General features: G+C 37.7%; 4 protein-coding genes across 4 annotated transcripts in view; 1 reads left to right on the plus strand and 3 right to left on the minus strand.

The window, feature by feature from the left end:
- Positions 1-2,796: 2,796 nt before the first annotated feature.
- Positions 2,797-31,974, plus strand: LOC108677615 (the record flags this gene model as incomplete). The annotated part of the gene is made up of 16 exons (XM_047881593.1): positions 2,797-3,079; positions 10,783-10,952; positions 11,808-11,975; positions 13,875-13,968; positions 14,755-14,861; positions 15,485-16,039; positions 16,457-16,926; positions 17,458-17,625; positions 18,267-18,501; positions 18,896-19,145; positions 19,413-19,548; positions 19,860-20,310; positions 20,821-20,957; positions 28,160-28,325; positions 28,694-28,800; positions 29,437-31,974. Coding segments are annotated over 15 exons (3,461 nt in total), but the record flags the coding sequence as incomplete, so codon positions are not given.
- Positions 31,975-56,163: 24,189 nt separating this feature from the next.
- On the minus strand, positions 56,164-64,991 carry LOC108677620 (putative phospholipase B-like 2). Its single transcript, XM_018165871.2, has 8 exons — positions 63,529-64,991; positions 62,409-62,522; positions 61,692-61,827; positions 61,176-61,264; positions 60,322-60,477; positions 59,883-60,114; positions 58,621-58,772; positions 56,164-58,126 (listed from the first exon to the last, which is right to left on the minus strand). The coding sequence occupies exons 1-8, from the start codon at positions 63,711-63,713 to the stop codon at positions 57,535-57,537; spliced, it is 1,656 nt and encodes a 551-aa protein (XP_018021360.1). The 5' UTR covers positions 63,714-64,991; the 3' UTR covers positions 56,164-57,534.
- Positions 64,992-65,061: 70 nt separating this feature from the next.
- LOC125178257 (regulator of microtubule dynamics protein 1-like) lies at positions 65,062-71,137 on the minus strand. Its single transcript, XM_047881592.1, has 3 exons — positions 71,060-71,137; positions 68,198-68,335; positions 65,062-66,496 (listed from the first exon to the last, which is right to left on the minus strand). Exons 1-3 carry the CDS (start codon positions 71,062-71,064, stop codon positions 66,331-66,333), a joined length of 309 nt encoding a protein of 102 aa, XP_047737548.1. The 5' UTR covers positions 71,065-71,137; the 3' UTR covers positions 65,062-66,330.
- Positions 71,138-71,558: 421 nt separating this feature from the next.
- Positions 71,559-72,089, minus strand: part of LOC108677616 — a 1,884-nt gene continuing 1,353 nt past the window's right edge. The window contains exon 3 of the mRNA XM_018165868.2: positions 71,559-71,708. Within this exon, the coding sequence (XP_018021357.2) occupies positions 71,559-71,708 (150 nt within the window). The remainder of the gene's footprint in view (positions 71,709-72,089) is intronic.

Consider the following 72,089-nt stretch of genomic DNA (forward strand, 5'->3'; position numbering starts at 1 on the left):
AAGTTATATCATACGTAGCGTCCGAGACTCAGATAAGTATTGTTATTTATATCGTCTCTCTCGCCCGATACCCTGGTAGCTTGCATTAGTTATGCTATCAATAGCGCCTGGTAACTTTAGTTTTGTTGTCACTTGCACCTTATACCTCAAGGTATTAGCCACTAGAAATACTGTCATTGTCGCTCGGCATTACCCGCAACTAGCGTTAGTTATTCTGTAACTTCAGCCCAACACTACAGTAACTAGCTTTAGTTAGGCTGTTACCAGTGTCCGACTTTCCGGTAGCTAGTGTTAGTACTTATTAATAAAACTGTAACTTACTTCCCAACTTTTTTTTCCTATTAGGATTGTGAAGATAGTCTTCTATTAATTATTTAATTATTTATTTTCATTTTAAATTTGTTTCACGTTCACCACACCATAATTCCATCATCACAAAGATCATCGAGCAAGCAGAACCATTTTCGCGTCTCTCGTTTGCAATATTTACTGCCACCTATACTACTATACTGCCACCTGCGTGCAATATGTCTGATTATCATATTACCCCCAGCTTACAATATGTCAGATTATTTTATTCGTCTGTTCAATCCATTTGTTTGTTGTAAATATTGTGTGTGTATCCTCTGAAAGAGGCTTATCCCTTGATCTCGTCCCTTTGAAAGAAACAATAAATTGGATTTAATTTTCATAGTTTGGATTTAATTTTACGTGCAGGTGAAATTTCAGTTCGCGTTCATTTATGCATACTTACATTAACTAAATCAGAAAAATTATATTGACACACATTGGCTAATTTGAAATACAGTTAAAAGTTGCTTATTGTCAGCAGAATACATATTTCATTAATTAGTTTCAACTTAAAAATAACATGCCCATCGATTTACGACGCTGACGCGGCGCTGGCACTTGTTCAAAAGTGTATACAACGGCAACCAGGTTGAGCTCAGCCGCTTTCAGAGCCTTCTATTCTACAATTAAATTTAAATATAAAGCAATTTACGAGCTTAGAAAAAGCGCATCAAGCTCAGTGGGGCAGCTTCCTCGACGCTGACAAACGTGAGGGAAGAGTGCGCTTTATTGTGCAATTCTGGGACTGCATTCACTACCTGCTAGTGCACATGTTAGTGTTGTGCTGGTGTACACGCTAGTGTTGTGCTGGTGCACACGCTAGTGTTGTGCTGGTGCACACGCTAGTGTTGTGCTGGTGCACACGCTAGTGTTGTGCTGGTGCACACGCTAGTGTTGTGCTGGTGCATATACTAGTGTTGAGCTAGTGTCCCCGTAGTACTTGTTTGCATAACATCAAGTATTTGTTTGCATAACATCAAGTATTCGTCTGCATATCATCAAATTTTTGTTCGCAAATCGGACATGTTTGCTATCAAATGGTGACTTGTATGTTTGTACATAGGACGTGTTTGTTCTAACATAGGACGTGCTTGTTCGTACATCATATGTGTTTGTTATCATATCGTGCACTATTTTCCGAAGCTCGTATAAGGTTTGTTTGCAGCTCAGGTGGAGTACGTTGGTGCCCGAGCAGTGCACGCTTGTTTATCTTGCTAGGGTTTATAAGGGCTATATTTACTAATTGCTTCGGATTAGTTTATATGTTCCTTAAGGTAATCGATATTCATGCCTTATAGTTATATAGATAACGTAAGTTTTGTGAAAATTTACTAAGGAAGCGTTTATTTATAAATACTGGTGATTTGCTTATTTATTTTAATTTGTGTTAGCTCATTTACATTGCTTGTTGTTTGTTAATTAATTTTGTTTGCGATTAATTTATTTATATTACTGATGGTTTGTTTATATTGAGAGTGACCAGCATTATATTTTCGACAAATTTTGCCTCAAATAAATTTAATTTGTCACCAGTTTGATAACACTTAATGGTGAATTAACTGAATGAAGATCAAACACAAATTTTATTTGTTCAACTTCATTCTCCTTTTGCATACTCAGGATGTTGGCACTTCATAATACTCCTAACTTTCAGCAAATTCCGTCTTTCGAGCGACGCAGTACCAAAATTGCCATCACAAAGTTCGCGGCGCATCAAATATTCCCATCGTAATATTGCTATCAAAATTTAGCTATAAAAATATTGCCATCAGCGCACTAATTCTCTGATAAGGCGACGAGAAAAACGGCTCCCAGAGGCGCCATGCGCTCACTCATCCTTCGCTTCCAGATTTTAATCTTCCTGGACGTTTATAATTCCAGATGCTGTATCTCTCGCTGTCAGATCCAATTGAAGAACTATGATATATTTCTTACAAAATTCTCTGACTTTTCATAGCGGCCTCGTAGTATTTCCTGTATATCAAAATAAATTCCACAGCAATAAATCTGTTCCGTCAAGCTTTTGATTAGAGTGAGAGAAGTGATAATAATATAACGCACAGGCAAGCAAATAAATCTTACTCGACTAAAAGGTAAACCTCAGATGAATTGGCGTGAAGCCAATTCATCATTACTGTAACGTGATTTATTTTACCATGAAGCTGGAATTGTTAATGAGCTGAGAATATTACTTACTCACTTTGTTTAATAATTTAAAATGCTGATGGAAAACAAATTAAAATGATGATGTATAGTGGGACCAAAATTCGTAATTTTCAAATGCCTCTTATATATTATATTTCTTATGTGTGTCGGCTAGAAGTGAGAGAGATCACTATGCTCTCTCTCACAGAGAAAGCATTTTACACCAAAAAATGCTTTATTTGCGAACTCCACATGTTATTTCACTTCATATTATAAATTTGTTAACTTTTTAACTCACAGAAGTCCGCATAGCAGCCTTCACTCTACCGCGCCTTGGCAGCATCATGGTCAAGGTACTTCTTAACGCCTCCGACATCCCTAGCTCTTTCTCGTCCCAACGTGAAGAATCCAAACAGAAAAATCCTGCAGAAAACATTTCGTCAATTCCTGGACTCAAGACGCGACTCTGGAGGACCGTAAATGGCTCCCAAAATTCAGACTACAATTTCTCCTTCACGCTTTACTTCAAGAGAGCGCTCAGTTCGGTCCCAACGTGCCTCAAAACCACTGCTTGCAGCCAAGGGTGAGCGATTGAAGGCATTTTATACTCTAATTAGTACGTACAGAATACCAGTGACACATCCATAAACTTATTTACTTTCATAACCTTTAATTTGCTGCATCATCTTCGGCTATTTCCATTCCGAGTAATTAACTAATAATTTGACATTTTTGTATTTTGTTCATGTGGTTAAATCTATTGTACCTAATTCTTATCATTCTTTTGAATTATTAGATGCATAAACAGAATTTTTTATTTCACATGAATGCTTTCATAGGCTGCATTTATTTTATAACCTTCATCTACTCCATTGACAGTAATTGTTTGCTTTCTGCTTTCATGTACATTTTGCAATCTCTAGAAACGTTGTTGTTCCAAAGGATTGCTTCACATCCTTTGTATTGTTTCGTTAATTAACTTCATTTGATCTCTCATGCATGCTGCTGCTATCGTTCCCTCCGCAGAATTTTTATAATTGTGGACATATTTCTCTAATCTTGATTGTAAGAGATCACAATTTAAATGTTTCCATAGCTTTCATTTTTCATCAACTGCGAAGGTGTAATTATGTCAATATCTTGCCTTAATTTAAATTATTTGCATATACATGGTTGTTTTTATAAACTTCAGTTGCTTCTTTAGACTTCATCGACACTATTTTATTTAGGCAATTAATTTTACTAACATAAACTGCAATTACCCTAGAAAATTGTTTCTTATTCACCAGCGCTATACAAGAATTTCCAGTCCTACTTTAATGATTTATTCCTCATTAAGTTTAAAAAAAATTGAACTTCCACACTCAACTTTACGAAAATCTTGACATTGCCCCGGTAAGCAGATTGCATTGATAAAACATCGCTCACTTGACACAATCGGTGGGGCATTGATCGAGAAACCTGTCCTCTGGAATTCGACAAATATTTTCTCAACTTGGTCATCGTCTTTGCTTCTTAGTGTTTACCAAAAAGTACTCAAAGTTCATGTAACCATGAACGAACTTCTCGTCCATTGATAATATAAACCGTACACATGGACTCTTACATAGCACTTTTGTCCCATAACTCCTGTAATACCGTCTGAAAAATTACTTTTCCAACAGACGCTTGATAGTTTCAGTTGTTTATACTGAGCCATGAGGAATAAGTACGATAAAGTTTAGGTTCCTGTTTCATAAAAGACAAAAGTCTCGAATGAATTTGACCTCGCTGCTTAAAAGAAACCTTCGATTTGATGGAGATGATTTAAGTAGCCCAAATCATCTAAATACCCCGGTTTTGTTTCTCTTTATGTGCTCTGCTGTGAGTGTGGCTTAAGCTTTATGAACGGTGGTTGCATTCTTCAGCGTATTCATGCAGGCCCGGATCATTCACGTCAGTCCAGCCGGTCCGTAATTCAGGTCTTAAGTTTCATGATTAAATAAGGAAAATCGTTGAGAATTAGGACACAATATTTTGCTCAAGTCAATATATATTGCCAGCAATTTCACAATATTGCCTCATCAATTTCCAAGTTAATAGGATCTTCGTCGCTGTCAAATTAAGCTGTTTGCTCTCCAAACCGTTTGTGATAATCTGGTATTTTTACTATATGGTATTCGCTTCCTGTACTTCGGTAATGATCGCGTATTGCAATTCAAATACCTTCGTATCGGAAATACAAGACTTGAATTTCAAGTTCTCATTTCGTACACGTTTCACTAGGTTGCACAGAAAAAAAAATTATTTTAAAAACGCTCGTTATTCGAGGAAAAATTCATTGAATTCAGGGAGTTTTTTGTCTTTCAAAAGCGAATGTTAGTCTTCGAAGACAAAATATGAACTTAACAAGATTGTCTTCCGAGATGTGGAATTTCATGAAAATACTCATATTCCATTGATTGTTTCATCTGTATTGCACTTCCAGTGAATAGTTGGAATATCGGACTTCTTGAACGCGTACGACAGAAGTTTTGACTGATATGAGACCATCAGTCTGTAGCACCAGCAGCTATTGTTAAGACGTTCTATATCAAATAGCTCGGCAGTTCTCGACACGCACGGCCAGCTCATGTAGTCGCCTAATTGCGTTTGACTCATGGCACCAATTACCAGGGAATCATCAAGCGCACGCACGCCAATTTAACAAGATATTAACCAGTTAAACCCCCCAAAGCGCTAAAATCCTAGAGCATACGCTTAAAATGTGTGAATATCGATCGAATATAGAAATGCTCGGAATAATTCGAGTTTTTTAATTAAAACTTTTAGAAGATATGAAATAGTTTTATAATTCTAATGTGAAAAAATATTATTATTTTCCCCCCTTGAAATGATTCTTTTAAATCCTCAATACAAAACAAACCTTCAAAAATTTTAAGCCACACAGCCGCCTCTAATAATATAAAGTTTTAAAAAATATAATATAATATAATATAATATAATATAATATAATATAATATAAAATAATATAATATAATATAAAGTTTTGAAGCAATACTTATCATTACTTCATGGTATTCATAGTGATGCTGGTAATTATAATCAGCATTTTCGAATCAGTACGTCAGAAGCGATAGCTGTGAGAAATTAAAGGGGAGCCTCATTAATTGGTAAACAATTTTCAAATTTATGGATTCAATGTTAACGACCCAGAGTATCTACCATCTGAACGTTCTATTTTATTTTAATTACAATATATCGTAATGTCCATATATGTTACATGATACAACATCATGTTGTCCCATGATGTTACAATATATCGTATCACATTATGTCTCTACATCGACGTGTACAAGAAAGTCACGTGGGACACAATGAACCTACTTCGGACCGTACAATAAAGTGCTGCACTAATCGTTTTGCTTCGCTTAATACACTATATTACAATATCCCAATGACTGCTTCCTCTCATTTAGTTCATCTAATTGATGAATGAGGCAGGAGCAAATAATTACCAGTTCGTATAGATCCATTACCATAATTGACACGAAAATACCAATCAAATCTTTTTCACAGGTTGTATTTGTAATCTGGTAATTGAATAAAAAAATTCCCAAACAATAGTCAAAATAACTGCCGACGCAATTATCATTATAAATATTATGCTACTACATCATCTGGGATCCAAATCCATGGATCCAGTGGGGCAATCTATGTAATTATTTCAAACAAAAAAAAATGCCATTCAATCAACTTATATTTTTGTAGGAACATACGTAGTCCATACCTTAAAAATTCGAATTGTTTTCTCTCAGCGCAGAAAGTTGTGATACAGTTTCTATCTCTTGCTCATTTATAGTAGCTTTAATTAGCCGCATAATGGGTAATAAGTACGCAAATGAAGACCATTGAGATGCCAACCTGGCTAGTGATGCACAAGCAGTTAAGGCTTTGCTGCAGGTCATTCTGATCGTGTAGCTTATGAAGAGGCTTGATTTAGGGACAACAGTGTTTCCATTATCACCAAAGTTTGAGCTCTTCAGTGTGGCCTCTAGGCCTTCCTTTGCAATGAACCTTGCCTTTATGAAAATCGGGTGATATAAACCATCGAATTTCATGGACTACGCACATTAGATGTGAGAGCATTGACTCATAATGAGACGATTTGGAGCATAACATAAAACCCGTCCTATTGAGCTGAGTCAGTTTACACCAGACAGTGAAACCATTAATGAGCTGGTGCAGAAATCCACTGAGCGGTAAATTTATTGGCTCGTGCTGAATTGGTCTACGCCAGGCGTTATCTGAATATGTCTACTTCAGGAGTTGAATAGAACCATTGGCTTTTGCTAAATTGGTTGATGCGCCTGTTACTGAGTCCTATATAGCTCGCTTAGAATTCATTCATAGAAAATGCTCTGAAAAAATTTATTCCTACTGAATCATAAGAATAGTCTAGATTTCCAAGTTCATTTAGAGATAATGCTTGTTCCGGTTAAGCAAGCGCAACATTTCACGCACATGATACGCTTAAAAAATATGATAGCATTTTTTCTGCAGAATTCAGCAGTAAATTTCGAGTTTTTGAGAAATTATTATTTAGCGTGTTGAGCTAACAAATAAATTCTGTTTCATTGTGTTTCGGATGCAAGCATCGATCACGCATCAACAAAGACAGGATCTATCGAATCTATCATCTATCTTCATGAATTTATTTATTTATTTTTGCTTTGGCTTTCTTCCTGTCAATTTATCCAGGTTTTAACGCGCTGCGATATATAGATGTGCATCATTATCTATATTTTCTTTACATTTTAGGCTACATAATTCAAATGCATTTTAACAACGGTTACATTGTGCGAAAAAAATTATTCACATGTATCTTCAATTTCAAAATGCATCATTAGAGATACACGTACATATATTCAGCTGTTTCAACAAGAAAATTTGACTCGTTCAATAAGTGATGTCATTGCATGTTATAGTCTACATACTTAAGCCTCGACATTTCGATGTAAGAGTTTCCTTTCTGTCAATTCGGTTTCCCTTTTCGGTTTCCCTTTTGTTAACTAAGCCCGGGAACTTGCACTGGCGTCTTCAAACCGAAGCGCGATTCTCTCGAATAAGTCTGAGCGAATACTTGAATTGCTACTACTTGCAGCGCCTACTTGCATTGCTCAATATTAGTTTGCTAGCAAATATCGTAAAGCAGTTTTAAACCAAAAAATTTGGATCAGTTGGTTCATTGGAAAGTTACTCATTTGACTTAAATTTTGCCAAGCAGAAATATAATAACACCAATGCAATTAGAATTTGTCAAAAATTCAAGCTCGATTGAAACTTATGCTGATATTCGACCATGTTGCAACTACTCATAGAGAACTACTACCTTTTTTTGTAAATGACTGAATTCTAGAGGTTGGTCTCCGCTTGCCAGCAAAACATCATGAATTTCATCAAAATCATCAAGGAATTTGTTGTTTAAAATAATTTGGCCGACTTAGAAGATTGAAAATAAACAGAAGAGACCTAAGACATTGGAAATTTTATTATATAAAAACTAACATAAAGTAACTGACAAGAGATGAGCGCTCCTCTATATGAGTGCGATACTCATTTGTTAATTTTTTTCTTTGACTTTTGATACTCACGAATTATTACTTTTTCTACAAATTCATGTTTTGATCGTTACAATGTTAATAAGTTTTGCTAGTAAATAGCCTCTATTTTTTTAAGGGATATGCTCTTAATAGCAGGTCTCTTGGAAATGCGGAAATCTGAAAGATCGATTTTTGAGTAAAACATTAGGTTCAGGTTCCCTGATTTATTCAATGGATAAGACTGGATATCCTTTAAATAAATCAGGAATTAATTCCATCCCAGCAGTTTTATATAGGTGTAAATTATTCACGTTTTCTCTGATCAATATTTATCATTTTTCCCGGAAAGATTTTGGTTTCCTCGATTCAATCTTGCCCACTACTCAGGCTGGGAGGTGTGATATATTCATACCCGAAGTCTTAAAATCAATTATAAAAAAAAAAATCTTGCCCACCTCTTGCCTCTGGCTCCCTTAAATTAAGCCTTTAATGAGCCTCTCATGGAACCGGTCAAACGTAAGTCTGCTTCAAAAATAATTGTGCCCTCGTGTTACATAGTTTTTCGTAGTAATTTAAAACATAAATTCAGTTTTTCTTCACCGCATATATAGTTCTCGCAATGTGGATGGGAAACAATTTTTAAATCTGGCCATGGTATGTTCATGATCAAGAAATAATAGGCTTCCTTTTAATTAACCAATAATTTGGCGGGAGATGATATACAACACAATGACCCCTATCTTAATATTGTAAATATTACCGGGTTTTCAGCCAAATATGAACACTACAATTTTCCCCGTATTTGGATTCCACTAGTCGCCCGCTCCCTTCCAGTAGCTCCCAACCCGTCCTAGTTCTGCCGGTTATAAATAAGTTGAGCTAGTGGATAATGCTGTTACAAGAAGGATGTTCGTAGTGATGGCTGCAAGACCAACGAAGCACTTGTTGTAGAGGTTTTGGATTAAACGTTATTTTATTGTTAAATATTAGGATTTTATTGAACAAAGGTGTTGTCAACTTAGAATTAATAGGTGTTAGAATTGTAGGAATATTTTAGAGACTATTGAAACTGTGGTCAGAGATTGCGGACAGGAAAATGTGGCAGTAGGGACATGGTCTTCAAAGCAGCATCTTGTGTTTCGTGAAGCTTACCCCTGCAGACTGAACGCTAATCACTGCTATTTTTGTTAAGTTATGGTCGTGAATAAGTGTTACAGTTCTCATGTTTGAAGAAAACACTCAATGTAATGTGATGTCTCGTACAAAAAAGTATTTTACTGTAACCGCGGCTTAATGAACATTGAACATGCCACTTTACCCGCCACACTGTAGATAAATATGAAGCTGAATTTACTTATACCTTAAATATGTGGCTGAATTTACTTATACCTTCAACTAGAAGCAGCAATAAATTTCCACGCATGTGCGAACTGCATGACCTGGTGAGAGATTCGTCTCTTACCAAGGAAAAGGCTGATCTTTTGGCTTTACAACGGAAAGAAAAACTTTCTGTCAGCAACGTCTGACAAAGTAACTATTTAAAATGAAACAACAGTCCACTGTTTATTGAAAACTATACTACTGAAATTATGTTGATGACCATTTCACAACTGACTGTCTGGGACGCATTCCTCATTCATATATGTGTTTATTAACGTCAAAAGGTGCGTTGCTGCACAACGGCAATCATAATTCCGGTATTCCGAAGTGTTCATCCCGTACACTTGAATGAAATTGTCAAGAAAGTGAGAACGCTGCTGTGTGACTATGAAATCCATCATCAGAAACACTTGCGGCGTCTAGGAAGTGCTTGGTATGCCTGAGGGTATGCTGGACTGCTTCACGAAGTTCTGACGCTGCTTAGTTCGTCAGCCAGTCGTGCGGTAAAGAAATTAACGCGAAACACGAGACACGAATAAGTACCCGGCCGCAGCTGCATTTACTGAAAGATCCTGGCGCAAAATATTCGTCGTTACTAATCATTACGTTTGATTTTAGTTGGATACCTGATTCGAAGAATTAAAAAAAATTAGAGCGGCAAAACTCGAAGAAGAATGAGCTTGACGGTATCTTTGTTCCAGAGGATGGATAGTCGTATCAATTAACGTGCATTTTCTCGACCTGATCCCAAATTTGGGATCAGCAACGCCCAGAAAGAGCGTTTTGAATGAAAGAAACACACTATCATGGATTTGAGAATGGCAGCAAAATAGCTGACTGCAGTTGGATGCTTTGCAATGAGGAACCTCAAAACGGCCACAAAATATCTCATATTGCCAATGACTCAGTTGTGTTTATGTGATCTTAAACGTCTATTTTTTCACTTAGATTAAAAAATGGTTGAACCCCTGAAGTAGTGCCAGGAATAGCAGACAAATCAAATTAAATACATGCGGAATCGTGTGAATTTCCCAAAAGGGGTCGACCTGTCTCAAATTCCGTACTTCAACAGTAAATCCTAAAAACAACAGATAAGAAGTAACAATAAGGGGTTTCGAATTTTTTTCCCTTCTGAACCTTTCGATAAGTACAATAAGCGCAAATTTTCTTTCTGAATTAGAACGGCGATTGAATTACGATTCACTCGAAAAAGTACAGCAGCTAGAACATTTTTCTTCAACTGCCTTAGAGGTATTTCTCCTGTCTGCTAAGTTCGAGATTTTTATTTACAAAACTCGTAATATTTGTGTACGTCTTTCCTCAGATGGACTTCGCGAACACTGATTCCTCAGGGCGTGGACGAGGCTGGCAATCCGCTTCTGCTGCTCGACGGATTGCAGCCGAACTCTTCCTATGCCATTGAGATGAAGATGGTGGATGAAAGCGGTCGTGGCAGACGCTCATCCGTGGCTTATGCAATCACCGCGCCTCATAGTGAGCATTTAAATGAAGAATACAAATTTATTATCAATTGTTATAAATCGATAGCGAAGTTCTTTATATTCAATGAGGCAATCTCAATTACCCATCTGTGGCTCTAGTCATCAGGGTCCGAGATGACAAATGAATATTCTGACAAATGAAATGCTGAAATTCCTCATAGCAAGTCAATAAAATTTTAAATGAGATGGAGAATAACAATATTCAAGTAAGGCTCATGCCAAAGAGGCAAGAAAACCTGAGTTATTATGAAATGATTCTTGTATAATTTTATTTACTTCCTGTGCATTTCAATAAATATTCGTTGACGAAATTTTCCATAAAGCTGGTGTTCCTGTGAATATAAAGGAACTTATTTGCCGATTTTTCCTTCCGTTTCATTTCTTACTTTGTTCGAGGATAAAATTTTGCTTCCTCTTAACAGATTTGTACGTTTCAAACAACTGATACGTATGCTTCATCCAATAGATACCTTTACATCAACTACAAATATGTATGGAGTTTATACCTTGATCGTTCACGTTGAGAAGTGCTAACTTATTATCGCTTCAAGACTAAATAAAAATCTGACTAGTGTTTTCGTGCCAACCAGAGAGTCTTTTCTGAATACCAAATCCACTGTGATTTCCGGAGAAGTGGCTCAGGCGGACATTGAACTTTTCTCAATCGCAGAACTCTCATACAGGCATTATGACATTCAGTATGTCATTCTCATTCCCAAAGCACCATCTCTCCATCAGGGTGAAGTGGTGCTTGACTCAACTGACACGGAGGAGGAATCCTTTCTTGCCTGCCTCCCACAGGAGCACTGCGCCAGCTAACACTGCACGTTATCACTTTCCTTTACAGACCCTCTTGCCCCTGGAAGAGTCCAGTGCTTGTCACCGAAAGACCGCGAAATTTCTGTCTCGTGGTCGAAACCGGGACCACATTTCGGCGCCTCCATTGGACGCTATCGCGTCCAGCTAACCGAGTTGCAGCTCAAACTGCCCGCCTCATATCCGTCTTGCCTTCAGGGTGAGAATTTGTGAAATGACTTGTAAAACTCGGTGACTTGGTTTCCATTTGGAATATATGATACTTCTTGCCTTGTATCACAGTGGTTTTAGTTCAGTCAAGGAAAATGTTATTTATATGCTTCAGTAACATATTGGCCGAACCGACTCAGAGACTTTGCTATTTAATTTTACCTTTTTTCTCGTCTAACGAATAAGAAGATAAATAAACTAACAAAAAAAATTGTATCTGGGACTTCAGTGAAACTTATTACTCAGCGTAGTAACTTATTAACGTACAAACGTAGTCCAAACATAAATACTTGCATGGCGATACAAATTAATTGTACGGCAATAATCTTGAAATAATTTTTCGTCTTGCCTAGAGGCATAGCTCTAGTGTAATGTTCTATGTAATCTAGAAGAAAATCAGTCGTTTATCTTCTTTTTAGGGATAAAGTTTGAATTTAAGTTTCAACTAAACTAACGTTATGTGAATTTTAATTCTCATTCTTAGTGGAAACAAATGACAGGATATGTGTATAGAGAGCATCGGGATGTGGAGGCTTGTTTTGAAGTATAATTTCTTCATATATACTCGTGAAATACAAATATCAGAATATATCGTGTAGAGATGGAGGTCAGCGATACATCTGTGTGACAAAGCGTTACTCACCGTTACTCACCATTCTCAGCTGAAACAATAATTTTCCAGCGCTACAGTTACCTATTTCCCGGTAAAAAGATCACTGGTGAAATTTCTAAGAAATCCTTTTCTATATAACTTCTAACGTCTATCTAACTAACAACTTTAATTCTGTTCAGTTGGCAGTATAGATTGTTCGACGTACAACCATACACTCGAAAATATGCCCAAAAAATGTGTATGAACTGTCACAGTTAACAATTCTCTGTATATTCCCTAAGTGCATGGTAAAACGAGTTAGTAATAATGTTTACAGTAAGTGTACATCGCGAAAAGTACGCTTATTGTCTATCAGTAACGATGGAAAAATCAACGACGTAAAGCAATTCCCTGAATATTTCCCCTCACTACGACACTTTGTATTTAACTGCTTAAAAATATAGATACGAAAAAATGAAGCATTCAATCCATTCCCAGAGTTGCAACAGAAGTCAGCTCATCTGTGACACATGTAAAGCATTTGCACTGAATGCTTCACCAGAGCAGTTGTCATGCGCTGACATCTAGGAAATTATGCCGCGAAGATTTAATACTAATTTTTTTTTGTCTAAATAACAGAGAGTAAAAGAAACTCGCTACTATTTTTAAGAAAAAAAATTTAGGAATTAGGCATTCCTAAAATGTTCGTGTTAGATAACATTTAACTTGTTCTCTTTGTCGCAGGAGAACAATAACAGTGAAGTGGACGTCAGAAATAACCTCAGAAGTATTTTTACTTGGAATGCTTGACCGAAATCATTAATGTTTCCATTGCCTTGTAGGCAATGTAGCAAAATTTCAGCATTATAATAATGCTATTTTTACTGTATCCATTGTCGTAAGGTTATTGAGTAGCATTTCTTCAGAGGGCACACGATTTGTGCTCATGCTATCTCTGAACTCTGAACATACAGACTCTGCCCCCAAACGAAAGCTGGTAATTTTTAGGGAACAAACGATTACGAAATATTTAATCATATTTATGAGAGATGAATTAATGAGTTACAATTCAGCTTAGAGAAAACGTAAGAATTAATTGACTAGAGTAAGCGAAATTTCAATTTATTACATATTTATTGACCATTTAACAATCATCAAGCCGTTGATCTTCCGTCAACGCTTGCCGAAAAATTTTCACATAGACATTACTTCACGCACATTGCTGATAACCAAAAGATTTCGTTCAGGTATCAATTTATTGTGATATGACTGAAAACATCTTATTTTCTTCGCCAGGAAGAGAGGAATCCGACCGCAAGAAAAATTCCCCCTGGAGTCTGAATCCATCGGTGCAGAGGGAAAATGGTGGTGGCATGATGAAAGATAGTGAGTGAGTACTAGGCCTAATGTGTAACAAAATAATATCTAGTAAAAATAATTGATGATTTGTAAAGGTATTCTGGTATTTAAACCATTTTTCAAGTCTTACTATAGTTTTTGTGAATGCTTAAATTATTTTGCTTGTTTTTTTTACAACATTTTCTAGTAACTGTTAAATTTGTTAGTTTATATAAATTTCCCCTGGTATTGATTACAAACGTTCAGTTTGAGCGGTTTAATACACTTGTATATAATTGCAAGGCTCTTCAAGCATCAATGTGAGCTGAAAGTGTTGTGTAACATGTGTTGTCGGCAGCACTGGACTCGTGTTAGTAATACACCCCACGACACGCCGACCAGTCAATGTCTTACCCTTCTGCACTCAAGGTGGCTCACATTTTTACTGGATGTATTTCAGCCTTGAAATTTATGGGAGCATAACTGTTCTCAAGTTTTTATTCAATTCCTGTAAATTTGGCAGGTCATCAACTTCTAATATTAATTAAGTATATACTCTTCCTACACATGTATTCAAACATTTTTGATATGCTACTGGTTCTATACTTTTACATATGCCTGTACTACATGCCTTGAAACAACACATACATACTGAAGGCTCACCCTTCATACTCGTAAATAAGGAGCCTTCGAACATGTAGGATAGACTGGCAACCTCTAACATGTGGTATATATGGCCAGTCTTCAATTCCGAAATGGATTCCTTATCATGAACTTCGCCGTGAGCGATATTTTAGTCCTCTTATGGCCCGTGATGGACGTGATTCTCCATTCCCAGAGATATTTTATCGAACGATGAGCTGAGAAATACTGGCGCCACTGCCCCCGTTTTCTTAAACTACGATCCAAACTGCGGAGATGGACTCGATCGTAACTCAAGCTCCCGTAAGTAAATTTCTGACTTACGATATGACAAGATTTTATTTAGAGAAGTCGGGTGACCGATCTTTTTCAAAATAAGATTTGGTAGCTTTTGTGTATCTCACTATTGGCTCCGTTTCCTTTCTTAGCGAGTCTTGCATTTTCAATGCAGTTATCAACTTATTTTTAGTTTTGGTAACCTGAATTAAAATCTGGATTTTCCTACCAATGAACAAAATACTTTTTTCCAAATTTTGCTCAAATAAAAGTAAGCAAGATTAAAATTGTAATTCCATTGAGCAGCGATCTTAATTGAAGTCACGGAAAACGATGCGAATTGAATTCATGTACGTCTATGAATTTTAGACAACTTTTCGTCCTCCCTCAGAAAAACTTTGGCATCAACTAAACTTTTTGTTTCAAACTACTAATGTCTGAGTGAATTGTTGTCACATGTTGAAATTTGATTTACTAGACTTTTTTTGAACCTGAACTGATATGCTCTGCTTTACGTTCACAAAGACTCAATGATATAATATGTCAATTTTTTCGAAATTTTGTAGTCCTGTAGTGTAATTATATCATCTGGGGTATTATTTTGCTTGATGATGCCTCTTACGTTTAAGCTAAAGATCTAATTTTTCCAGGAACGGTTTGCACTTCAAGTGAAGGCATTATGGGCCTCAAACTTCAACATTCCGGATTGTACAAAGTTTCTGTGTTCGCATGTTCCCATCCTGTACCGTGTGCGACGTATTCGCTAGTTGCTATTGATCCCTCATTTACGCCTATTGATTCAGCTGGCCTAAAATATGAAAGGAAAAAAACTGCGATGAAATATTTACCCAAAAACGATGATGCTATGGTAAATGCTAAAGAAGTCAAAGTAAATTCTACATTAATTTTACGCGATAATGCGCGTCGAAAAACACAACAAAGAGTACAGAAAACTGAAGACTTTGTTCAAAATTACAAACAGTTTCGAGAAAATGGAAATTCTGATACAGAAAATGAATTAAAAAGTGATATCAACGAAGAAAGAAAACAGGACAGAGAACAAGAAGCCTGGAGGAAGTCAACAACCAGCATGAGTAAAATTATCCACACAAGACAGACTGAGAAGATAAATAAATTGCGAAGTGGACTTTGTGAATTGTGTTCGCTCGCACCAACAGAAACTTTATGTCAGGTCAAAGGCGATGGTGAGCGAATGAAGAGCGCTAGAGACCTTGAGCCTTGTTTGCAACGAACTTATTATAATTGCAATGAGGGAGCTGCTACGTTTATTCAATATCCACTATTAATACGAAATAACACTAGATAGTAGTAAATAACGAGCATTTAATTCAGACTTTCGATTACATAAATGTTTTACTATAATAACTCTAGTTAATTGTAAGATTATCAGTATGCTATATAATGCATTATAGTGGTTTCTTTCGCACGCTATACAATCAATGTCCAGATCTTAATGTGAATTTTTCCATCACAATATTCCCTCATTTTTTTCAAGACAGGCCCTCCTCTTTCATTCTAATCGTGATAAAATATGCTAATTTGATTCGTTTAAAAATTTTTTAGGTATAATATGAATTTTCTTATAAAAATTTCTTGCCCAGATGTCGCCAACTCGGTCTCAAGCGTGTGGCTTGAGTTCGATTCAAAAGCAGTCCATCAAACTAAACAAGATTCGTCGTCTTTTGAACAACCATCATCTCATCGATCGGAATTGAGAAGTTTTGAGAATCAAAAACTCCTTTCAAACTCAGAAGATGATTCCAGAATCAACACTCTTTCAGCGAACTCCAAAATAGGTTCGAGCATCCGCGATTTTTTTTCGAATTCGAGAGATGATTCCATAAACCAAAAATTATCTACAAACTCTACGGTTAACTTCAGAAACCTTAACCTCTCAACAAATGCAGATAATACTCAAAAATCTAGAAGTAGGAAAAATGTTCCCTCCCTTCATGACAATTTAATTTTGAACGAGAGTGAGAACGCCAACCGAACATTGATGGTGAGATGGAACGCTCCTGAGACTCCGACGGCTGATGTCCTCTTCTACGAGCTGCGCTTGCGTAATGACGTGAGTTCGCCATGCACTGCGATGGAAATAATTTTTACTTGACTTCTAATGCAAGGCAAATAAAGTAGTGTAATATTAACAATTACCTAATTATATTCCCTATAAAAATATTGATTAGTTTTATAGCAATATTCCGATAATTAATGATATTGCTATTATCGAATTTTATATTACCTTAATGTACTTAAAATGGGTGACACTCGCGATAAAATATGAAGTTTTGTCAAATGCCAAAAATTGTTTGCGTGCTACTAGGAAAGTTTTAGATCATTTATCTCATTATGATATGATTCCAATCTTCCAATATTCATGGGAGTTATCAACGAAAATTTCTTAAATGTCACTTAATATGGTGCATAAAAAGCTAATGCAATTTGCCCGATTGTAAAAAAATTGCTTCTGTCCTTATAATGGAGCGATTTCTGGCAATTAAATAAAAAGTTATATCCTATGAGTGTTGCTTCAATACTTTAACAATTATTGAAGGAAAGGAAACATTGAATTTACATGATAGGTTTCGATGTCTCACAGACAAGGATGACTCCAACCCGACAGAGCGCGCTGGCCCGCGTCGCGGTCTCTCACGCAGAGACGGGCGTGATGCTGGCGTCTCTGTCTCCTGGCAAATACATCATCTCGGTCGGAGCGGTCACGGCCCTCGGGCCTAGCTTACCTAAAAATTATTCTTTCCATCTAAACGTACGTAAACATGTTCAGTTGTTTTCATTTATATTTTAATTAAGAATCATCCTTCGCTCTATTTCTAGGAGACTAATTTATACCGAGATATCTTGCGATCAGCGTAGGGTATTTTAAGAAATTTTATATCAGCTAAACAAAATCATGGGTACCAATAATGGTGACGCACTAACAAGAGGGTGAGCGTATACATCTATTGCACTGTTAAAATTAAATATTCAGTAGGTTTTTTTTATTCAAAAAATCCTTCGATTTGATTCTCATTGTGTAATTTTCATCAACAAGCGGGGTTGCGCTTGGTATTAATGTCACTACAAGTTATAGTTATTCGCTAGTTTTATATTATGATTCAGTATCAGCAAATGGTTGTCACAGAGTTTAATTCTATGGTCATGTGCACAAAAAAGTCGTGAGAATGTTGGTCTATTATGAATTTCATCATTTCATATTTCAAATATGACGTACACACTCAATCGACTGCATGCATTTAATTAATTAATTTAGCACAAACTTTCTCAATAAAAATAAAATTAGCAATAATAAATTACCAATTCATTTTTTACTGTTACTATAACTATCATCTTGAAATTCAGAAAAATTATGGTTATTTAAAACATCCGTTTATTCTACTATCATTGCAGTCAAGTCTATCATCCACAACAAGCGGCTCTGACTGCGTGTTGCACTTGAGCGCTGCGGTGCCTTCAGCAAGAGTGCCGCCCGCGACACGTCTTGGCCCTGGGGTGGCACTCGGTCTGCTCGTCTCTGCGCTCTGCTGCTGTGCACTCATTGTCACTTGGAAGAAGACTAGAGACAATGCAAACATTCGACGGAATCTTGGCTTGCGATTGTCTTTTCCTTACTCCGAAATCAAGGGTGAGAACTTCGAATATTTTGAAATAGAATATAGTTTTATACTATTAGACATGAATATTGCACCATATATAGCCTTTTATGGAGACTGGCATGCGATCACATACTACTGAGTATCTACAATTAGTATCAGCAAATTTCATCAATTTTGCCAAATTTTAGGAACCTTGCCAATTAATAAGCGAATTTTTTTACCATAGATAATAATGCTAATTTTTATGTATGCTCACGATCCGGTTACTACTTACTTGAATTCAGGATGTGGCCGTTTTGCACTTAGATTTTCTATAACCGTGGAATGCACTTGCTAAAAAAGATTGCAATTTTTTTATGATTATGATTCCATATGATATTTGTGCCCAATTATGAGCTAATGACCGTTTTTCATGTTATTTAGAAGCGCGAGCCTTAGCTCGGGAAGTAATGGGTGAGTCCTTCACATTGGACGGGTACACCCTAGAAATTGACTCTGAAAATCAGTCTCTCTCTGAGCTCGGGTCCGGCAGCAGTTGTGTGGTCGTGAAGGGAAGCTTCAGGGATACCAATAAACTCGACCTAAACATGCATCTTGGAGTCGCTCTTAAAATTCCAAGAGCAACGAATTTAACTGACGTGAAAAAACTCATTGAAGAAGCAAAAATGTTGAGGTATGAGCTCATTTGATGACTCATTTCATTCGTGATTTAAATTATCGTCTTTATTATGGATGAAATGTAAATATAATATTGGGTATTGATATCAATCGCGTATGATTTTAAAATAAACAAGTATTCACACCCTCGAATGATAAAAATAATATATATTATATGTACATATATTTTATATATAGCATAATAAACACCATCGAATATACATAAATAATATATATAAACTCATATGTTTCCCGCTTTCAAAATCATCACCTCTACTCACAGGGAAGTTGCTGGTGCACACGTAGTGCCCGTCCTAGGCTTGGTGTTGACGAGGCATCTGGTTGCTCTGGTCATGCCCACGATGAGCTCCGACCTCGAGTTCTTCCTGAGACGCATGAAGAACCCACTACCTGTTCAGGTGAGAACCTACGCATGAAGAACCCACTACCTGTTCAGGTGAGAACCTACGCATGAAGAACCCACTACCTTTTCAGGTGAGAACCTGACCGTTATCTTTGCTTAAAGATCGATTGAGGTGTGACGAGTAAAATATGCGATGAAAAGTTTACGACATCAAATTTATGCATTTTGTGTAGAAGAAGAACAAGTTGTCGTTAATTGTGTGTATACTAATGATTAACATAAAACTAAAAACTTTAATTACTGAGCTGAATTATACAAACGTTTATCTATTTCATCGCTCCTTAACACGAATGTGTTCCGCCGCAGATCATGGAAAGCTTAGCCCATCAGGCGTCCATTGGTTTGCTGAGTCTGGAACAACAAAACATCGTCCACTGTGACGTCTCCAGTCGCAATTGCCTAATAGACCTCCACCTACTAGAACAAGGCCTTATAAATCATTGTCCTCGAGACCCAGGACTTTTAGATTCAAGGATCCACAACTGCAGGTCACATGAGCAACACCTCCACGACCTCAGACTTCATGACCAATATCTCCGAAACAACAGCTTGCAAAGTTCAACTCTTCCAAATAGTAGACTCACAAACTTCAGTTTGCTGCAAAAAATGCACCACGAGAACTCATTTCGAGGCGACTCCAGACTCCAAGACTCTGTGTTACAAGACCCCAGCCTCTTCAGCCACTGTATGCCTCCGTGGCTAAAAATAGCAGACCTCGGCAGCGCTGTCAGACTCGACGGTCGTCAATCCAGAGTTGGTGAGTAATCCATGGCTTTAGGGCCTAGTAGTTGCAAGTGATCATGATTGGGAAACTATAATAACAGAAAGTTCCCCTTTGGTTGTGACGAACGAAAATCCTGCTAACATATTTTATTTGTCTGCGCACGCGGACAATGAATGGGGACACAATTTATAACACGAAACCACCTTCGCTTGAACCGTGCTTTATTTATTCTAGCTGTGAATGCAATGCACCCTTCAAATAATTATTTTGTTTTCTTCAGAGATATCACATTGCAATAAATATAAACTGATAAAGTGATTGAAGAAGTTCAACGCGCATGCGTAGGATTAAACTGTAAAACTGATACAAACTAATTTTTTTAATATGTGCATGGAATTTGACGCTGTCGTATTTCCCACATCTTGATGAAACATCAATTAAACAATAATATTATTCTTCATTTATAGCCCACATTATTTTCAGTTACATAATATTTTAATAACAAAACCCGAATTAAAAATTTAATTCCTATTCAAATGGCAGTTGTGCACAAATTGCGTCCAGTTCGCTGGCTACCTCCTGAAACATTGGCCGGGAACTTGTACAGCTCGCGCTCTGACACCTGGAGTTATGGAGTCCTGGTCTGGGAAATATGCAGTAGGGGAGCCAGACCTTATGAGGTAAGTCGCCAGTGGCCATGCTTGAAAAGTACCTTTACAGTTAATGGTCAGTATATACAGTTAAATACCTATACAGTTAACCACAGTTTATTGTCCGATAAATGTCTGCCTCATTAGCGCCTGGGAAACGCAGGACATACTACTTAGTTAAGCTCATGTTCTGTCTCTACGTAAGACGTCTCTGCAAGTCTCAAATGAGTGGATATTGAACACGAGAGACCCGATTGAGTGCAGTGGGAGCAGCTTGCAGTCAACTAGTCCCATTTTGGCTATGACATGCATGAATTAGGTCGGTATAGTTCAGTGTAGGTAAAATTATTCCCGTTCGGAGCCATGCTTGCATGACTACACACGAAAATTGGGTTTAAATATACAATTTTGCTTCAAACAAAATCACATGCATATTGATTAGTATTCCAAGATCACTTAAATGCATATATTTTTGCATCAAAGTTAAAAGTGTGTAAACATCTCACTTTCATGTAATACTAAAACTAATTAATTAATCAATTAGTTATTGGGTGCAATTGTCACTGTCGGTGCGTACGCACCACAGGCAGCATCTCTCACTCCCTACTAGAGAGATCGCAGTTGTTCACGGACGGCAAATAGTATATACATACATCCCCCGCTTCCGAATCCCATCGTTTCAATGTCACTGACATAAATTCAGATCTTAAATGAGTCTTATATGCATCCAAACATAAAATTGAAAACTGCAAATACTAAATTTTACTTCCTACCATACTTTTCTAATCATTTTTTCTAGCTTATAAAACATTATTATTGAACCGAATGCTACTCAGAACTCTTAGAAACGTGCTCAGAGTCAACACTTCGCCAGGCCACCCTGACAATACATGCGAATTACGTTATTTCCTCCCACATTCATTACCATATGAAACCATCGTCGCCACGCCACAGACTTTTTCAATATTAAATTATGACTCCAGCTGACAGTTTTCCTACTGATTTTTTTTTCAAACAGTCGGAGCCTTTAACGTCCATACAGTTTTGAGTATCGTACAAAATTTAAACCATCATCTACTTAATAACTTCTTGTTTTGTAATTGCAATCAACTGCAAGCCTTTACTCCTGCCTACAGCAGTTATAGCATGCGAAAAAATTACTTGGTATAATCTATAAATTAAATTTATTAGACATTAATTCTTCTGAATGAAATAAACATTTGCATCCATCACGATTAACTGATAATTACTTTCGAATTGTTAATGGGCTATGAATGCCCTAGCAAGGCACAGCCAGTTATGGGCCAAGTCAAAAGCACGTACAATCAAATTTGGGATGATTTTCATTATAATTAATATTCTTCGTTTTAAATGAAAGTTCATCGGAATGAAGTATAGATTGGTCATGGTTAATATATTCCCATTATTTCAGGAATATTGTCCTGCGAAGCTCGTTACTAGTTATCGTACTTTAATATTTTAAAAAATCTTTGAACAAACTTCGTTGAATTAAGAACGGCCGTACTTGATCCATTCTCCTTCATTCCGTTCAGGCGTTTCAGGCATCAGCCGAGAAGTGCGTGCCACAGACCGTGATTACGTCGTTAATCCGTATAGTTTGTTCCGATTCAAGAAGACAGCCTGCCAATTAAGACTATAAAAACTTTCAAGAAATCATGAAAATGTAAACTTTGCTGGTTGGACATTTCGTTGCAGTAAGAGTAAATATATTGATGCGTAAGACGGGGAAGAAGAAATTAAATTAGAGTGAGTAGATCGTTTCTGATCCCCAAAATCTACATTAAAAAGTAAAATTTAATTAGTCAATGATATGTCAAATAGCGACGCACCATCAACGTACAGCCTAATTACCAATAAAATGATCAGTAATCGTTCATTTATGCGATAGACGCCAGAGACGTCATCTTTAACCTGAGAAACAAATCGACCATCCACGTATATATATATATATATATATCATCCTTGTGCGGTGCGCGAGTCACTGATAAATTTTGAGAGTCATTTGATTGACGTTTCCAACCCGAATCTGTGTTACGAAGATAAAAATGGGCATTTGGATTTTGACCTGATCCGAATGGACACGTCGTAATTTTACTATGATTCACTTTCACTGGGTTCTTGCGTCCAACGCTCATTTCCCTCAAATCAAATCCTAGACTTTGATTGGGTAAATAAGAGAAATGCCCGATAAACATTGTACAAAGAATCATTACAATCAGCGATTGAGAAATGTGGAATAATGAGTGAGATATTAATGACATTTAATTTAAGTTACGTTGTTTGACATTTAATTTAAGGCAAAAAAATGAGAAAGCACTTAGCGAATTTCCCTGCAAACGTTCCTGCTTCAAACACAACGCTGAAGCTTTTTAGCGCATTTTCTCATTTATGGAAAAAATGCACTATTGTACTCGCCATGTCCGTCTGTCTGTCTGTCCGTCCGTCCGTGACCTCAAGTTATCGTCGTCGAGAAAATGCGCTCTTTGTCACTCACTGCAGTGAGTACTGAGTTATATTTTTTTTACATATAGACACTACGATAGAAAATCCTGTGCGTCCCAACAGCAAATGTTATTCTTTTTAATAGCGTTTTTTTCAAAACTATAGCTTGAAACATTTATCATGCAAACTGACAGAGAAAACGAAATTAATTCAGTTTGTTAAACTTCCCATTCGTAGAAGACTAGACATATGCAAAGTTTCAGCCATAATATCGTTCCCATTTATCAAAAAATTCATACTCAGGATCTTGAGGACAGCGAAGTTTCATCAAAAAAAATAATGAAGAAGTGAGAATAAACTAAGGAAGGTTCTCTAAGTGTCTTTTGATAATCATTAAATTCGAAAATATACTCTGAAGCTTCATCAAGTTGACCAGAGCCAACTAAGCTCAAATAATTAATTATCAGTCATACGGACTCAATGATGAAATTGTCTTTATTAAATCAAGACTTTCAACCGATCTAAAACTAATCTGAACTCGAAAGATTTCTCTTATTGTATGACGATGACAATTTTACGGCTAAAAATTTCATGAAAATGAATGAATCGGGCATAATTCTGAGATAATGCAATAGCGACTTGTTAAAGTAAACTACTAGAGCAGCATATTATTGGCAGTTTCCAGCGATAGTTCACAGTGGTCTCTTGTGCTAATAGCTCAGCGACAAAATTGTCGGCGTTTTCAATGCGTCAGTTTTTTTCAATCAAGCTCCATCGAAAATTTCGGTTCTTCTTAGCTTGTCCAAGACCAATTCTTCCACCTATAGAAGTCGAGAATGGATACCTCCTAAATGGAGGATTGTCCTGAAAATGACCATTTTCAACATGCAAGACGCAACTCAACCAAAAACTCATTGTTTAGAAAAAATGTCGAATACTCTGGCCTAACTGCGACTCGTGTACTAGTCGACTACAAATAATATAACTATTTTCAACTACGATCAGAAATTTTGTGGTCAGAATACAAAAAGTAATAGAATTTGCGGATGTTAAATTATATAAAAGCGAGTCATTCAAGCTAAACTCATTCCGTGCATGTAAAAAATTCCTTAAGGGGGAGGTATACCCTCCAGAAAAACTTTTTTGTTTATGAACGGATCACTCTGAAACTTGTTACACTTATGTAAAACAGAATTCTAAGACATTTTTGTTCGTGTGATTTTTTCGAAAAATTGACAGAAAACGTGAAATTCATAGAAAACGGACAAAAAAGGGGGTACTGTAGAAATCTATCTCCTCCTAGGGTTTTGAAGCTACAGCGATGAGACATATACCATTCTATTCGTAAAGACCATACCAATGCAGTTACACGGCCCGATTTTTTATTTTTGCTTTAGTTTTTTTTTACAAGCATTTTTCTATTTTTTCTCATTTTTTCTCATTTTCCCCCCCTTCCTCCCCATTTTGAATCCAAACTATGCACAAATCTATAAAAGGGCCGTGTTACTGCATAGGTATGGTCTTTACGAATAGAATGCTATATGTCTCATCGCTGTAGCTCCAAAACTCTAGGAGGAGATAGGTTTTCCGTGACAAAAAGTTGAACTTTTCAGGACGGCGCGACAAATTTCCGCGCGCCTGGAAATAGTCACTAAATGTAGCATAGCTACCAAAATATAGGCTTCTGTAGCCTAAAACACTATTTTGTAAGAAGTGTCAAAATGGGCCCATTGCCCCACCCCTGGGGCAATGGGCCCATGGGCCTAATTCCTCTCAAGGATGCTAGGAGCGACTAGCAGAACACCACTCCGCACAAAGCGAAGAGGGTGACTGCAGCTTGATGCCAGATACACCAATATTTTTAGTCTTAGCGAGTGAATTAAGTCCTATCTATTTTCTGAAGGAAATCCCCCCCGCCCCCATTTAGAGCCCAGCTGTGTGCGTTAAAACTCACTCACAGCTATCGCACTAGTATCGTTGAAAAGCTCAGAATGTCAGCTTTAAGATGAGACTAAGCATGTAACTGCAGCACAACTCAAGTAGAAACTATATTCAAAGATTTCAGCAGCTAATTACTTTATATCTAATTAGTTAAAAAACTCGCCCACCCGCTTCCCTTTAAAGAGACGTCATGAACGCAAATATTTACATACAGACATGGCAGTGGTACCATTGGAAAGAGCAGAATTTCAGCTTTAAGATGAGATTAAAACCCAAAAATGCCAAATCTGAAAATTTTAGGGTATACAAAATTGAGCAAAATGGTTGTAGCAGAAAAAATACGATCACAATGGATGACTTCATACACCTGGATTAAAAAAAAAGAATAAAATGAATAAAAAGAACATAGTAAAATAATGAAGAAGTGAGAATAAACTAAGGAAGGTTCTCTAATTGTCTTTTGTTAGCCAACTGAGCTCAAAAAATTAATTATCAATCACACGGACTGAATGAAGAAATTAATTGTCTTTATTAAAACAAGATTTTTCAATCGATCTAAAACTAATATGAACTCGAAAGTTTCCTCTAATTGTANCACCGACATGTGGAACAGCCTCCCTGAAGATATTGTTGACGCTCCGAGTATGAACGCGTTCAAGAACAGACTAGACAAGGCCATGCTGGAGTATATGTTTAGTCTTGAAATGTCTCGTATCCTACGGAACAACTGAAATCTAGAAGCGATTTTAAATCTGCCGTCCGTTGGAAAGATGTGATCAAAAGGCCAGTCTAGTCAAGAAAAGTACAAGAATCGGCGACAGGCCTATATCCAAGCCTATTCTTCAATGCCGAAGATACTATACTATACTAATTGCACTCAAAAATAAAATATCGGAATTCAGCATTGCAGACGTCTGAATTTTAGTTGAAACTACAATTCCCTGGTAGGCCCAGTTCTCATATGTTAAAATAGTTGCTCTCGAGCTGTGAGGTGAGTCACCGCAATACCTACTGTTCATTCTAAAGCCTAATAAAGTAGTGGTTGGGAAATTAACTACCATCTGACCAAGCTCAAGTCAAATATCCCACTAATTGTTCTGACTTTTGAAGGCCCACCTACCAAAATAACAGATAGGGTACTGATATATCAGCGGTACCATGTGCTACCCCAATCCATTAAGATGGGGGCTCTGTTGGAGATTTGGGCACTCAAACAAACTACCTACATGCAGCCACTGTGAGTGTGGAGCACACAAGTGAAAGCTGCTCCGAGTCTTCCCTGCCACCCAAATTCTTAAACTGCAAAGGCCCACTCGATGCTAGTCATGCTACATCGAGTGCCCGAAGTAGTTGACTGAAATCCAAGCATGCCACCTCATGGTATACTATAGACGAAGAGCTCAGCTTCACAGTTGCTAGAGATCAGGCTGAGGAGGCAAGCCCGTCGCCTCCCATCGCCATGCGGCAGAACCGATGCAACTAATCAGGGACAGTTTCTCGCTGTGACTAACAATCTTCAAACAATCAACTACCAAAAGCCACCAACCACTTAAACCTCAACTCAATGAGGGTTTTCCCCACACTCACGCAGCCCATGGCCCAGGATGCAACGAGGAGCATACCAGAAACCAGCTTTGCCCAACTTCACACAAAGTTAATATTTTTTCCGTAGGTAAGCACGCTGGAGAGCATAGCAGCTCATGTAGGTGGTCTATTGCTCACAACCATAGCGCCAAAGTTAAGCGAACTAACCACTCCTGGCCTAACCTACACACGTTGCAACATCCTGGCTGCATGATGTTATAGAGAGGAGAGTCGAGTGAGCAGGTTGAGCCAGTCATTGCCTGCAAGAAAGTTGTGAGTCGAGGCAGTGTGAAAAGGTTTGGCCAGAATTATGCTGAAGCCCGGAGAAGGTGAGGCCGAATGCAGAAGCCCGGAGAGGGCGAGGCCGAATGCTGAAGTGCCAGCTTAAATCGAGAATGCCAATTACATCTAGGCAGTGTGTCACTGATCCACCTTATAATGTACCAGCGTAGTCTGCGGTTTTTAGTCCTGCGTCTGCGTAAAGTTATTGCACACTGAGGCTAGGCGTTGGCTCCAGGGCTTATTTAAGTAAATTTGTGGCCCACGGCTGCGTTCCCGACGCACCAACCCAGAATGGACACGTCGTAATTTTACTATGATTCACTTTCACTGGGTTCTTGCGTCCAACGCTCATTTCCCTCAAATCAAATCCTAGACTTTGATTGGGTAAATAAGAGAAATGCCCGATAAACATTGTACAAAGAATCATTACAATCAGCGATTGAGAAATGTGGAATAATGAGTGAGATATTAATGACATTTAATTTAAGTTACGTTGTTTGACATTTAATTTAAGGCAAAAAAATGAGAAAGCACTTAGCGAATTTCCCTGCAAACGTTCCTGCTTCAAACACAACGCTGAAGCTTTTTAGCGCATTTTCTCATTTATGGAAAAAATGCACTATTGTACTCGCCATGTCCGTCTGTCTGTCTGTCCGTCCGTCCGTGACCTCAAGTTATCGTCGTCGAGAAAATGCGCTCTTTGTCACTCACTGCAGTGAGTACTGAGTTATATTTTTTTTACATATAGACACTACGATAGAAAATCCTGTGCGTCCCAACAGCAAATGTTATTCTTTTTAATAGCGTTTTTTTCAAAACTATAGCTTGAAACATTTATCATGCAAACTGACAGAGAAAACGAAATTAATTCAGTTTGTTAAACTTCCCATTCGTAGAAGACTAGACATATGCAAAGTTTCAGCCATAATATCGTTCCCATTTATCAAAAAATTCATACTCAGGATCTTGAGGACAGCGAAGTTTCATCAAAAATCATATCGGGTGAAGCATCACTTCCCGAGAGCTCGATCTCCTCTCCGCTGCTGAGACACCTACACAGGAAGTGTCTCGAGCGCCGGCCGGAGGACCGTCCTTCGTTCAGTAACATCGTCGATTTTTTTAGGGTGTGTTAGTATTGTCCATTTGTAATTTTTGAATATTATAAGTTTGTTTTAATTTGCGTTTTTAAGAGCGAGTTGGTTTTTATCGGTGTGATTAATTTGGTTTTAAAACCAGACTTCGTAAATCATTCCTAGTTTACGACTGGAAGTCATTAATATCAAATTTCGAGAAGCTCAATTATTGAATTGAACATCATTTGTTAGTGAAGAGACATGCTAATTTCTTTTACTAATGTTATCGTGGTATCCAAATGAAAACCATGTGATATATGATGGTAGGCTTCCCAAATGATGCAAAATATCAATTTACGTTAATCCCATACATTCTTAAATGCTTTTATGACCGACTTAAAACTTTTTCGCGGGATTTTTCAGGTTGTCAGATGTCAAGTCTTGGCAATAAATCCACCTGCCCTCCCGAGACAGATTCCGGACAGTTGCTCTAACATCACTGAAGCAAGTAACTACAACCACCCATGAAGGTTTGATGCTTAAGAGAACTCGTAACACATTTAATTAACATGAAATTTTACTTATCTCGTCCAATTACTTCTTTCTCTTACTTTCACCCAGATCCACCAAAGTAAAAATGGAACAACTACCGGAAAAAATTATTTTGGCTGAGTCTAGGTGAATGTTCACTAATTCCTGTTTTAATCAGAACACTTTTGCGCAGATGATGGAACGTAAAAACTGAAGGTAGTGTGGAATGGTCAACACTGAACTACGATTTTTAATTGGAATTTAGCTCTTGAGCGCGCAATGTGGGGTTACAACACCCGAACGATCAACTTTGGGTACAATGAGTTGCCCAGCCAGTGATTCCCTTATTATAATAACCGATATTATGAAAATGAAAATAACGTTATATTAATAGAGGAAGATTATTTAAGCTCACAAAATTCACTTTTCAATGAATTTTTAAAAAAAAGAATTTTTTTTTCTCTTTAAAAAGAGAAAACTGATGTGTTATTAGGCCATGTTTTTAAAGAGGCTCTTTATTAATGATTTGCTATTTTTTAACCTACTCGCTACGTTTATTCAATCTATAAAAAGCTTGGCTTCATTGACAAAATTCATTCCTCCTTGTTTAAAAAAACCTCAATGGTTTTCTACAGACATGAACAACGGTATTGCTGCCCCTCATCTAACCCAAAAAGAACACTGACACCCTCGAGCCACTGAACGCCTCAGCCACGGTGCGTAGCAGAGAAACATATCGAAGTTCATAAAAGAACAAGGGACGATCGCAGCTCACGGCTAAATGACCAAAGCGTTCCTGCACGATGTGTGCGTAGGTCTTTGTGTTTTAGCAGATTATAGCCAGCGCACTTCACTCAACTTCGCTCATAATTAATCAAATTCTGGTTCAACTAACTTGATTGAAATTTGTCACCACTGGCTGTATCCCTTCCCAAAATTATTTTATTCGGCAGTCGCCCGAATAATCGGCTGGAAAGCCATGTTCGATGTTTCTGGTTGTGGCTGCAGCAACCTTAATTTTGAACCGCCCTGTTGTGGTCTTAAGAACCCCTGTCGTATTGAAAAAAACGTGTCGTCGCAAATAATTGTGAACATTTTACTTCAAGTTATATCCTTCAGCAACCTGATATTGTGGCTTCCAGTGGTGTGTCGTAGAATAAATATTTTCTGACCAATATATGTCAGCAAACGTCTGAGTACCTAATACGAGTCAGATTTTGTGTCCTCGCAACTCGATTTGTGCAACTCGATTTGTGTCCTCGTACTTCGTCTTTTGAAAAATGAAATCGCCTCATGTTTCAATGCTAATACCAAGCAGTTACTATAGTGTCTGGATGCATGTTAATAAGGAATAAACAGCGGTACAGTCGTTTGATGAATTTGATCCAAGAAACTGAATGCTATTTCAGGGCAAGACAGTTGCGGAAGCACAAGGCCACCGTCTTGCGTTAGTTCATGTGAAATTCCGACTGGGAATTTGCTCGTGTTGGTGGTCAGGAAGCATTGAGTTAGATGTTAATAAAATGCAATATATTGCGCAGGAATATTCAGTGGCACACGAGGAAGAGAAACTGCGGTCTCAACCAGAATATAATGAATGCCATGAATATCAGATAAGCTATCAAATGCAGAGGCATCGCATTTACTAGGAAATGGTTTGCGAGTGTTTCTCATTACCTTAGCGTAATTTCTGTGGGAAGCACAAGTTAAAGAAGAGAACAGAAAGCTCCACTTTACGAATATGTGCGTGTTTTGCAGTGTTTTCTCTAATAGGTCTTCGTGAGGGGTAACTTATGAACTTCGTTACGCCGAGGAATGGAGCTCCTAAATGATGGCGGGTTATCTTAAGAGAGCAGTTGTGGGCCTGAGCTTTGTAGCTCAGCTCGGTGAGGTGGTCAAGGCTAATTGTGATTGAACGAAGTTCTTGCATGTCAAATTTTTAGACAAGATCATTCCTGAAAATGCTAACTCTTGTTTAGCTCATCTTGAGCACATAATAATGTACACGAGTAATTTTTCCTTCGAAAAGAAGCGAGGTTGCTAACTCAATTCCACTAATTTTTTGCTTGGAGAAAAGAACCCAACACAATTATTCCACACGTTGCGTAAATCCAATAAGTGATGTTAAAAAAATTAGTAGGTTGCTATAAATTTTTTAAGTCGTTCGTGTGGTGATTGAGGGAATGCTTAAGCTAAAATATTGTTACCTTTTGATGTTGTCTTACGAGTGTTCAGTCATAAACTCACTGTCGGTTAATTTCTATGCTCAAAAGTTGAATGTCGAATTATTTCTCAGAATTATTCAGTCTGTATAGTGGATTGCAAATAGATGGCAAACGTTCTAGATTTTACATTCAACAGTTCACTAATAAGTATAGGTCTCAGAGTATCCGTTATAATGGCTCTCACCTGATACGGTATTGCTCAAAGTTAATTATGTATTTTTGCCGTTCAATTGCAAGTCAGGATCAGTGCCATCTCGCTTGTTTATTTTTACCATTTGATGCGTGGGTGCGACTCCCAGCAGAATTAATTCCATCATTTATCATTCGAAACACATTTTTCCTTCATATTGTTGACATGCATTTGACGGTAACATCCTGTTCTTCAATTGTGCTTAAGCGACATGACTTAGACATCATAATCTTCATTGCTTATTATGATTTGGGAGATAACAAAACATTCATTCATCCGATACTCAAGTGAGAATACATTTTTTTTTTCTAAATATATGAGTTTGCTAAATTATTATTACTGTATAGATCGCGCTTGTTCGAGTTTGTCACCATCGTTCATAGATGTACAGCCAACGCCGCTCCAGGTGTCATGTTTTTATACCATTAACGTCTAATTGTTAAGTCGTTCATTACTGGTTGCCATTTTGCATCGGTTGTCTCAACTCAACCAATTACCAAAGTGGAAGCGCACGCTACATATTACCTGTGACTTTACAAGTGCTTATTACGTGTACGTGTTTTGGTGCGAGTGCATTTTTTATGTTGTGGCTTAATGTATTCCCAGTTTTTCGTATGGGAAATATAAATCTGTATATATAAACTACTTTTTGTACTACTTGTCAATGTTCAAGGATTTGAAGCAATTTGAATCAGCAATATTATTATGAAATAATCTTGAACTTCTTTCAATTAATCAAGAATCTAAAATTCAAAAGATTCACTCCCTTTTCAATTAACATAAGATTTTTAAATGAATTAATGTATTTGTCTGCATCATTGATAATTGATATTGTGTTAGCGGAACATTCAAAAAGTATTCATTATAAAGCAAGTCATTTATCATCAGAAAGTCAGATACATTTTAAATCCCAAGAATATAATTAAGTGATGCCAACGGTATATATAATATAATCGGTATGAAAGATGCCCATAACCCTGATTGGTTATATCTTTTCGTATAGTATCAAGCAACCTGACCAAAAAAAGGTTAATATTATTCAAAATTTTCAGATTACTTGAAATCATTGCCTTTCATCATCACAAAGTTGTTGAATGTTGAAAGAAGTGCATTTCAATGACCGTTTATCGACTAAGGTTTGTGAGGCTGTGCGCTAATTTTGCACTTAATAGTATTAAGAATTTTTAGTTTAAAAATTTTTCGAATAAGATAATTGAGCTCCATTACTCAAAATCTTGATAAAGGTAAGACTAAGTGTGTAATTAAGAGAGTTTGCCATTCCTTTAAAAATAAGCACGCGATTAAGACGATATATATTGAACCACTAGAGCCTAATAAGTGTGTAACATTATTCGTCTCCGCCTGATGGTCACGAGTTATTTTTCTAAATCATAGACTAAGAATTAAAATTATGTTATAAATAAGGATACTAAATCTTTTCAAAGCATCCCGAATGCGACTGTGATTTCCTAAAACCTTACACAACGGATTCATCAAATCTGTCAATGGCTGTTGTAAGTAGCGCGTATAGGAAGCATGACCTACAAATTTAAATTTATGTTGAATGTGATATTTCCACTAGACACTTATTTTCCCAGCATTCATGATTCAAACAGAATATCGACTGAAATTTTTTTAATATAACGATATTCCTTTCTTATCCATCCTGACTGCCGTGAAATAAGATATTACTATTTAACTTTTATTTTTTACTACCCCGGACCACTTGAACGTTTGACTAGCACACATCACTTGAACGTCTGACTAGCACACATCACTTGAACGGCTGACTAGCACACATCACTTGAACGTCTAACTAGCATAGACTACTCGAACGCTTGACTAGCGTACACCATTTACCTGAACGCTTGACTAGCGTACACCACTTGATCGTTTGACTAGCGTACACCACCTGAACGTTTGACTAGCGCACTTCAGTCGAACGTTTGACTAGCGTACGCTACTCTAACGTGTGACTTTAAGTTTGACATGCGGAAAATATCATTTGATTTTTTGACTATTCATGTCAGAATTTTGAAATTGACCGGGCAGTTTGATGCAAAACTTTGATCCCGAGCTGTTGTACTTTATTAACACAATTGAGAAGCATTTCACAATGTAACACTGAGTCTATAAGTCAAATGAACATCATGAGACGAAAAATTTGAGTGCAATATCTGTTAGCACTAAATAATCAAGCAGTGATATCCTGCCTCCCTTATTTTCAATAATTATGGGCCTTCAAGTTAAACATAGGCCTTAAAGCTCACCATATAAACCTCATAAACCTCAAATTGATCCCGCACGAAATGAAACTACTTATACCAATACTCATTTGCTGAAGTGAATTTTTGAAACAAACTTTATGCCCATGAATTCGAAATAATAAATTGGATTCAATAAATTGCTGAATTTATGTGCTTTTGATGTTTGTGAATCTCGAGAGCGCAATCAAAGGTTTGTAAATTCATTATGAATAATAAAAATGTTTGCGTAACAAGTTCTGAGTTCAATCTACCTTTCAATGGGCAAGGCATCATACCTAGGACTTCTGCATCTTGAAAGAATTACTGACCTAAGAATAGCAGAAGGAAGTGAATTAGGAAAAAATCCTGCAATTCTCTCCACGAGATCGCATTATAGTATTTGGCTGTGTGTTCCGTGCGTGACACACAGGCCCCTTCTATCTTTTTTTCCTAGATTTGTAGGAGCAGTGGAAGCGAATCCATGTAGCCCCTCGCCAGAACATGCTTTACGTGTGCAACGCAAAAAGTTTACTGAAGATAGAATGTAACAGGAAAGTTAAAATAGGTGGGAACTGACTGCGTTGTTTGCTGTTGTGCAACTTAATTGAGGGACGTTATTTAAGTGACTTTGAGTTAATCTTACGGACGGGTGCTTAACACACCATGGTGGATACCACGCCAGTAAGAAGGCGCCCCAGAGGGAAGGCCACTACAGGTTTTAGATTACTAGCCAGCAAGGAGACCACGCCAGGAGGAAGTCTGTAGACCACACCAGGGAGAAGGCCACAACATTGGAATAATGGGGATCAGCTCCACTTGAGGGCACCAACTATAGTAATTTAAACCATGCCCGAGGGACACCTAACATAGATGGGGACGCTAACCACACCTGCATGGTGAGGCTACTCACGCCAGTGAGTTACCACAGAACTTTAATCAGCCCGCAGCACAAAACATCGAGCGTAAAATTATTTATTCTGCAATAGTTATAAGAATTTGCATGATAGAAATTTTAAAGGCAATCAAATGAGTTTCACGTTTGGGTGGTATTACCCTGTGGTGATTGACTAGCAACCAAATTTAGCCCAATTTACTCCACTTTTCACGAATGCATTAAAATACGACGCCACTGCTGTAAAACGCAACATAAATAAATACTTTAGAGCTTCTGCATCTGAAAGAAGCAATGAATCGAGACTCAACAGAATTCCAATTGTTATCTTGGACCGCAAAAAAAACTCTAATAAAGTTCAAACTAGGAAAGCAGTGGAGATAATACTAAGCTGGAAGGCACATGCGCCTCTTCAATAACTTGTGGCAACTCACTATCGTTTATCATGACTAATTGAAATACATCAAAACGCTTATAATTCTTTGAATATTCTGAATAGAAAATACAATCATTAACAATTTACAAAACAGTCAAGTTACTCTTCTCAACCCCAAGATGCGTCAAAATTGAACACGCGAGGACATGCGTCCGGTGAGATAACATCGTAGTATCAACAGCTAGGAGACACACGTGGTTTTGGTGTAGAATAAATGGATCGTTCGCATATTTGTGGAGCAGGGTTACCAATATCATCAACAAGAATATAATAAAATTTTTTCAACCAAACTTTTCTCATGAATACATGTGAGCACATAAGGCTACGATTCGAAACAGTATTTATCATTTGAGACCAAATTTCTACCGACAAGAAGCTCTGTACTTCGTAAGGATAAAAAAATGCACATCCATCGAAATTAGCTCATAAATTAAAATAAACTTGCTGAACTAACTAAACTAATAATATTTAACCTAAGAAGACAAAATGTCGAATACTCTGGCCTAACTGCGACTCGTGTACTAGTCGACTACAAATAATATAACTATTTTCAACTACGATCAGAAATTTTGTGGTCAGAATACAAAAAGTAATAGAATTTGCGGATGTTAAATTATATAAAAGCGAGTCATTCAAGCTAAACTCATTCCGTGCATGTAAAAAATTCCTTAAGGGGGAGGTATACCCTCCAGAAAAACTTTTTTGTTTATGAACGGATCACTCTGAAACTTGTTACACTTATGTAAAACAGAATTCTAAGACATTTTTGTTCGTGTGATTTTTTCGAAAAATTGACAGAAAACGTGAAATTCATAGAAAACGGACAAAAAAGGGGGTACTGTAGAAATCTATCTCCTCCTAGGGTTTTGAAGCTACAGCGATGAGACATATACCATTCTCTTATACACATCTAGATGTGTATAAGAGACAGNTCGGTTCTTCTTAGCTTGTCCAAGACCAATTCTTCCACCTATAGAAGTCGAGAATGGATACCTCCTAAATGGAGGATTGTCCTGAAAATGACCATTTTCAACATGCAAGACGCAACTCAACCAAAAACTCATTGTTTAGACTTTAGAGCTGCTTCTCCTAACAAAAAAAGCGCTTCAGCAGGCCCAGTGCCAACCACAGCTCCAAGGAGACACAACCAAGATAAAAATACCTGTTGTGGCGGTACAAAACCCGCGTTTATTCCAAACAATAAAAGAATAGAATACAGACTCAATACTAAGCATATAGTTCGGTCGGACAGTAAAGGAAAATCAATGAACACCAAGAAGAACAAGTTCCAGCACCAAACCGAAACAACAACCAGCACCAATTAACAGTATCGGTTCCTCGCAAATCATTATTATAACTTTGGAACAATTCAAATGTCAAATAAAATGCAACTGCAAAATGATATTGATAGTTTAGTTGACTGGGCTGATGCATTGCAGCTGCGTTTCAATGCAGGCAAGTGTAAAGTACTTCACCTCGGCATGAACAATGAACAGCAAGCTTGCAGCATGAGAAAACACGGTTGCAACGAGAGGGTTATGATTGAGAAGTCTTGCGTGGAAAAAGATCTTGGAGTTTGAAGCCAGTCATTGCTTGCAAGAAAGTTGTGAGACGGGCAGTGTGAAGAGCTGAAGCCCGAAGAAGGTGAGGCTAAATGCAGAATCCCGGAGAGGGTGAGGCCAAATGCTGAAGCCCACAGAGGGTGAGGCCAAATGCTGAAGCCCGCAGAGGGTGAGGCCGAATGCTGAAGTGTCGGCTTAAATCGAGAATGCCAATAACCTCTGCCTATTACCTCTAGGCAGTGTGTCACTAAGCTACCTTACAATGTTCCAGCGTAGTCTGCGGTTTCTAGTCCTGTCTCTGCGTAAAGTTATTGCACACTGAGGCTAGGCGTTGGCTCCAGGGCTTATTTAAGTACATTTGTGGCCCACGGCTGCGTCCCCGACGCACCAACCCCTATTCTATCACACCAGGCACCACCTGCCTAGTACAGCTGAAATAAGGCCCTCACAGTAACTACAGAGTATATAGCGGATCGGTTGGTTCGAAACCGCTACAATTGAAGAACTTAGAACGGGGATTATGACACGAATTTACCGAGGACAATGTTCAAAGTGCATTTGTAACGTATGGAGATTGCAACCCAAACGTTGGCGGACCAGGCTGTTATGATACTACGGATAACTGAAACGACGAAGAAACAAAAGGTAAATCTATAAGTAGCTCGGATGGTTTGCGAAAAAGATAAATATCCTAGAAAATTAATAAAACCTATAACAGAGATAAATGGTGTCCCTACAAAAGCATCAAGCTCCCTATCACTACTTCATGCCACAAGGAATCAACCCCATGCTTATGCTCTGACAGAAATGACACACAGCCAGACCTTCAAACAACTGAAACGAAGGCCCACTAGCTCACGCTGCTAAGCTCGACCAAGCCATCAACTATCCAATAACCGCATCAAGTGCTACTTAGGACCACATATCTGATCTATTGCATACCTGTTTGAATAAATGTTGGCAGTATTGCATTCATATTACATATTGAAAAAATACTGCCAACCATCATATGCTTATTCTTCTCGATACAAATCTCAGACAAGGCCAAGGGTTGCTTTGAGATGCGTTACCACCTACAAGAGCATAATTCTATGGTAATTCTACCATATACAACAAAACTTCGCGTACACCTAGCCCATCAGCCAGACCCAACTTCTTTTCTTGACACTGAAGGCGCTAAATTAACCTGTGATGATGAAACCGGAACGGACTCGCTCTCATACAGCAGAGAATTTAACCTCACGCCTAAATGGATCACGCTGTAAGCAGGGACCACCGAAGAGATCAAATGCTTCGGACACAACTGGAAACCAAACCTTCGACGCGAAATAGATATCTATCTGAAGTATTAGTAAACCTTCTACTGCCACCAGTTCTCACCGCAACCAAATGAAGTCAGCATACATCCGCCTCTCCGTCCCATTCTGCAGGTCTCCCTTCACAGTCCCTGAGTTTCTTGCCGACCTCATAATGAAGTCCCTTCATAACATTGATTTTTCTAATAACACTTGACGCATATTGAATATTTCTAAATGGGGGCGTCAACACTTCAGTCGGTTGCGTGCCTCATCTTAAGTAAGTATTATTTTAAGCAAGTATTGTTTTATAATAGTAGTAGGGGAGTTGACGAAATAGCTATCTGGCCTGTCGCCGCTTTTTTTTCGACAAATTTTCTTAACGTTTACTTGCATTTGTTACTTACGTGGCATTCTGTCTTCTTACAGTCATAGCAAATGCCAGGAAAATAAAGCAATGCCAGGAGAAGCAAGTGTCATCTTTTGCATTTAGTCTAGTCGACTGAAGCATCTACACTTTCTACAGCCAAGCACCGGAGCTGCATGGTTTTTAGTTCATGTCAGTCACAAGTCGCTGCCTTTCCTCTTTCATGCGGCATTGCGTTTAAGATAATAGTATTTACAGAATTCTATCGATTATTATAATATTATTGACTTCATTTACCAACCATCCTCATCCGATTATGCACCAATTTTCATGCGCGATCTTGTCTATCACTAATCATCACTAAAACAACTGGGAAAATTGCAGAACAGCTACGCTATTGACCGAGGTGAGCGCTAAATAGCGGAACCCTTGATTTTGATAATTATTTCGCCGTGAGCCGAAGCCATTAATTATTTGGTATTCAGTGTTCAGCAGCCATCATGTAAATCATGGAAGATGCACACTTCTGAACGAGACATCTCCATAGATATCCAAGGCAGCCCTTATTACATTTGGCTAATAAAGAAATTACCGTTACACCGATCACGCGACAACAAATAATAAAAGGATTTCATATATAAGAAAAGTGTGCGAGTCAAGCACTCCCTCACGAGTAGCCTTGAAAATTTTTCTTTGTGGTGGCTGATGAGGAACAAAGTGAATAAAATTTATGTTTACATGTATCTCTTGAAAATAAGGAACTGGACTGCCACTAGAAAATTGCAGAGTTCATTTACTCCTACGAGTGGTATATTTACGAAAACTAATAATCTAAATGTTTTAGGCAGCCAAACGCGTATAAGTATGCTTAAAACTGTCAATCCCAATCAGAACTTTCGCTCGAGCTCAATAGAATTCTAGCTTGTGTCATCAGTCATATTTAATTTAATTTGTGTTAATAATTTGTTTATTTATTTGTTTTGTTTTGTCTTCTCAAAATTTTAATTTTTCATGCATTTTTATAAATAATAGCCTTTTCATTTCATTAATAATAAATATTCATTTGACTTGGTGTAATATTAGGAATTGAGGTAAATTCATTATAATTAAAACAATTTAATTTGTATTTTATTTGTTCACAGAGACCGCTGTAGCGAAAAAAATAATCAAATGTGGCATGCTAGAAAACTCATTAATCCTACTCCCAAATTAAATGCTGATATGATTACAAATAAAATGTATTTTATATGATTGAAAACACACCATGGAGCTAGTCTCCAAAGCGTTTCATCTTTCTTAATATTTCAAGAATTTTCTTCGTAGTCAAGTTTTTCGCAACGTGTAATTTGAAAAATAATGTGATGCAAATTACAGGTAAATAATTTTGTGCTAGAAATTTGCTTAGGATTTTTTTCCGAAAATAACGAAACTGTTTTTGTTAGGCGTAGCTGACAATTTGTTCAATTACTTTGAACGGCAAAATGGGCACAAAAATTTCAATGAATTTGCAAGTTTTTAGGTTATCGCTCGTGAATTTTAGTCCCATTAATGCCTACGAAAGGATTACGTCGACCTGGTATCAAGAACAGAATGGTGGATGGCACAGCTTGCAGTCCACTAACATCTGTTTCTCAATCTCCCTCAGCTTCCTATCACGAAACCCTTAATCCCTGCCCCGAGTTAGGTCCACAAAACTACTCTTCTCATTACCCTGTCGGACAACTTTAATCGCGAAGCTACAATTGCTCGGTTAGCACTGTTATCCCGTGTCGGCGAGTTTTTCTTGAAGCCAGCACAAGCATAGCGCTGTCTAATGGCCAGTTCTTATTACACTATTCTGTCCTGATCAAGCGTGGTTTATGTAGCCTGCACAGAAAATTTCTCTCAATTTCAACAGTGCATAGTAAAAATCAATGTTGTCGTTATTGTTCGTGTGTATGGTATGAGAGTAACGGTTGTCCCTGTTTAAATCCTGACTGTTCCGGAATCTTCCTATCCGGAATTCTCAAAAAAAAAATGTTACATGTTCATTCAGACAGATTTTTCCTCAGCAAATATAGCAGTAGCCCCAGTTTCGTAGGACCAAATTGTATCGTTTCCTTCTTATAGTTTCTCATATCCTTCTAAGATTTGGTCATTGTGTAGCTTAGGGAAATTTTGTGAAAAATTAGGATATATCGATGCATAATTAATGCACAGAGAAATTTAATTTCAGTAGTAGAATTTTGAAGAGTGTATATTTTAAACAAGGTCATCTATAGATAGCTTACTGATGATATTCGTGGTACAAAAATTAATTTCGACATCAAGAAACATGTTTTTCATTTGAAAGTAATCGTAAAAAAGCTAAAAATACCTTCAATGTTTATATTAGTTAGGTTACACTGAAAACTAATGCATGTATCCCACACTAGACCAATTCAACGTAAGCCAGAAAAGTTTCCTTCCAGGAAGAAATGAAGCGGCGAGGAATGTCGCCTCACCGAAAATCCCGTACATGTGACCAGGAGGATTCTGCGCACGCAGCTTGCAAGAAGCCATGAGATAAAAAAAACCACTCGGTCGTCCATTCAACAAGAACAAGAATTTTTTCACTCTAGCAAAAAATGAAGGCAAATAATGCGTATTAAATTCGAGAATTACATAGGAGTTAGGTTTAAAGGAATCCAAGGCTTGGGTGGCAGCGCTTGCTAATATTTTTGGAAGCATAATTTGGGCCGAGATTACGGCTTAACGGATGACAGGGTTTGCTATATGAAGCAGTTATTTTCTCGCAACTTACGATCGTGAAGAGTATCGGGCCTGCTGCTGCTGCTATGGTTTCGCCCCTTCGTCATGCGCGACGCAAAATTTAAAGTCAGTTTTTTGCTAAAGTGTTTTATAAACGTTCTATAAAGTGTATGAAGACAATTAATTTGATGAATTTATTAGATAGTGATATTACTCCACTAACGAAGGAAACAAAAAAGTTTTCTGAAAGTAATAGTTTCGTTTGTATAGCGAACGTAATTCTAGTGAATAAATAATGGATAAATTACTTACGAGAACTGGAACATTTTTTCACACAGTGAGTTTACATGAAAAATAGTTTCAGAAGTAGATTTTTTTGCAAGAATAAGTACGGATGATATTTGTGCTGTATTTAATATATTTAATTTTTCAGATGTAAAACTTTTTTTGTATTATTCTAAATGAATCAAAAATGGTAATTCATATGAGATATATAAAACAAAAAGTCCTAAGAAAATATCACAGACAAAGCCAACAGCGGTTTTAGACACTCAGCCTTACGACAAAACATATTAATATTATGTTTAATTGATTAAGTGAATGCAAACAAATGTACTATAAAAACAAAATCTGACATTTAGGGATATTTTACAGGTGCCATGTGTAACTAATGTGCTGCCCTTTACACAATGTGCTGTCAGATTTAGTTAACCTGGGGCTGTCGGTTGGGTTCAACATGCAGGCGTGGCAACCGAGTGGCAACCGAGTGGCAACCGAATGGCAACTGAGTGGCAGCCGAGTGGCAACCGAATGGTAACCGAATGGCAACCGAATGGCAACCGAATGGCAACCAAGTGGTAACCGAGTGGCAACCGAATGGCAACCGAATGGCAACCGAATGGTAACCGAATGGCAACCAAGTGGCAACCGAGTGACCGTACCGAAAATTCAACTTAGTGACAGTACAAGGGAAAACTTGCAGCAGTTACAATTTCAATTGAAAATTATAAACGTTTAGTTGTAACAAATATTGAAATTTATTTTAATTTCAGAAATAATGTTATTAAATCAATAAATTAATGAAAAGTCTGTTAAGCCTGGTGTTAGGGCCAGTTTTGATAGATAAGTATAAGAACATGTAAACAATTCCATTGAACACACGAACTTGAGTGAAAATTTTGTAATACATACAAGTATTTGTCAATTACGTGAATGTTTGAAGCCTCCTCTCTAAATTTATATTAGCTGTCCGATAGCGTTTTCACGATACTTGTTCTGCCATTACCTAGGCCCGAAAATTTATCCTTAGAGGGAGAATAGTAAGACATTTCAATACTGGGAGGAAAGGATTTGATAAAAAATTCAAAATTAATTTTGGAATTATTTTTCATCAAATTTGATACACTTTATTTATTTATTACATATTTTGAAGCGAGAGTCATATGTGAATTCTAAGATTTAAGTAAAATTTAGGTTTAAACGTATGTACATTCAAGCAGCATACATTAGCTTTATTGTTTAACGGGATTATGGATAACGGGTTTCTATTATTGCAAGAATCACTGATCGAGTCCATGTAACGCAGCGATCAGCTAGCCTTCTATAGTATATTATTTTTACAAATTTACTAATACAAATAAATGTTTATTATTAAAAAAAATGATCGATCACTCATAGGAAATTTATTACTACCTGTATAAAATTTGATAATGGTAATTTGGCAAATAAAGAGTTGTGTACAGGCTGCTGAGTGATACTCTATATTAGCCCTAAAATATCACTCAGTTGCCACTTAGTTAACTACTAGTGGGCAAAGGCCTCATATAAACAGTAATTAAATATCTACGCAATAGTATAAACAACACTCACAAATTGCCTATATATTTACAGTTAACTAACTCAAGCTTGTAAACAGGATTAATATATAATAGCTGGACCATCATGACTATGAACCGTGATGCCCATTTTATGATATTGTAAAAAAATCTGTAAGTGCTCGAAGAAATTGCAATTAAACAGCAATAAAAAGCTGCTTGTAAACTAGAAAAAAATGCAAAGAAAGTGAACCAAAAAACTGCGGTGGATAAAAAATTTATAGAAGGTGATAAATGAAATTTTAAAGGCAGCATATATTATAAAAAATCTGTAAACTCTAAAGGGCTATGAACGAAATTTTAGAGACAGCCATCCAATGTCAAGATGTCAGTGAATATCTGAGAATGGAATAATAGGTAAATACGTAAGAGAACATCGCCAACACTATAACTTTAGCTCTGTAAACTCTGTTCCTTGCTTTAACAGTAAGTAAACAATGCAAGCGTGTTTATCATGTGTGCTTTCGATGCGCTGCCGAACACCAGTTATATATATATAGTCTTATATATTTCTAACTACATATTCGTAACTACATATTTTTAAGTACATATTAATAGTCTATTGCGGTCGTCATTGAATGGCCGTAGATTGAACACGTGCGTATATTTTTTTTCTTCGAACTGTTTGGTGCCATTGGAAGTATTAACTGGTTATCAGACGGGGATACATGGTTGATTGCTGCATGGTCCAATTCTATTAATAAGATTAACACCAATTACTGACTTCATCAGAAGCTTATGCAATATGCTAAAAAGACTATACGTATGTATGCAGCTCAGTCCGACATCAACCTGAAGTAACTGACACGCAAATGAAAAAAAAAAACTGACGCGCAACTGACGCGCAACTGAAAGAAAACAACAGACAAAAATATCTTAAGTAATTTTGCGGAATTATCTCACCAAATTAATAATCGAAATTTGGAACCAAAAGAACTCAAATTCAAATAATTTGTCAATGTAGAATTTAGTGATGGCATTATCCCTTTATTACGGGAAATAGCGATAAAAATTATAAATACACAACAGAATCCAAGTATTCTAAATGAAGAAGAAAGAGAAGGTCTGAAATAAACTAGGAAATTTGCTCTTGGCATAACAAACAATTAACAAGATCACAAAACTGGCAGCGCATCCAGAGTCTGTTGCATCATTAGACTACTGATGAACAGCCGTTGAATTTAGTTGACAAATCGTAAAGTTGGCTTTTGCGTTATGGCAGTTTGTTACTGCGAAGGCATATATTAGGCGAGGAACCCAGGAGTTCGTTAATAACTAAAGAGATCTATCTCGACACAGTCATTCATAATCCGCGCATTTTAAATACATTTTTATGTCAGGATTTAAAGCTTCACTGGCATATACGCAAAATGGCCAGCGGATTCGATGCTGCGAATCGATTCAAAGCTTCCCTGCATGTCAGTAAATAAAATAATTTCAAATTAAGAAAAATCAAACCCAGAGACATGTAAAAATGCACTGCTTCTCAATAATGTCTTTGTAAAAAATAATTTCTTTGTGCTTCTCAATAATGTCTTTGCCACCCAAGTGAGTCTTAACTGTACTAGAATTCCATCTCACAAATGCACAGTTCTTCCCGGCTTTCGATACCGCAGGAATTCATTAAGTGTTGAATTTTTAAACAGTATCCATATCATAACCGGCCTTAAACATATTTCAGGTTGAACATATCTAACGATTGTTATTGATTACACATTCTATCCTAAAATGTGTACAACAAAATGGTGAAATGAATATAAAAATGAATCTAAGAGCCACGCCTCTCCTGCGTTCAGACATCCTCTCGAGTCGTCCCGTAAATGATGAACGTTTGCACAGCAACAAAATCAGTGACAGTACAAGCGGTGCCAGGTACCAAACGCCTTGTTGGAGCAGCAAAAGTTTAGTAACAGCTTGGGGCGGACGTTTGATCGCAACAAGCGAGACGAGACAGAAACACAAGCGTAAACTTGAGACCATGTGTGACAAATCAGAAATACGTGAGACGCTTCTGACACATTCTTAGTGTTGTATAGAAAGCGCTAGGTGTCAGTAACGTGCTTATTGTCTTTAAAACGTAGTAGACAATTCAGAGACAAGCGCGGCGTCTTGCGAATGCGCTAGACGTGTCTGACCCAGCTTGAAGATGTTAGATACACGCTGAATTTCTCAGGTATGAATCAAGTAAAATTATATTTAAAGACAACACTTCTAAAGAATCCAGTGTATTTGAAGTTACACATGTACAATAAATTTCTAATTTTATTTTGCAATATTAATAAAAATTAATTTTCAAATTTTTTTCATAAATAAAAATTTTGTAAATTTTCAAAATGATTTATTCCGTCAACTGATTCACACATTGTCTCTGACTTTATGCAAGTGTGACTTCATGACTTTATGCAAATTTCAGATCGATTGGACAGGTAGGAGTATGACAAATATTGATTATAAGATTTGTAGCAGGCAAAATTATTTAACATTTCTTTAATATTAAAAAATTTTAATCATAAAAAGTATTTATTCTGTCAATTGATTCATGCATGCCTCCAACTTTACGCAAGTGTGCAAAATTTCAGATCGATTGGACAGGTAAAAGTGTGTTAAATATCGATTATAAGATTTGTAGCAGACAAACAAACAAACAACAAGAAGTGAAGTTAAAGAGGAGTGTTGTAAAAATGGATTTAAAAATAAGCTTTACATGTCAGCAATATACGTGCACATGTTAAATTTGAGCTAGACGTGTCAGGAAAGTTTCTGCGCGTTATATAGAAATGCCGTTGGACGTGCCAGAAACTTGCTTAAATGCGTTAAAAACACGCTCTACTTTTTTTTTTAAAGAATGTTAGTGAAGAATGCACTGGATGTATGGGAAATGATCAAATAAAATAAAACGCACATGAGGCAGGCTATAATAACCAAGTACGTTGGGTGTTGCAGGAACAAAAATTATAGCAACGCGTTTGGCGAATCAAAGGAATCAAGTTTGATTTCCCAGCACAGCAAGAAAAATTATTAGTAAAATTTTCCGTAAGATTTTAGTATTTCGTCGACTTTAATTCCCTAAAGACGAATTTTTTTACGGTCGATCAAAAACCTTTACTCGATGAATTTCGATCATTTCCACCAAAGATTAATTTATTCCATTTTTCTAAGTAAAGCGCGCACACATCGGAAAAACGAGCATTGAAATGAACTTGTGGATAATAAGATTTTCAAATTCACTTTAACATTTATAGCTATTTAAAGCTCAGTATGATTGGTCACCATGAGATTTATCAATATTAGTAAAATTATAAGCATATATTATCAGAATTTAAAACGTGAAAATAGAAACGATTTTGAGGCATTGTTAGAAATTAAACTAGGCTTTATTGCTTATTACTCCATTGCCAGCTTATATTCAAAATTCTTATGATTCACTTTGAATGAAAGCCACCCAACTCATATAAAAAAATTGCATCTAAAACTCGCGTCCTTTTTCAAAACCGAATTTAGAGTTTAACGTGAACGCACATAGAGGAATAGTTCATTTACGTGCTCAAAATCCGATTGATAACGAAATTTATCCTGACCACCAAACACGTGCAATGGTTATAATCAGGCAGCATTCTTCCTCAGGGTGTCATGCAAACCTTGGGTATAAATTTATTGTATGATGTTTATATAGAGCCCTAAAACATGAAATTTGATGCATGATATGTTCCAAATAGATCAAAGCATTCTCAGATGATGCTATCCTCCTCAAAATGGAAGTGAAGTCAACAGGGTCGCTTTAAAAAACATCAATATTATTTATTCAGTCATTGCTCCTGTGCATCATGAGGCGTGTAGTCATATCATGTGTACCGAATAAGATTCATATGATGCATTTCAATTGGGAGGTCAGTGTTTTATATTGTTTATTTATATTAAATTTATCCTTTTATAGCTTGCAGTCTGGCACTGAATGGATAGACGTCATTTGAGCCGGTGACCCCAATAGTTTTCATAATGGAAAACTTTTGCAAAATGGTTTCGGGTTAAAATAATCATTTCAGTTTTAGTTTTTTAAAATTAAATTCTCTCTCGTATTAAGGTAAGTATACATTTGCTAGCGAAAAGTTTGCCAAGGTATCGTGGAGACTATAGTCGAATTTTATCTGCTCATCTTCGCAGGAATCCTTGTAATTTTTCCAATAAAATTATTGTATTGAGAAATTAAAACTCGGGATAAAAATTTGACACAATAAAAACTTGATTCAATTATCAGTTTGAAATTTGGGTTACTTCGGTTCTCTACTAAGTGAGCGTTTCAACGAATCTCTCTTGAATTCTCTCGTTCCACTTGAGTGTGAAAATTGAAATGATGACCGTTAACCCAAATGTTCTTCATTCGGTGAAGAGAGAGCGAAGATCCTATTGGGATTTAAAGAGTACCTTAAATGTAATATTTTGATTGTAATATGTTGATAAATACGTGTGCTTGGAATCAAATATTATTATAATTCAAATTAATTCTCTCATGCATGTCATATTTTCAGGCATGTGATAATTTACTCGTTTTACTGCATGCGATATTGACTAAAAATGAGACGGTAGCCGGGCTTTTATCTCACATGAGCAACGCAGGAATGATATTTTAATACTAAAATTAAGTGTTACATTTACATAATTTTTTATTTGTTTTAAGTTTCGATTTGTATCACCTATAAGTTACCGTCATCCAATTTAATTTGAGCATCTTTGCTCTGAGATGAAAATATTTAGCAATTATTCGGAGACAACGCATTCTCCTCAATGGAGCACCGATTAATCTTTAGTTGAACATTTTCCGCACAGTCTTTGTTTAATTCTCCTACATTTTGCATAAATTTTCAATACTGTTTTTTTTTTCAATTATCTATTCATTTATATACACTCCCTACACAGTTAAAACAAATTTCTATTCAAATCTTAACCGATTAAATTCCAAAATTAAGGTCTCTTCTCCGAAAATTTTACATTCACATTTCATAATTTATTCATGCCAAAATCATGCACGTTCAAATATTAAGTATATGTTACGCGCAGTCCCTATATATTTTTCTTTGAATTTTTCATTTTCGCACGTTTATCATTGAATTTTTATAGTTTGTTCTTGTATTAACTGAATTTTTACACCATTTATCAAACTTTAAAACTTGATAACAAAAAAAAAAAAAAGGAAGACTGGCGTTAATTTGTTGCCTATTGCAGATAATTATGATTACAGATCTTGTTGGCTTCCCAAGATAATCGGGTTACTAAGTCTGGAATTTCAGACTCGATCAGTGCACCCTGAACTCTATTAGATGCGTGTATGAAATCAATCTACACTTTCGAAATTGATTGTCTTGTCCCTTGTCCTTTCGTGCGTTCGGTATTGAATAGAATCTTGAGGAGGCTCAGGTATAAACTATTACAAGCTTGAGTTTGAGTCACATACAAGCTATATTATTGAAAATGCCTGAATTGGTAATTTTCAGGTTAGTATTTTTATTAGCAACGGATTGCTGTTTGGAAGATGGTTTGCTTCATTAAATATTGTTTTTCGAATGGTTCTTTCACCTAATTTCATCACTTATTCTAAATCATAGAACATAAATCCGTTGAATACTCCTGGAAAAAAAGCGGTCAAGACTAAAATTTTCTTATGCGTTTGAAATGAACAATTTATTGAGGGAAGCCTGAATAAATGTTACGAAATCCGTAGGTTTGCAAAATAACTGGAACCTTCATTCTATAATACATTCATTATCAAAAACGAAATAAACTTTTTAATTGATATGTTGAGGCTTCTAGTAATTATCTTCGGTAACAAAAAAAAAATAGAAAAATACAGAGCTAAGTTGTATCCACATGTAAAGTTGATTTCTACGCGTGAATATTAAATAATGTTGAAATCATTTTTATAAATCTCTTCAAGCATTGGAAAAATTCTGAAGTTTAAGAAACAAAGCTGGCATTATTATATAAGGTAATTTGAAGTTTTATACTTCGACAATTTTGAGGTAAATTTAAGTCTTTATTAATTTTTTTTAATTACAACAACCTCAACATGCAGTGGCAACATAAATATGGCGCTGATAGATAAGCTCCATCAAACGCTCCAAAAAAATAGGTCTTCGCAGGAACTTTTCTGCAAACTCTCCCGGAATATCCGTCAAATTTTTCATTCGTATTCAAGCACACGGAAATTTCTCGAGATGGTAGATTTAATAGAAATATTTTCGAACGTTTCGGCAAATGGATGGATCATTTACGACTCTTTAAATCGATTTTGACTGCAAAAAATGCTTTGCGGAAGAAATCTAACCACTGATTTCTTGATATATGACTGAATTTGTTTTCGATTTGCCTTGAAAGAGAGCGAAAGATAAACCAGGCTCAAATTTAAACTTAAATTTAGGGGCCCGAGCTTTATTTTTGATCAGCAGATTATTAGTTCCACAACAGACAATATTATGTTGTACGCACTAACGTTCTGCTCTTCTTATACTTTGCTCGGTCTTCAGGTTAACGAGTACGAAATGAGAAAAATAATGTAAGTTTAAAATATTGAAGCGAGTCCAATGGTAGTAAACTGTAACTTGGATGTACAATATTTTTAGAGGAATTGAGCTGCGCATTTCATTTCAACGACTGGTTACCTATAAAATAATGCCGATCAAGTGCACATTTTTTAACTATGTCAAAGGTATTTTTTATACATGCAAATGTTATTCATGTTAGTAAAATTAAATTCAATACATGAAATAAGGAGAATTTGTAAGAAGAACTTTGGAAATGTATTTAGATATAAAATGTATTTAACAAATTCAAAGCATCTCCGTAAATCGTTCAAGAGTCAGCGGCAACTTCAATTAAAGTCACAGTATAAATAAAAAAATAAATGACTTTGACACGAAGGCACACGTTCATCGAAACCACTGGTCATGAGCAGGCCAATACTCAGAAAGACTTACGCATGATACAAAACCATGCAGTTGTATTGCTGGTTGGATTTATATTTCAAAGCCACAAACCAAGAGAAGCTTCCGACGTGCGTACCTCTTGGTTATGACAGGCAATTATGAAATCTAGTCCAAACACAATGTAACATTGGAATCATTCCAGACTGCATGAATTGATTCGGAAATATTAGGCTTACTTTCGAAACAACATGTAATGCAGTTATGAATATTCGACATGGGCACGTCAGTTATAACTTATAATATACACTATGAAAACGATGGCCATAAGTTCCTTTACAAGCAACATAAGACAATTTGAATTATTGGTGGCTGAGAAAGAACTAAGCCTTGAGCCATCTAGTCAGCCCGTACAAAGCAATTTTATGCACTTATGAGCAGTGAATTTAAAAAAGTAACAAAGTATGCAGTAGGAATTTACAGTTTAGTTACGAGGATTATGCAACATACATTACAATGCGCAACTCACTATTTTTGGAAATGTTTTAGCGATTCAATTAGCAAAGATTAAGTTTACTATCATTCAGGTACCGATGTAAAAAAATATACTGGTCGTCATGTAAAGTATGCCTCAAATTTAAACTTATTAATTCAAGGAAGTTTATCTAAGTTAGCAAGATAAATACCTCAAGGATCTGGTGCCTCAGCGCATACAAAAAAATGAAAGGCATTCGCATTTAATTTGCATGCAAATGAAACACGCAGAAATACCACCAACGCCACACGAATTAAAACAAATTGTTCCGTCAAGGACTGAAAAAGTGCAAAAAGAAAGATAGGCAGCGCCTAGCGTAGCACTAATGAAGGATTAAAACCCTTTGGACGTTGAAGTAACTGAAATATTCGATGTATTACGTGTAAATAAAAAAATGAAGCTTTTAAATTAAATGTGCAGGAAATTATACATAAATCACATATTTCAAGGTATTGCATGCTATAGAGCAGCATTAACAACAAAATTGGCGACATTTCTTATGGTAAAGAACAAGTAAAAGGTACGAATTGCACGTTTTAAACAGAATTTTCCAGCAATGGGCCCATCATATAAAAATCTGGAAGGACAGCCCAGAGCTTACCCCTCTAATAATTCCCTCCAGCTCCATCGATGCCTTGATTACGATGAGACTGATGAGTGTTGAACAATCGACTGAAGCACTTCAGGATAAAATTTTTATTCGAAGAGCGTCGATGTTTGCTTGAACAATCGTTATGAGGACGAGGACCAGGACAGACGACGCAAAAAATAAAGTTGCTGGCCCAAGTTTTCTTTGTGGGGGCCAAGATTCATTTAAGGTGGCCTTATAAAGGAGGTAAAAAAAGTAAAAATGGCCTAAAGAAAGACAAATAAGGAACAATGTTTGAACAAGACTGAGCCGTGAAGAGGGCTCGAGTTAGACTTCGCACGGAATGTTATAATCGGAAATCTTCTGTCGACATTCTGTATTCTAGATATACACATTCTATATACCTCGATTTCAATAGAGGGTAAGAGTTATTCCATGATTTTGGAGCATTGATATTTTGAGCATCATAGTTCACCTTTTGAAACAAGAGGCACAGAGAAGTACCATTGCAAGATCACATAAAAATTATGTAATATTCTATTTCGAGTATGTTCTATAATTTCAAATGAACTGATCGTAGTTTCATTCATGCCTTTTCGCTGCACAAATTAGCCAAAATTAGATCCAGCTCACGATTTCTACGTAAGCTCATTAAAATGACGTTCAACTTTTCTATATTGTTGTGTTGTAAGTTGAATATTAACTTCGATTGAAACGTCTTCATTTCGGTATCAAGTCGCGCCACTTGCATCTATACAGTTAACAACAAACTGTTTTCTCATACTTGTAAACATCAATTTAATTAATCGAATAAGTGTTTGCCTCTCCGTAAACTTCGTCAACGTTCACAGAAAATCCGCTCTTCAGGTCAATGTTTTTCACTTGGATCATGAGTATAGTAATGGCTTACGCTCAGTGCAAGCCTTATATCAAACCTACGAACATAATTATAACACTTTGAAGTGACACCTAACAAAGCAACTTTTCGCCCTCAACGCGTAAAGAAGACAACCTAATATCTCTTACTTTTAATAATCTGAAATATTGCGGCATCTGACGGGAATTTTTTCGCACAAAAACCGACTTGTTTTTTGGCATAACAGAAATGAGCAGGTCTGAAGAAACTAAGAATCTTATGTAAATAATCTTTAGACTAAAAGTTTGGACGTCGCATATATTTAATCTTCTCATTCATTGATATAAAAAAACTGGCACACGAATGTTACGTTACGTAAATGCTTCTCTGATCTGACCGCTTTATTATAAGGTTACTCGTGACAACTAATTTCTTTAGCGCGTTACCAAAATAACGCTGTCAAGTCAAGTCGACGCGTCTCGCAGCAAGTAACAAAGAGGTGCCCAGTATCACTTCACGACCGGCGATGGCAGGGAAAGTTTCAAAAAACTTGTCCTCACGCGTCCAAGGGCAGGCAGTGGACCGAGTTAAGCCTGTTATGCTGATTAAAAAATTTCAGAGTACATTAAGTCGTTGAGTCTAAAGATGCTGAGGCGGCTCTTATATGAAAACTGATCTCACAGTTGTAATCGGACAGGGAACGAAGTTAGCTTTTTGTAGGATGAAGCCGGAGCTTGGACCTTTACAAAGTTCATTTTACCCACTGCATTGGATAAAAAACTTTCGTGATTCTTTTTTCCATCAGTAAAAAGACTGAGAGCTGGTTAAATTGATTTCCTCTAGGCTGGAAGCCCGATACCTGTTCGAGTGCAGGGTCGTAATGTGCAGGGTTCCCCATCCTAATAAGACATGGGGTTTGAAGGTTGGCTGACTGGATTCATCACAGGTCATGTCAAGGGATAGTACTGTACATGATTGATTTAGGTGAGATTATTTAAATGAAGAAAAGGCTTGAGATTTTTTCATGGATTGATGTATTAATGCGAATGCGGACCAACGTCTAGCTGTTTCCAGGCAATTTTCTTCTATTTTAGATTTGTGATAGTCATTAATGGATATCGCACAAACTAAGCAGAAAGATAAAACCAATGATCCACCTCATTTTATCAGAACATCGTAGTACAAGAATCATTGCTACACTCCAGCTTCTAAAGATCTTTGCTACTCGGTTTATCATCCCTTATTAAGGTTCATTTTACACTCCAGGTGTCAATTTTAGAAACAATCCATGTACAACATCAGCTTGGTAAAACCTTCGTACATACATGCCTAAATTGAAGTTTATCTACGATCCTAACATTAAGTGTCCTCTGACGATGCTGACGAACGGTTCGATAACATTCTAGAAAACAAGTGCTATTTACCATGGTTTATCCATCGTCTCGACTTTTCGGCGCCCGGCAGCTAAGTTAAGTTATTCGAATGCTCTCACTAGGGCGAGTGTTTCATACGAGTTAAAAATTACTCTCTTTATATCAACAAATACGTTTTCAAGTTGATTTGGCTAAATAAATTATTCAGCGTTTATCCTCAATACGATAAGCAATCCATAAGCTAAGTAGTTGCTTAATTCTGCCATACCGGTCAATACAAACAGATGGTGGTGAATAATCTGTGTAATATTAATTGGGTATACACAACTACTTCTGGAGTGATGATGGTACACATTCCATAATTATTCCTAGACTTTTACAAACAGACGCCAATTATTGACGATCACGTTCGTTGAAGGGAACCCGCACCTATGAAGAGAGATGTCAAAAAGGGGTTGACGAGCGATTGCTCGGTGATGCCAACGCGCTGCTTTTGGTTGTGATCTATGACGATAAAATGGACCTTTTGTCCTCCACACGAAGATGATCCAAGCGGCGGTTTAATTATGTTAACCTGGTCTCCTTTAACGTGCCGGCGCAACGCTCTGGATCTACTAAGTTACTTCGCAAAAAAATTCTCCGAGTTCCTTTTAAAATAAGGCAATAATGTTCGCCAATGTCACGTGTATTAATACGGCGCAGCGCAAGTTTCACAAAAGGATTTTCGCAGCCCGCAGAGACAAGCTGCAATATAGCAAACTCAGCTGAGAAACACAGAAGCTTTTTAAGAGCCTTCCAGAACATGGTCCTGAGTCCGTAGAGTAATGCGAAGGAAGAACAATTAAGTCGTCAGGACTGTTAGATACGTCGCACTGTTTTATCCCGCTGCGCCATGGCTAGACCTTCTGTTGAATTAACGCTTTAGCTCAACTACACATTGCGTTGGCTTAATTGTAGCGTCGGGTTATAGGTGCCCACTAACCAGCCACCGGTCAGCCGCTGGTAATTTCTATGTCGACGGTCCTGGCTCCAGCAATCGCTCGCCACAAGTTGCTGCTGAAATGTGACCGCATGAATCTTAGTTTCATAGATCACTGTAATCGTTTCTTAAATTAAACGCAAACAATTCCTTGGAACTCCTCCCAATGTGAGACAGAAGGAGCCATTAAAAAAAATACAGCAGGATGCAAGTTAGAGCATTTCTATAATCGAAACCCAGACCTCGTAATTTAAAAGTGGAGCTTTATAATACAAAACGAATTTTGAAAACTTTAATTCGAACATTTGCTGAGCATGGATATCATTCAAAATTAACTGGATCATTTAATTTACTTCAATAAATTTTTATGAGGAAGACATTTGTAATGAAGGATTATTTTATATTTCAAACGGAACATTTCTGTGATCTTCAGGGATTTAGGCTTTAAATACATTTGGGGTAACCTCAATAACATAATACGTCATTTTCGATACACAGCTGTTCTTGACTTCCACGTGGAACAATGGTTCGAAATAGGGTATTCGCACATCACTTATGGTAAGAGAGGGTTTTACAGGTGATGTATGAATACTTTCTGCTTCATGAAGGATTTTTAGTTGTTTGTTTTCTTTTTAAGTATTAAAAAATGTTCACTGTCTAACACAAAATTATTTAAGGACGATTTGCCTCTGTTGCCACATGCCACCAGCCTGAATTGTCAGCAGCCCAACGTGAATTGCAAACGGTACACCTACTTCATGCGCTAGTTGTGAGCGCATCAGTTAAATGCAAATTAGCTAATATCAAATATTCTAATATGTGATGCGGCTAATATGTAGTTGTAGTGATAGGCGTTGACTGCAAAACCTCCAGGAAGTACTGATCACAAAAGTTTTGGAACTACTGCTAGTGCGGAGAACATACTGTATGTATACATGCAATCATTGTATGTGGGACATAGATGTATAAGTTTCACTTTTGCAATTTGATGACCGTTGCACAAGTAATTTGCATGCAAAATAAACTAATTTAAGCATGAAATAAACATAGCCCGGTCTTTTTTGAAAATTCGAGAAAATATAATTTAGATCCTTCTGGTATTTTACAACTTAAATAAAAAGTTCATACCATAGATAAGAGAAAATTTTTGAGACAAAGAGCAATGGATTTTGTACATAAATCGACCCATATCAGATTTAACGAAGTAATTAGTATTATCAAGACAGTTATTTGATTATATGGCCCATTTTCTGAATTCAAAGTGCTTACTACGAATTGAAATTAAAGGTAGCCATCATTTAAAAAAATGGCTTGTCTGACGATCAAAAGATGCTTACACAGATGTGAACACTCCTTATTAATCTCGCAAACTACAAAGAAGCTAATGAACGCACTTAGTACGAATTGATTTCACTCATCTAAAAAAAATTGGGTTGTTTGTGATCAGCTATTCTGAATTGTGCACGTGAGCACATGAATTGGAAGTCATAAAACTTACCATATGAACGAAGATCATCATACCAACAACCAAGTAGAAAAACAGTGAAGAAGGAAATGGAAATAATTCCCGTTTACCCCTATAATGTAGTAAGAAAATTTCTCCCATTATTCAACATAGAACAGAATAATTTCATAATGCTAAACTCACTATAGAATTAATTGAAAAATATATAATTTTCAGCAAATCGGGCCTATTCAAAATAAAAATAATCCTGCAGTACTGAAAGGTTTCCGTAACGAGAACGCAACAGCTGGTCTAAAATGAACACTTTAGCCCTTAATTTGCAGTCAACGCTCAGCGGAGTACACAGCAATGACGGTGAACCGTCCTCGCCTGAACCTCGTACAAATAAAACAAATAATTAAACTTTTAAAAACCACGTTTTCTTAACGGACAAAAAAGAAAAACATTAACTCTTACATAACATTAAAGTTATGTAGAATGTTATGTTATGTTATGTTATGTAAGAGTTAATGTTTTTCTTTCTTGTCCGTTAAGAAAATGTGGTAATTAAAAATGGTTTTATATTCATTTTTTTATGAAAAAAAACGCGCTAATAATGAAGTCGGGTTAAGTGCGGAGGGAGGCGCATGCTTGAGTATAACTTCCATGAAGACTTGACTGACTAGAGCAGTGGCTGCTGAATTACGGCGCCTATGTATGAACATATCGTATGCTACTCAATCCTGAGTGTAAACATGATGGTGGTATTGGGCAATGCTGGCCACTAATATGCATCCTTTACTAACGCATAACAACCAATTTCTTAATATAATTTGGGGAGATAAAGCAAGTTCCGCCATTCAGGAAATAGTTTATTTCAATTCCACAAGTAAATTTGATAGCTCCATTCAAACAATTAAAGAATCTAGTCTAATATTAAACAAAATTGGACTGTGCAACACGCATTACGTGCAGAGATTTTACAGACATAACATACTCTACAACGTAGTACACGTACTGATTTGCAACAAATAGGAGTTAGTTGCTCTGATTATCATCAAGCTGCTAAGTTGTTCATGACACCATCTTAATGATGGAAGTGCCAACTTTCACAAGATTTCAAACATATCCAAGATGAAAGAAGCTTTGTGACATAGAATGCTTAGCATGAAATCGCATTAAAATGAGCTTGGGCTGTAAACTTTACAGAGTAGAATAGGTAGAACAACAGACCTGATCTTCCCGCGCAAAACTACAAGGAAAGCTTGCTCCCAAATACAATATAAAAAAACTCAAAAATAGGATTTTACAATTCTAAACAAAATGCAACACTAAGATACAATGCTCATGTCAGAAGGAATTATGCTAAACACCGTCAGATCTAGTTCTTAGAGTTTGCAGTGTGAAAGGCATCAAGATTATCACATGAAAACGAATTTACATGTTCCCAATTCAGGCATCTACAACTAACTTTACACGGCCAAATTAAAATTTAAATAAAACGCGCAATTAAGAGTTCCAATTTATTGGCAAATTTAGTAGTGCAAGCAAGGAAATTAACCTGCTCGGACGGAGCACACAATGAAATGTTAAACAATAAATTTATGAGTTATTATTTTGGTCTGAATTTAAGGAATTACAAATATTCCAGAATAAATTTAATTTGCAATCGGGGCTGAAACAGATGCGTGTGATGAGCGTAGCCACATAACCGGAATAGTTATTGACGTAAAATATCTAATTGCAATTTATTACCATGAACAATTTGATGACAATGTATAGGGCAACACTGAGCTGGTTGAAGAAGGGAATAACATAGAATGAAAGTGGCTTAAAGATATTCCCTGTGAAAACATACAGTTCTAAATGGTAAAATGATGTGGACCTACAATCCTACATACATAGCAGGCCTAACCTTCAACTCTAACTTGCAGCTACACACACACCAATATTACAGAAGATTTCATGAGTACCGTATTTGAGAAAATTACGACTTTCTTAGATAATCCAACGATGTAGGTACAACACGAGAACTACAAAACAAAAGACTCAATCCATAACCGATAATAAATAAATTTACTAATCTCGACTAACTTCTTCGTGGGACCAACTCTCGGCGTTCACCACTTCACCATGACCATCCCTTCACCATGACCATCCCTTCACCATGACCATCCCTTCACCATGACCATCCCTTCACCATGACCATCCCTTCACCATGACCCTTCACCATGACCAGCTCACGTGCACCACCGGGAAGTCCCACTCGTCAGGGTGGCCGTAGTGCGCCGTGTTGTTGCCGTAGTCCGAGGTACTCCAGCGGAACACGGGCAGGTTGTCGTGGGCCGGTCCGTTGACGGCGAGATATTGCATCTCAGAAAACAGCGCAGACGAAGTCACCTTCATGTCAGTGCCAGCATGGGACCGATGACCAAGAGCACCAAAGGGGTACGTTCCATTCGAGGGGTTGAGGTCATTCCGAGCAGAGATTGCGTTCTCGCCGCTATAGGGCGGATCGCAGTCGCACTTAGATAGAGGGTCGTTCTTGAAGTCGTTGTAGCGCATGAGGCTTATCATGCTGCCCAGATCTCGGACCTTAACATGGTCGCGTTTGAAGATAAGGGCGCGCGGGGTTTTGTCGTAAGAAAACCAGTCTCCGTACTGCTCAACCAGGGCAGGTTGGCCAGAGGCATTAAAAATCGAAGTGTAATACGGGACGTTGTAGCTCGCCCAGTAGCTGGTTTCTTGCAAATGTTGGGACTGGTCTCGGGCGACGATGAGACCTGGGATCTGTTCCAGAACCCACAATGTGCCGGGTCTGGGGACAATAAATACAGTCCCAAATAAGGTTTAAACTTGTTGGTCGTACAGATACGGGATCAGTTCTATGATAGAGATAACTGAAATTTCAAGACCGCCTGGAGGACAAGATTGGTCCTGCGACAAATATTTGCGAGTGCGTTTTAGTGCTAATTAAGAAAGTATGAAGCTCGGGACTTGTTCTGGTAGTCATAAGTCCTACTGAAAAATGGCTGAAATTTCGAGCTTCTAAAGAAATGAACGAAGAATAACGCCCAGCTCGATTTGACCGAGCAATTTTGATTGATTGGAGCTCGATCATTAGTAACTTAAGTTTAACAAAACGCCATGTATATAATTACTTCATCATATCGTCAATCATTCACAACCTGTACGTAATTCATCAACAAATTATAACCAATTGATAAATGATAACCATCTGAGATTAAATAAATAACCATTCAAGCAACTCTTTAATGACATCACTTAATAACGAGTCAGAACATGACTAACTTGACGACTTTGTTTGGCAAGAAGCGCTTGTAGTCGACCACCATCCACTGGTTGTTGTAGGTGCCGCTGTTGTGGCGACGGAAGATCTTCGTCCAGCTCTTGCCGTCCACCGCCAGCCTGTTGGCCACCAGCACGCGGATCCATTCCTGGATCTGCAGTAAAAGATAACGAGAATATTGCTACCACGTGGAGTTTATTTTACGGTATAAAACTAATCGTAAACACAGGTATAATTTCAATGATTTGAGTACGGAAAACCGATTATAATTCATGGATATTGAAGGCGGTAAGCCGATGATACATTCCCAGGGTAATAATATAAATACATAACAATTATTTGAGATGAAAAGCCGATGATATATATATTACCACGATGGGCAAATTATTTATTTATCAATAATAAAGGTGGAAGCTGTTATTATAATACCACGATAAAAACCGGAATAAAACGTTGAGATTTAAGACGGAAAAGAATTTCTATGAAAAGTACAAGAATCTTTTATACTGAAGGCAAACCGATGTAAAACAATTATCAGAATTAACATCCTTCTTGTAAATTAACTTCAGGAAAGAAGTGGAATGACAGACTGATGAACATATTTTTATTAATATGATTATAGTTTTATTTCAATACAACTATAATGATAGCTTACAAGCCAATGACATATCAAAATGATAGGGCCATAACAAGACTATATTGAAACGACTGCATTTGTAAATTCAATATATGTACTTTTAATGGAAGTAACTATCAGATGACTAAACTAAATGTCTTCATCTCACAAAAGCGATAGCGGTAATAATACAATTTACTAAAAGCTCTAAACCATTGTGAGAAGCAGAATTTTCTCGCGCTCCGTAGCTCGAAGTAAATCTTCAAGTGATGGCGTTCATCATCATCAGCTGAATAGCATTGCATTAATTACCCAATCAATTTTTCTTACTTGATACCTGACAGTCTTTCTGTCAAAATGGTGCTACAGCCAAACAATTTAGACATGCTATATTCCAGGAGTATCTCTACTGCCCTAGCGTTCATCAGCCCCCACTATATGCGGTGGTAATTCAGTGCTTTGCTATTAGAAATACATACCTAACGGGTTTATTACGGTGCGAACACCCGCTGCTTAGTGACCGTAAAGGAGTTATCGTAACTTATTGTATCGTAACTATCATATTTATTTAGTAGAAAGCGCCTCGATAACACGGTCACTGCAGCTTCGGATACTACACCATTACTATGTTACGCAGATTTTAGTCACCTCGCCCTGAGGCTGGATGTTGCTCCAGAGGGCGGGGTTGCTGTTGCCGATGGTGGTCTCCATGCTGAGCAGACCGGAGGAGAGGAGGTAGAAGTCGTCGGCGGAGTGCAGGATGCCGGGGTAGGATGAGAACGCCGCGGTGTGGCCGGGCACGCGTGCTACGCCCTGCTTGAACTTCTCAGGCTGGAATGGCAGGATGTATCTTTTCTGCATGCGCAGCATCGACTGCAATCTGCAAGGAATGCGATGGAAAGTAGAATTTTACCGAGTTAAGATTAGGGATTCAGTAGCTCTTGCATATAGTCAGAGACAGATTCTTTTTTCGAGTATTTAATTACAATTTTAAACCCAATGACGGGGACGACTATATTTCCCTCATCAACTGAATGCAAGCAAATATATTTTGTCCCACAATACACTGAATTTAATCGAGCCTCACGAGTTCCAGGTGACGTGCGAGGCGAAGAGGTCGGTGTTGCCAGGCAGGAGCTTGACGAGGGCCGAGCAGTGGCCGTCGCCCCGCACCACGCGGCTGCTGTTGTCCTGCTTCAGCGCGCTCTCCAGGTCCTCCAGGTCACCGCTCATGTTCATCCAACTGCCGGTTCAAAGCAATTATTTGTAGGTACAATAATTATTGAGCTATGAAGTCCAATAGTTTCCAATACTAAGTAGAATGAATAACTGATGAATAAATAATGCACGTCAGTAGGTAATCCAGTTCCATTCAACAGCTCAGTAGTGAATGATTTCGACTCGTTGCATCGGAAAGATATTCGTAGTGATAAATCAAATTTGCAGTGAAATCAAATATAATTAATATTCTCAGTGAAATCAAATCTAGTTGAGATTCTACAGATCTCCGATAATCTTAAACATAAAGATGCTCGCTGAATACACGCATTATAACACCACAAGCGGGCGATGAAACCGCCATATCATTGCTCGATCCTTCTTCCTGAATTTGTTCACCCAAGAACGAGTTCACGCACCTCTGGTTATTCACACGGTTTCAGTTTTGAAACACTTGAAGAAATACTCAACCTAGGTCAGTTGTTCCTAAGCATCATTCGTAACCTGATCCTGCTGTTTTTTTTAACAACATTTAAGAAGCGCTTTCGGGTCAGGCACGCCTCAACACGACTTATAGAACATGTTATCTTCCATCGCTTCATCGCATGTATTACCAAAGTAATTTCGCTTGAAAAGCTACAAAACAGACGTCTAGAATTTCGTTGGATGCGCCAACAAAACTTCAACATTGGATGCCAACAGCCACGCGGGTGGATGACTCACAGGATGTCCTCGGATGGAATGTCGCCCTCGGTGTTGTGCTTAGCGTAGCCGTCCATGAGGCCCTGCAGCTGCCGCAGCACGAGGCCTGCCTGCACACAAACTCTTGCAATTGTTACGATAATTCGGCATCAATTTGTCTAGAATGACGTGATTTCGTTCATCCAACGCCCAAAAAATTTACCAGATTTCCTCAGTTATCAGAAAAACTGATTAACATGACATTATAAATAAAAATGATGATGGAAGAACCTTGCACGAATACTCGAAAGTAAGCATTTTTTTCAAGTCAATACAATAACATTATCAACGGTAGGTGGTAATACCACACAGTTCGTTTAGTACTCTAATTAATGAAACTTGACTGTGCCCTGGTTGTAATAAAGATATTAGGGAAGATTTATATACAGACTGGTTTCTGGTTCAGTAATGCACGTTCGAACCTTTAAATACTGAACAATAGTTCAGAAACTTCGATTCGATTACAATAGAAAATGTCAACTCGAGCTCAAATATTACCTGGTACCAGAGAGGATCATCGGCAGAGTGCTTTTTTATCATCGAAAGCATCCACTTGAAGTTTATCTTGACGAACTCGCGGAGTTTGACGCAATATTCCTCGCCCTGCCAGTCACAGTAGCCCTTCATCGTGTTCCTGGTAAACCAACCGAGGAAACGTTCTATTATTCTTCTTAATGCAGTTCCATTACTGTGAAGTGACTAAGTTCGTGTCTCGTGTCTAACTCTAATCGTTGAACATTTACGATTGACCGTCATTTGTAAGGGCAAATACGACTTGGGTTTATAGTAGCGATTATGATCTATGGTGTACATATATAATTTTTCATTTTCAAATCGCCCATCATTTTAAGACTCATTTCTCCCTGTAAGGGCTGACCTGAAGCTTGGAAAGTATAGAAAGTATAGACAGTCATTGCGTGTCTTACCTTCATTCACAGTAAGTCATTCTAAAACAGATACAACCTACAATACAACCGAAGTTGGGTGACCAGGCTTAGCAACCATTACCACCAGCTGCTGTAGAACCAACATCTGCAACCAACCTCATAACCAAAGTTATGTGACTATATTATATATACTCTCATGTAGGCAAGGCAAGCATTACAGCCAGGTTTTGTAGAACCAACATCTCCTGCAACCAACATCATAACCGAAGTTGTGCGACTATATTATAAATACTCTTATACAACCTAATACAGACAACGCAAGCGTTACCGCCAGCTGTTGTAGATGATGGCATGGGAGGCCGCGGCCTCCAGGTAGCCGGCGCTGTAGGCCTGCACGCTGTCACTCGCCACCGGTCGCGTCTCCAGCTCCAGGAACGCCCACCTGCATATATTGACTTATAGGCCTTTTCTGCGCATTTTCTCATTTATGGAAAAAATGCACTATTGTGCTCGCCATGTCAGTCTGTCTGTCCGTCCGTCTGTCCATGACGTCAAGTTTTCGTCGACGAAAAAAAGCGCTCTCTGTCACTCACTGCAGTGAGTACTGAGTTCTATTTTATGCCTTTTTTGTTCGCGGACTTGGCCATTTTTTAATGTCGACGGTATCAGTACTACCGCCCCTCGTGGCACCATGAGACATGCAGACATGATGTCGCAAATCAATGTTAGGTTATTATTGCCCATGTGTTGTATAGTGCGTGGTGCTGACAGGACAACACAAGTCTCAGTTGCGTTTTGACTGCCAGTGTTGTAATCGAGGGTTAAGAATATAACAAGCTTCAATAAAGTTATAAAACAGCCCTCATCCTCAGCGATGATTGAGAAATATCACAATATGCAGATGCAACCTAAACGTGCCCTCTTTGCAATGAAAAAATCAAACATAATGAAGGAAATACAAAAATTCTTACAGTAATACCGCCACTTTCTGTCCATTACATGTAAGACCACTATCAAAATAGTGAATAAAATAAGAAAAATACAACACTATAGAAAATACTTGCAAATTATTAAAAATAATTCATATGAATAAATAAAAAATTTATGATTATTTATCCTGAATGATTTAGATTATTAATGTGTGAATCGTGGATAAAAAGCGACAGTAAATAATATATAATCTAGTTTAGACGTCAACAATTTCAACAGCCACTGCGATGAGTCAAGACTACGCCACGTTCACTCACCCGTTAGTGAAAGTCAGCCATTTCAACAGCCACTGCGATGAGTCAAGACTACGTCACGTTCACTCACCCGTTAGAGAAAGTCAGCCATTTCAACAGCCACTGCGATGAGTCAAGACTACGTCACGTTCACTCACCCGTTAGTGAAAGTCAGCCATTTCAACAGCCACCGCGATGAATCAAGACTACGTCACGTTCACTCACCCGTTAGTGAAAGTTTCATCGGAGTAATTAGTTCTGGCGATCCAGTTGTCTGCAAGTCCGTCGTGTAGCTGCAAAGTAACCTCGGTGTTGCCTTCCAGCGGGTCATCCTGCAGCGTCACGCTCATCACGCGGCATAGCGCCGGCGTCACGAGGCACGCGAGTAACGCTACCGCTAACGTCTTCATCGTATATTTCTAAGTTATTATACGCGGGGAATAATGATATCTAAACAAAAGTGTGGCAGGGTAAATGGAAGAAAAATCATTGGTGCAGCGAAGAGGTCAACATACGAAAGCGACATCAACGAAATGATACAATTCTTGACGTGACACGAAATTAATACGGAAGGAGAAATGTTCCGAGGCAGTTTCTTCGAAGGGACATGCCTTCCACATGCAGGTCAGAATAATGAACAATTACAACCAAACGCCTTCATAAATATCAGACTAAGGTCGAGTAGAGCTGCTCATATAAACGACCTCGCCAGGAATAAAGAAGAAACATAATACTGCTCTGAGTAATTAATTCTTATCGCTGGACTTGTGCTCGGGAAGCCCAGGGGTCGCACGGTCGTCCCTTAGACGTCCCTCGGCGTCCTTCCCTCCCTTGACCAAGCGCTGGCAATGAGCTCATGACGCAAGGCTGGCTACTTCTTATTGATATTTGCCGGAAATATGTTTCCTCAATTGCATTTGGCGGAAGGAAAGAAAAAAATTCTTAAATCACTATTAAATCCAACGAATGATGTAAGTGATAATGGTCGCGATAGCAGTGATATTTGAGAAGAGTTATGAACTTTTCCTGCAGCAACGCGGCCATCAGCGGAGGGAGGGGCGGGGGAGGGCCGTCTCCCAGGGGCATGCAAGGCAACACTTGTAAATCTGGCTGAGTTCTCTTCACTCAATCGGCGTGATATTAAACACAACATTCATTATTCAAATGATTATATCTAATACATGTTATAAATGATAAATATATACGGTAATGTGTTGCAATGTCCTTTAAACGAATGCAAACTTTTGGAGAAATAGTAGACCAATTGTTTTATGAAGTACCGAGATATATTAATGGAGCCTGTTTAATCCGTGACATTCAACGCTACATTTTTATTAAATACTTCAAATGTGACGAACACAATAGAGATGAAAGTAAAACAGGATCCCAACAAATGAACGCCCTTCTATTCTACCTTGGTAGTTATATAAACATAGGTCAAAATAATTGAAATGTTAAGCAATCAGAATAAACTTATCGGTCATTTACATATAAATAAATAGGAATTCTCGAACGTCCTATTCAGCACTAACGAAGCATTGTCAAATCCCAGCAACAATGGCAATGACGTGTTAGAATTGGACTACGTATCCAAAAATTGGTCCCAAGTAGATTGGATGGCAACATAGGAGATCGAAAATTCGAAATATAAAGCAATCAAAATAAATTTATGTTATTTTATATGAAAATAAAAATGAATCACCATCGCACCAAAAGAGAAGAATACAAACATTAACGGGATAATTAGTGAATATAAAATTCAATCACAAAATAAAGGAAACTTTCTATGGTTATTCTGCTGCATCTCTTTCCATCAATTGGCGGCAATTAGGTATAGGTAACGATTCCGCATGGGTAACAAGTTACTGTTGAATTATCAAGCAGCTCCGGCGAAGACATCAATAAGGAATGCAATTAGGCGCTGTATCAGTGCGTGTGATAATTGGCCTTAAAATAAAGTGGTGAATAACAAGGTAATTAAAGACAATCACTGGCCCTCACAAAGTTAATTCATTACGAAAATCAAATAATAAATAAGCAAACATAAGATACAACGCCAGGAGTTACGAACGGTGCCTGTAGGATGTATTCAAAACTACAACCTCCATACATAAGGACTCAATCCACCATAACCACAGAAACACACAACATGGAAACCACGGCGGGATATAAATAGTTAAAAATACAAGAATATTCCACGACAGTTATTTGAGACAGCTTATCTTCTACATATATCAGCTACAGAGTCTAAATCTCAATAAAATACACTAACAATATTTAGTGCCTTGAGCCCTAGATTCAACCTACAGCCACGAACAATCGGAATAAGGCACAAATGGGGCGATGCTTATCTAAATACTCAGGAAAAGCCAAAAACCTTTCAATCGCATGTACTTCAGCTACGCTAGTTGACGTACATTTCAAATTTCACGTACGTAGGTACAAATTTCAAACTCAAACGATCTTTCGACATCCGTCTCCAACTTTCGACAGCCGTTTTCATGACACATGACCCTCAACAAACTGTGCAAATACAATGTTAACCATCATTTCGAGCCAATTAACCACAACCTGTTCCAGAAAAAAATGCGATTAAGCCCCTGTCCAACTTTGGGTCTTGGTGTTCGACAAGCCGTAAGATGGTCGACAGCACAGGTCTAGCAGAGCCGTCCGACCGCCCCTGCTTGGCCCTCAACCGAAAAGGCAGCAAATGAGGAACAATTTCAAGTTTTCATAGGCAATATTTTTTGCTTCATTTTCGGCATCCAGGATATTGAGGCAAACTGGCATGATTCCGTCATAGATAAGACTTCGAAATGCCACGATACTTAGACTTTATGTTAACAGGTTAAAAACATAGTTAAGGCACCAGAAACTAAATTCATACATTTGATTACTATTTTCGTACATTCCAAAGAAATATTTTTTTAATAATGCGCTAAACACCAATCATAAGGAAGATGAAAAATTTATTTACGAGTGCATTAAGCGTAATAAACGTAGTAAATTTCATGAGTTGGCGTCAAGTTAAAGAGACTTGAGTAGCTGCTCGGCCTCTTTAGCAGCATTCTGGTCGTCGCGCGAAGGCTGAGGCAGCGCCTTGACGAGGTCTAGGGCGCGCTGCAGGTAGAGGGCGGCCTGCTGTCTGTCCTGTAGCTGCGCGTAGCACTTGCCGATCATCAACAAGTTCTGACTGCACACGTACATTTACCAAAACAAAATTAGTTGACTTGACAAATCGACAACTTGATAAATGATCATTTATGAATCAGAATGAAGCTGCAAATCAGATGTCCATTTTAATATATTTAGATATCGCAATTAACAAGTGGCTGAACCTTTAAAGGTTGTAGAATTACTAATATTCAAGGAGCTTTGATCGAACATTCGAATCGACCGAGCAATAGGCGACCATTTAAAGAATCAGTGTGGATATTATTCACCAATTCATAAATCACCCTTTTTTAATTTAATAATAAATTCCTTATGAAGGATTAACTGAATATCAAAGAGGATAATTTCAAGATTGTAATATGAAAGAAGAAATTATAACAACAAGAAATTCGTTTCAATCCATCACAGAGCGAGTATAAATTTTATGAAAACATTAAAGAACGCCATCTTGAAATTAATTCGAATGGATAAAAATCTCCTTTTCTGGAGCGAACGAAGCTGGCCTCAGACTAAGGTTCCAATGGATTGCAACCTGCGCCTAGAACAGAAGTCTAAACAATGAGAAACTCGTATCAACGTTGGCCGTTTAGACACACACTATCTGAAGGAAGAGATAAGCAGCTACCGCGTAAATTTTCGAGACGTTGTTTAGGCTTATTATTTTAACTCTAATTGATATCGTCTCAGAATCGAAGCTCAAAGTACTCAATGTCTCTATGAAGCAAATTTTAATGAATACAACCTCTGCGCATGTTACTGGCACGCGATATTCCGTACAGAGACGATACCTATTGAAATAACTAAAACATTAATCTGCAAAAGCTGAAAATCTGAACAGTGTTCATGCAAATTATTATGCGTAATTTCCCTGGCCGCAACGCCAGTGGGGAATTACACTGCTATCAGCTAGTAGGCCTATTGTGGCGCGTTTACACGCGCGAGTCCACAATGTGTAACTCGGGAAGAGGTTTCTGTTCGAATAATGCTGGGGCCCACGAAATCGTTTGTCGAGAAATACAAACTCAATGTCGTAAAAGAAGAAGATTAGAGTTTTAAGAGGATTTAAAGTTGGTTGACATAAAGTTCCAACTAAATTATTTTTCAACCGGACAAAGTTCCTTCTTCAAGAAATGAAAACAAACTCGTTGAAAAAGTACAAACTAAGAAAAAGGGCATGCTTGTAGTGTTGAAATATCTTCTGCTCTGATATATAAACTCTTTTTACAGCGATGCTAAGTTGACAGTAAACATGATAATTCGTACCATCTTCTCGTAAACATATGTTTAAAAAGTGTTAGCCTAAAGCTATCGATTGATTACATCAGTAGCGATTGATTGAACAAACTAGCGATTGATTGCAGCAAGTACAACCGCCAGAGCAAGTTCTACCATTGTTTGAAGTGTAGTGGATGGCTTCTCCAAAGAAACGCATTTTTGACACTCCTGTTAAGTTAACATGATTCAGGTCCCTTCACACCTGAACCACTAACTCATATTGAAGAGGGTTCGATCACATCGAGAAGTGAGAGCTGCTCGCTCAGTTTCGCCACTAATCAACCTAATACTAAATACTAGGTAGGCGTGACCTGTTTGACCAACGCCAATACATACTAGGTAAATTAAGTTGAAACAACGTTGGGCACGAGTTAATTTCGTTGAAACGATGTTTAATTAACGTTTGATGCTTGATCTGATATAACCTCTCGCAAACGACTCCCACCTGTAGAAGGAAGGCGCTACTTCCTCTGCGTGCAAGAAGACGTCAAGAGCCTCCTGGTAAGTGGACGTGGGGGGCGTCGCGAACAACACCGCCGCAACCTTACGTTGGTACCAAGGGATGGCTGCGATGTTATAGTGCCTATAATGTAGAGCAATTATTTATTGCTCCATTTACTAACCTTACATACATTAAGCATGGATTTACGTGGATAATTTAAAAGTCTGAGTCGTGCAGTGATGTTGATGAAAAATTAGAGCAAAGTGCTTGTGATGATCTCCACGATCGGCTGAATTTCGAGTCACAATGGAGGAATCTCGATAGTGATGACTGAATCATGATTATAACCGCATTCAAAATCACTAGCTAACTACTTGGCAATAAAGAGCAACTGAGCTTGGCGCTAAATAACAAATGACTGATCAGAATAAACTGTTTTGATAAGCGTTTCTTGATAGTTCCAGGGATAAGGTATCGTATACGGTCGCTACTCAAAGCTGATAATGTGCACTAGAGTGCACGATTAATACAATAAATGTTAGCGATTTTGTCCGGTGTAAACCTGGCTTCTCAATATAATCATTATAATTGTATGCAATTGGACGTAATATTCACTTGACCTGAAGAGATTGATGACATGAGTCATCATCTGGAAGACACGTGATAATCAAGCGATCAAGACCTTAGTTGTGGGCGGAAGCGAATGTTATACCGTACAAGGGCTAGCAACCTTAATTAAGTACCGGTAAGGCCCTCTGCAGTAGTTATAAGCACTCCGCGATGTAACGTGTCGGTTGAGGTCTCCGACCTTACGGTCGCCGCCGTAGCTTACACCTCTGTATCGTAATGTATAACCACCCCGTACATAAGATAAGTTATCTAGACACCTGTGTCTTACTTATCCTTCACGACCTTAGTCACGTAACTCGATCCTCAGGTAGAACTTAATATCTGAGCTAGACAATTTCGTCGATTAATAGTCGACAAAGTTGCGGACGACGTTATATAAGGACTGATAAAGATGGATAATGCAAATGGTATCGATTGACGAGATCAATGATACGATTGATGAGAACAGAGATATGATGGATAATGATACGATTTATATCACAAACTGTAATTGATAAAATTGTGAATGCTGTTGATAATAGTGCTTTGTTGCGTTACCGAGCCTGAGCTGCTACTACGTTTCAAACAGAATTGAACGTAAACCCGCACATGGTTAACTATCACTGATCTAGGTGATAGAACAAGATCGAGCATTTCCAGCTCAAGCATCAGAACGTTAATGAAACTCAGGGATCTGTGCTATTCTAAACCAGGTATAGGTGTGCCAGACGTCCTGGGCAGTCTCCGTTGGTTGAAGCGTATAAATTATGACTCCTTTTTCGGTGATATTTAGGAGAATAGCAAGATGAAAACATCATGTGGTAGACTATAGTTTAGGGTAAATTCAAAGAACAACGCTCCGCTCCGCTTCCGGGTTGCCGGCATTAAAGCAGTTATGTCCTCAGGTCGGAGTCAGCCAAAAGCAAGTCATGCCATTAGTGTGGCAAAGTCTGAAAAGCCCAATGATGATGATACGCGAACATTAACTCGTACCAGTAAGGAAGAATTACGCGTACCAACGACGGAGGGCGAGGAAGCAAGGGACAAAGAATGTCCCTTGCCTTTAACCAACTAACAAAATCTCGAAGGCTAAAATTAGAGACAACAGAACCGGACTCGTGCAAACACGAGTTAAATCCGTCCAAGATCGACAATTATTCATCGACCACGAATTAAATCCGTCAAACATCGAGAAAGATTCAACGATCACGACTAAGATCCGAAAAATCTCGCGACGAGATTAGCGACGTCCGATAAAATACAGGACTAACAGATTCAACGATCAACCTAGAGAAGAGTCTAAGTTTGCGCATACTAGTTATCGAGGGGCCACAAGACTACCCGCGTGGAAGACCAGCCAAGATACAATATTTCCTGCTCTCAGATTCTCCTCCGCGTTCCTCGTAGCGAAACGGTGATAGTACTGCACTAGGAGTTCTTATTAACTGTAGATCTTCCTCCGCTCGCTCAAGCAAGAACGGGTGACATTGACGTGTCTGTAATCGCCTTCTAGGCTGTCAATAAGTACCTACCTATGTCTGCTAATCCTTACCGCGCTTCTCTAACCTCCAACTGTTAACAGACACACAACAGCTGGAGCCTTTCCACAACCTGACACTTCTCACGGAATAGGACCGAAGTAACGATTTATAATTAACGTTATAATATAGAAAGCAAAGAACATTTCTTTCTGATCACTAAGGTGATGGATGAAAATCAGAAAAGATCAAACTGGAATAGAATATTCTTGACCCTCTATTTATAGTCGCATTTGCACTAGATGAAGTAAATTATTTTGCTTCTGCAATAAAATTTTATACTCAAGTTGAACATTTGACACGCAAGACAAGGCACTTTGTAATACACAAAGTACGGAACACGGTAGATAAGGTTAGAATACAGTCACGGTAGCTACTGGTAGACTAGGCTATAACAAAATTACCATGTTGCACCCTAAAACTGACAGCCCTGGGTACCAGACTGTTCATGTTAACAGCGGGCAATCATCTAACTATGGCTTTTGCCGCGACCTCCACGACTAGCCGCAGCTGATCGCGCAGCTAAAGTTCCTAACGCAATGTATCAGATGTGGCTACTCAATGCGTGCTATCCGGAAAATTTTATAACTGGAAGTAATCCAAGAAAATCTATGCAAATCAAATCCTACTAGTAAATAAATACCAGTTAATTTGGGAACGATAGTTTCTTGTCGTTCACAATTGAGATAATGAATATACTGTATAAAATAACACTTACCACATGCCCAAGAGGTACCAAGATGTCCCATCTTTTGGGTTCAACTCGCACGCTTTCTGTAAAAAAATTATTGATTATTTTACTAGTACACCGCATCTTGGTATATACCGTAAATTGATAAGAAATCCAGCGCTCTGATTCAAGTGCTCCATGCCTGACACTGAAGTTTAGATCACGATTCTTGCTAAGTCCTAGAAAGCATTGGGCCACAACTTTCCTAGTCTCTTCACTGGCAAGCTTCACCGTAAGAAATGCGCGAGAATCGAGTGCTGACAAACCCAATGCGTTCAATAATTCTTCAAATTTATAGTTGGTAAATGTTCACATAGGAAAATTACTAAACAATCCCGACAAGACTAAGTTAACTATGGAAAACCACACCCATGACCAAAATATATATACACTACCTTAATTGTTTCATCATATAGGAGCACTGAACAATAAAAATTATAACTTGCAAGCACAACTGCGCCTATATTCCTTCACCTGCACACACGCTTCATCTCCCTAACCTGCACACACGCTTCATCTCCCTAACCTGCACACACTCCCGCAACAGGGCACCGGCGCGCTGGGCATCAGGCGACGCCTTCGCCAGCTCGTAGAGCGCCCGCGCCAGCCTCCACAGCACCTCGTCGTCCCCGCCCGCCTGCCGTGGCATCAACATTGTGTAACGTTTGCGTACGAATATTAAGCTAATTATTGACGCTAATGCCTTGCCGATGATGCATGTGACTGCAGAATGCATTTCAGTTGTTCGATTACGCTGGTTAAATTATGTTAATTGACATAATCTTTCTAGAAGAGGGTGAACTTAACTTCGTTGGTGCCTCTAACTTACCAGGTCGTTCATAACATAACATAGTATTGTCGGTACTGATGAATAGGCATGATGTTGACTGTCGCCGATTCATGTGATTTTAGTGACTTGTTCAAATGAGATCTAAAAAATGGTCCATTGACCAGATCTATCAAAACTGACGTTAGTTTGAAAACGCTAATAGACTTCTGCTAGGTCCGTATATATAGG

This window comes from Hyalella azteca, unplaced genomic scaffold (assembly GCF_000764305.2).
Source record: "Hyalella azteca isolate HAZT.00-mixed unplaced genomic scaffold, Hazt_2.0.2 contig8347, whole genome shotgun sequence".
Classification (NCBI taxonomy): Eukaryota; Metazoa; Arthropoda; class Malacostraca; order Amphipoda; family Hyalellidae; genus Hyalella; species Hyalella azteca.

Coding starts and splice junctions, on each gene's coding strand:
- LOC108677620 (XM_018165871.2), bottom strand. CDS start 63,713: ATGAAGACGTTAGCGGTAGCGTTACTCGCGTGCCTCGTGACGCCGGCG. Junction 62,523..63,528: donor GATGAAACTTTCACTAACGG/GTGAGTGAACGT, acceptor CAATATATGCAG/GTGGGCGTTCCTGGAGCTGG. Junction 58,773..59,882: donor ACATCCAGCCTCAGGGCGAG/GTGACTAAAATC, acceptor CTTTTACTGCAG/ATCCAGGAATGGATCCGCGT.
- LOC125178257 (XM_047881592.1), bottom strand. Junction 66,497..68,197: donor GTAGCGCCTTCCTTCTACAG/GTGGGAGTCGTT, acceptor GTACGTGTGCAG/TCAGAACTTGTTGATGATCG.